The sequence below is a fragment of the Mytilus trossulus genome, chromosome 4, assembly GCF_036588685.1.
Source record: "Mytilus trossulus isolate FHL-02 chromosome 4, PNRI_Mtr1.1.1.hap1, whole genome shotgun sequence".
NCBI lineage: Eukaryota > Metazoa > Mollusca > Bivalvia > Mytilida > Mytilidae > Mytilus > Mytilus trossulus.
The window spans coordinates 14,158,723-14,213,168 of NC_086376.1; the positions used below are offsets into that span (position 1 = coordinate 14,158,723).

Here is a 54,446-nt window from a genome sequence, read left to right on the forward strand (position 1 = left end):
GTCTCAAAAGTTTAGCATACAGGCAAACTCTTGAATAGTTAAAGTGACATCACAAAAATTCAAACTTGATCTGTATTTTGTAGTAATTATCATTGTGATTAAGTTTTATCACATTTGGTTGAGGTTAACTTTAGAGAATGGAAATACATGTCCTGACCTGTTTAGTCAACAACAGAATTGTGCTACTTTTTATACGCCTGTTTACAGGATGTGTTTTGGTATACTGCATTGTACTTTGGTTTATGAGAATAAAGATACATATTGACGACCCATTGCTGGCCATCAGCTTTTGTCTACTCTATGGTTGGGTTGTTGTCTCTTTGACACATTTTCAGTCTCAATTTCATTGTCCGTCCGTCATCAACATTTGGGACATTTAACTCAAAAACGCTTTTATCAATTTGCATTTAACTTTGGTGAATTGTTTATATTTATTGACCTGAGCTCCCTTTTGTTTTAAATATCTTTAGATTTTACCTTTCTAAGTTTATAGGGTTTTATTCATTAAAAAGGGATAATTTTCCAGTTTTCGGACAAAAACCAAAAATGCTTTTACCAACTTGCAAATAATTTTAGTGAATTGTTTATATCTTTTGACATGGACTCCTTTTTGTTTTTTAATTCTATATTTTACATTTCCAGTATCATACCTGTTTAGGCTGTTAACTTTTCAAAATGCCCATGGCAGTTTAGCGTGCAATATTGCTTTTACAGTCTTACAAAACCTTCAAGGGGGCCTTAATATATATTTTAATGTTGTTTTTAGGCTTCTTCATTCTGTTACAATCCTATAGCCCTTGTAAAATCAAATGTTTTGTTTAAAATTGTGAACAAAATTGCTCTTTCAAAATTTCCATTTCGGAGCCTTCCTGGGGGAAATCCCCCGCAAATAGTGACAGTTGGCAGGTATGCAGTATACAGGATTTTATTCATAAAACTAGAGGCTCTAAAGAGCACGTGTCGCTCACCTTGGTATATGTGCATGTTAAACAAAGGACATAGATGAATTCATGACAAAATAGTGTTTTGGTGATGGTAACGTGTTTGTAGATCTTACTTTAAAGAACATTTTTGTTGCTTACAATTATCTCTATCTATAATGAACTTGGCCTAGTAGTTACAGTGGGAAATACTATGAAAATATTTTAAAGAAATGTAAAAAATTCATGAAAGTTGTTTAAAAGTGAAAATTAAGGGCAATAAATCCTTAAGGGGTCAATTGACCATCTTGGGTATGTTGACTTATTTTTAGGTCTTACTTTGCTGTTCATTATTGCTGACAACAGTTTATCTCTTTCTATAATAATATTCAAGATAATAACAAAAAGCTGTAAAATTTTCTTAAAATTACCAATTAAGGGGCTGCAACCCAACAACGGGTTGTCCAATTCATCTGAAAATTTCAGTGTAGATAGAACTTGACCTGATTAACAATCCCCCCCCCCCCCAGGTCGATTTGCTCAAAATGCTTTGGTTTCAGAGATATATGCAAAAATCTACAGTTTACCCCTATGTTGTATTTTTAGTCATGGCGGCCATCATGGTTGGCGGGCCGGGTCACCGGACACATTTTAAAAAAAATTGATACCCCAATGATGATTGTGGACAAGTTTGGTAAAATTTGGCCCATTAGTTCAGAGGAGAAGATTTTTTTAAAAGTTAACGACGGCAGGCGACGGAGGCCGGACCAAAGTGGCGAGAAATGCTCACTTGGCCCTTCGGGTCAGGTGAGTCAAAAAGGGGGATTTTCACTTTTCAGACAATATCTCAAAAATGCTTTCAGCAATTCTTATGAAACTTTGATGAATTATTTATATCTATTGATGTAAGCTTTCTTTATAATTTTACAAATTTTACAATTTACATTTCCAAGTCATAAGGTTTTATTCATAAGATAGGGGGATTTATAAGGGTTTTTTTTAATAATAACTCAAAAATGCTTTCGGCAATATCATAAAACTTTGGTGAATTGTTTATATCTATTGATGCAAGTTAACTTTTGTTTTCATACATTAGCTAATATGACATTGAGAAGTAATTGAACTTTATTCTTTGAAAATATGACGGACGTATCATGCACTCATGGCGCAGCTGTTTGATAGACAGGTAGATACTGCTATAAATGGTGATCTTGGCTTGAAGTCCCGTTCCTTGTACCAACCCCCACATCAATAATTTCATACAGTTAAAGATTTGATATTGTTTTAGTTTCACAAGTACGTATGTCTCTTTCTGGAAGAACATTTCCTCTTGTCATCAGGTTCACAGCAAGTACTGGTAGCCCCAATCTCTTCTTTTTCTTGTCTACATGTTTGGTGTGTTCCAATTTCACTCAACACCAGGCACAGAGTTTTCCTTTTCCTTTCTCCATTAAATGGAATTTTGCATGAGCAATTGTTGGGAATGTGTTAAACATTACAAAAAAAAACATTTGTAAAATTTCAACTAAAATAATTTAGCACAATAACCAATTGATGGAATGATTTCATTTTCACAAGTTCAGTAAAGCACCAGGAATGTTTTCAACAGTCTTATTTGTGATTAAACCGAGAGCGGTAAACAAAACACGTTCTATTGTGTTTATAGTACTTTAAATACATTTGTCATCGTCCTACAATCATGACAATTGGAATTGTTTTCTGTAGACAAACAAAAACGTTTGTATATAAAAAAGAAGAAGATCTGGTATGATTGCCAATGAGACAACTATCCACAAAAGACCAAAATGTCACAAACATTAACAATTATAGGTCACCGTACGGCCTTCAACAATGAGCAAAGCCCATACCGCATATAGTCAGCTATAAAAGGCCCCGATAAGACAATGTAAAACAATTCAAGCGAGAAAACTAACAGCCTTATTTATATAAAAAAAACGAAAAACAAATAGTATACACATAAACAAACGACAACCACTGAATTACATGCTACTGACTTGGGACAGGCACATACATAAATAATGTGGCGGGGTTAAACATGTTAGCGGGATCCCAACCCTCCCCCTAACCTGGGACAGTGGTATAACAGTACAACATAAGAACGAACTATAAAAATCAGTAGAAAAAGGCTTAAAACTCATCAGATAGACAAACAATAAAAGTGTCTTCTTGTCTGAAGAGTGATTCAGGGGAAACTACTCCTGATACACAGGAATAACTAAAAGGGGCTTTAAATTGAGCTTTTAGGGTTCAGCATTTGTTATATTTAATTGTATTTTTTCTGAGAATGATCAAGATTAAGTATTTGCAGACATTTAAAGCATTTTTGTCAATTTCAATATTATTTTTGTAACAATATGAAAAACAGCAATTTCGAAAAACCATGTTTTCAAAAAATTGAATTTAGCAAAATTTTCAAATATACCCCTCCCAATTTTTTGTATTTTGATTAAGCAATGGTTTAACTATTCAAAATTTATTTTAACCATATTGTGAAAATCTGGGTTGAAAATTTTCGATGCTTTCAAAACAGGGTAAAATTGGATTTTCAATACACATGGAATTTGACCCTTTTTGGAGCTAGGTTCTTGCCATACATGCTTTTAAATATATTATTGTAAATGCAATTTTTAAATATGTCGTTACCATACTTATTCATAATAGCAAACACAATTTTCTTTTTTATTCTCTTGAAGGTCGTATTTATCTAACTAAAATTGCACATTTTTAGCCTTTTTTCCTTGCCAAAATTGACCAAAAAGTGTTCAAGCCGTTACCATAGCAACCACAAAATTTTTCACGAAACTGGTTGTATTTTTCAGTATATCTCAACTGTTAGATCATTTTTACAAATTTTGAACTAATTCTGTGACATGTCATTTCCACATGATTTTGATGCTTACAGAGAATGACTCTTAATAACTTTGATCCGGACTTATCAGCGACGTCATAATGTTTGAACCGACGTTAATAACTTTGACCCGAACTTATCAAGTCATCTTTTGTGTGCAGGCGAAACTAAGAAAACACTTCCGAAACACGCAAATATAGCCCGATAAATCGATTATCAGATTATCTGCATGTTGATATTGTAAATTATCAGCTGCTTGGCATTATATGAAGACTTTTTGATCTCGTTCGCTACGCTCACTCGACAAAAAGCTTCATATCATGTCTCGCAGCTGATATTTTACGATATCAACTTGCAGATAACCTGATAATCGGTACATCTAGCGGACTGCAATCCGACGATACTTTTTACTGAACGACATAATGCGGACAGCAATCCGGCGATTATAGTAACCGAACGACATCTAGCGGACAGGAATTCGACGATACTACGAATCTAACGACCACTACGTTCTGTGTTTCTAAGGAAATTATTATACTAGAGTATCGAGGTTCAAAGGAAATGAACACTCAGGATTCTGTGTTTTAAAGGAAATGGTTATACACGACAAGGCAATGCATGGAATAAACAAAATATGAATAAAATAAATAAGGCTGATTTTTGCTGTTCGTATATATTTTTTTTTCTTTTAGCAATGAATGTATACTTCGTATCCCTTCTATTAAGACTTCATATGAATCTTGGGTTGAAAATGTGATAGTCCAGAACTACACCAATCAGTCGTTTTATTTGTTTTATATTTCCTTCACTAAAGAGCTCTGCCCAAACCGGTCCTTTGGACAGTCTTGAAGTTGCAGTGATGTGAGAGTTTATTTTCTGTTCACTTGACCATATCATATGTGTATATATAAATTAATGGAAAGAAAAATAATTTAAATTTAATTATACCCGCACCTTTTGGATTGTCAATCAATTCCGCTCCTAGCACAACTGCAGAAATTGTCATAAATTTATAAAATAATGTATACCCTCTCATCTAAAAAAAATATAAAAGATAGTGACGAATAAGAAAGAACTGAAGTCAAAATGTTTTTAAAACAAAGCATCGTCGGTACTTCTTCAGTCAAGCCAATATGATTTGAACATCTATAGTGCAAACATTTACATAAAATAATTTCTTGACGCCAGTTTTATCCGCAATAGCCGACGTTTTGTGATCTTAATTACTGATATAAATGTGTAAAATGCTTCTCACTTCATATATAGATTCCCTCGTGAAGCATTGTCCTATCAACAGATTATTGTCAAGTTAGGTCAACTGTAAATTCGTCCCTTTTTAGTAACTGAGATTGAACTGTCATCCTTTCAGGAGATCCAATTTTTTTGTTGAGAATGACGGACATTCTTTTTCTCCTTATATTTTCAAAACATTTTGAATACAAAAAAACAGTATCTTTATCCTTTAAAAGATTTCAAGACAGCTATCGGAACTTGAAATCAATGATTTTTACCACAAATATAATTTTGGTCACTTTTGAAGGTTCTATGCATTTAGGTTTTACGTTTATAGAAATAGTGTAAATGATTTCATTTTTTTACAACAATTTATCACCAAATATCATTAAAATTTTCTAGAAAGATCTTTGATATGTTTGCCAAATTTAATGTCAATATTTGAGTCAATAGCATGTGTAACAACCTCCCTGCCGGTATAGTTCCATAACACAACGTCTGAGACTCCTTACAAGCATTCAAAACTTCAGTTGAGGAAATTTAAGCCATTCAACAAAAATTACCACTTTTAAGTCGACAAAATTTTGTGAAGGTTGGTCTCTGCGATTGAGATTTCTGCCAATGTCATCCTAGACATGTTCAATAGGGTTTATGTATGGAAACATGGAAGGCCAAAAGATAGTGTTAATGGCTTTTTGCTTTTTGCTCTTTGGACTCGGTTACATGTACAATCCTTGCCCTGTGTGGTCTAGCGTTGCCGTTCGTGTACAAGGGTCGTGACCATGATGTCGCAACTGGGGTCTTATCAAAATGAAGGACTAGTATGTACTAAATTCAAAATTTATGACGCTTGTGAAATTAGGAGCCATAGCTATTCAAACAGGAAAATGCTCCTTGTGTAACTTATATAATACGGATATACTTATGCATTATATACTTTGCTGTACATCTCTTTTACAAATTCGGACAGAAATGTTCTACAAAATTGTTGATATTCTTGACGTAGAGGATTCCGTTCGTTTCTTTAATCAAGATGATGACGAAATTATCGAGTCGTTACTTACAAGTATGAATCATACCATGCAAACTATAAATGCTGATGTATGGAGCCTCTTGATGTGCCACATAGCAGATTATATGTATAAACTATATCAGGTCTTCAATTATGATCTTTATAGTCACATATTTGATCTTAACTAATGTTGTTCTTGTATGAAGTTGGTGAATTATAGACGTTTTGTTTTTGACTCTATTTCATATGTAATTATGTATCTACCTATAGTCCTTTTTATTGCTGTTTGTATACTTTGATGTTGGTTAGAATATGTAAATATGTTATGTTCTTGATTCTGTTCTTATGATATAAATTGTAAAATCTTCATATTATGGAGGAAATAAAGATAATCAATCAATCAATCAATGTTTAGGCACTAAATCTATGTATGTCTGTCCGCTTATGTGACCCTGTATGATATGCATACCCGGCTTGCAACGGGTTTGAGAAGCAACCCCTTACTGTAACACCACCAGGACCGAATGAAATCATTGGGCAAATGTCGTTTTGGTCCTAGGCCGTATTATTTACCCGCGAAATTCGTATTATGGCGTCTACTGGTCGAAACATAAACCGACTCAAATCTGACCAGTGAGTGTTTTGTCAGCTTCTCATGTTCGAGCATAGATAGTCATTATCCTATTCAAACCTGCCTGCACAGTGCCTGTCTGTTAGGGCATGTCTTTTGACAATACGACGTGCTCTTCAGTTGCCTCTATGAAGTCGACGGACCAATGTTCGAACACGACCACCTGGAGAAACAGTGTATTTGCAAACGCGCAGATGCCCTTTAATAAAAAGTTGCTTGACTGCTTTATCGGAGTTCAATCTTTTTGGTCTTAATGAATTTTCTCAGTGTATGTTAAAGGCTTTTCATAACACCAAACATAAAAAGAAAAAAATTTGCAATAGTTAAAAAATATTGCCAGTTATATATCGGTGGTGCACTTTTGGCGGACTGTATAGATTAGACGGTTGGTTTCACGTTTGAATGGTTTAACACAAAATCATTTTTGATGCTAATTGTGACTTTGAAGGAGAGTTGTATCATTGGCACTCATATCAAATCTTCTTACATCTATCATGTGTCTATTGTAATTATGCAGCAAAACATAATGATACCAACATTATTTATCCAAAATATATCTAAATAACTTACTTTTGTGTTTGTTAATTCAACAATAGAACAAAGAATTCCATTTTAAATCATATTACGGAAACACACAGACGTTTGACAAACAAAGCGACTAGTTTACGCACACTTACTTCAATAGGAAATAACCACTTACACCATTTTATATGTGTAATTATGATACGCCAAGCTAAAGTTAACACTTCATACATCCTACATGTTGTAGGACATTGGTTACTTGTATCTAAGTACTTTAATACTTAACATTAGTTGTGACTACTTCAGAATGAATTAGAGTGAGTGTAGGACATACCTCAAATAAAGAGTAGCCCAATGACTGTTCATGGTACATGTTGTTAATCAATTTGTCGAATGACTGTTTATGCTACTCATGACTGTTCAGTCTGCATGTTACTATATAAAAAAAAGAAGGTGTTGCCAATGAGAAAATTTTCCAGAAGAAACCAAATGACACAACAATTATCAACAGTGACTATAAGTCACCGTACGGCCAACATCAACAAATGACAAACATTGAATAACGAGCTCCTGACTTGGGACAGTGGGTCTATATACCAAAAGTTGCATATATTATACTTATATAGTGATAACTGTAATTAACGCTATTTCTCTTACTGTAAAAACTATTTTTCTTATAAAAACGAAACTTCCGTCGAATTTTGTACTTGTCTTTTGCTCCTAAATTCTAGTAGTAAAACACCTGGTATGCGTCTGGTGTCAGTATTAAAGTCGGAGGTTTCAAACTTTCCGTACGCTTCAGAACGGAATAAAAATGGCAAAAGGATATTAAACCAGGTAAAATGAATATTATATAAAAAAAAAATCAGAATGGAAATCGTGAATGTGTGAAATAGACAACAACCCTACGAAAGAGCAGAACACAGCACAAGTTCACCGATGGGTCTTCAACACAGGGATAACATCCTTAACACAATGGCGGGGTTCGGCTTAACCCTTAACACAAATGTGTACTCGTTCAGTGAAAATGGACGTCACACTAAACTCCGAAACATATAAATGAACTAACAAAATAAAATAAATACATACAAGACGAACAAAAGTCAGAGGCTTCTGACTAATGAAAACTCAAACATGCAGCGAGGTTTGACATATGTTTATTGAGATATCAACTCTTTCCTTATACCTCTACACAATGTACAATAAAAACACACAGCAATACGGACAGTAAACTAAGTGTATACCTTGAAAGCCGTTACAGTTATATTAGTTTAAACATATTTATTCATAGTGGATTGGGAAACAAGTTTAGCAACTTATATTAATCCCTTTCCACTTTGCGGGTGCGAGCGCTGCCTTGGTTAGCGACATTTACCTGCTCTTTTTCGAAATCTACAAGGTTGTCTTTTGCGTGCAAGATATATAGCTCTCTCTTAACAGGTCAGCCATTTATCGCCCCCTTCCGACGGACTATTATCGTTTCCTCAAGACTATACTCGCAAATGGTGTCAAGGGAGAGCCGAAAATTCATTCCCTGAAATTTTCATCCCGAAACGGGAATCGAAACAGGAACTTTGTGTTAGTAGTCCGATGAACTAACCACTACACCACGGCTATCTGTAGCCCTGGGTAAAAGTACTAGTAGTCCGCAGGGACCTTTTAAAATCATTATAGACATAATCTTGATTTTTTATAGTGTCTCCTTTTTATAAACTAGTATACTGTATACATGTAATACTACTGTATCAGGTTAGGGTGAAGGTTGGCACCTGTTAAAATGTTTAAACCTGCTGCATTTGTATTCAACTGTTAAAACGTTTAAACCCGCCGCATTTGTATGTTCCTGTCCTAATTCAGGAGCCTGTTGTACGCTGGTTGTTATTCATTAATGTGGTTCATACGTGTTTCTCGTTTTATTATAAAGATTATACCCTTGAGGGTCCTGTTTGAATTGTTTTACACTACATGTAGTCATTTTGTAGCCTTTTTATATATACAGCTTGCTGTTCGGTGTTGGCACCGTGTCAATGGCCGTACTTTGACCTATAACTGTTTGTTTTCCATAAATTGTGACTTTGAGAGAGAGTTAATTCATTGGCACTCATGACACATAATTCTATTCATACTAACGAATATCTTATGGTAATGTCGCAATATCGTTATAACAGATTGCAAAATATGCTAATGATAAAATCAAATTCATGTATTTTTCGTAATCATATCACATTCCTTTTTGTTTGGCGTACTAATGGTTTAAAATTTAAATATTTTATTTCACTACTGGTTGTGAACAATGTCCCTTCGCGCTACAATGACGCTAGTCTAATGTTCCTCCCTGTGTTATTAATTGTCAATGAAACCAGGCAAAATAGATCATATTTTCTATTCGCCCATTCCGGATCCTGACATACACATATATATACTATTCGCCAATTCCTAACTATTTACTTGCCGCTGGGTGATTAAGAGTCACATAAACTGTTGGGGCCCCCTCAGGTTTTTTCTCAACTTGACGGATTCAATAAACGAGACATAAGTATGCTGTTTTCGTGATAACAACAGCTGATATTCTGGTAATTTTTATTCGTCAAATGCTTTTTACTTTTACTTTTCTCGAGGAATCAAAACTGATCTACATCGACCTATAATTGTTTACTTTAATTAACAAATTGTGACATGGATGAAGAGTTGTCTAATTGGCACTCATACCACATCTTCTTATATCTATAAATAATTTATATATAGTCTCAAAATTTGAAGTACATTTATGCGAAACATAGGGATTACTATCCGAATGCGGTGGCGCCAACTTCTTTGTATATACTGGTTCATTGCTCAATGTTTAGTTTCAGAATTTATGTAGGTTTTTCTTAAACTATAAGCAATAAGTCAACTATATTTGAGTATGGAAGGATGAAGCTGTATATGTCTGTCTGGCAAATATCATCGGACCCTGACCTCATTGTCGTGGTTCCTTGGTAAATTTTACGTTTTCGTTGTTAAGTTGTTTTATATTTAATGCATGATTAGATTGTAAAGTGTACATGTCTGCCTGACATGGATTATCTGACCTTGAGCTCATTTTTCATGGTTCATTGGTCAATGTTAAGTTAACTTGGTTACGTGTGTTTCTTAGAAACTTTAAGCAATACACTATATGAGGTCACTATATAGAGAGTATTGAATGATTGTAATGTAAGTTGTACCTGTATTTTCTGTTTGGTTTATCTGTTCTTGACATACTTTTCTTGGATAATGTTAAGTTTGTTTGATAATTGTAGTAAAGCTTTATACTTAGGTCTATCAACATAATATCAATGGTATATTTCAGCGAGTTCACTCTTGTTATGGTTTTGTCTGATTGTATTTAAACACAAATCGTAATAAGTGAGCTATATTTTAGTGTTTGGAATAACTGTTGGGGTGCATGTTATATGTACAGTGGAGTTCACTTCTAACCTCATCAAATCTGTCAGAATATTTCAGGAGAACTGTTCTAAGACAGACTGAGTATGTAGAACTATCATTCTGATACCTTTTAGACAGTTCTAGCTAGAACAGTTTTTACCTAGAACTGATTTGGTCATTTTACCTAGAACTGATCCTGAAAGTTCTACCCTTGAATGGTTTTAGACAGTTGAACCCTAACATAGTTTAAGAAGTTCTACCTAGAACTTACCAAAGCTTTAATTTTGTCAGTTCTACGACTAGAACAGTTCTATGGCTAGAACAGCTACCACTAGAGCAGTTCTACGATAAGAATTGATTTTGTCAGTTCTACGGCTAGAATTGATTTTGTCAGTTCTACGGCTAGAATTGATTTTGTCAGTTCTACGATTAGAATTGATTTTGTCAGTTCTACGGCTAGAATTGATTTTGTCAGTTCTACGGCTAGAATTGATTCTGTCCATTCATAGAACAGTTTTTTTAAAGAATTCTTTGTCTTAAATATAAATAAGTCAAAAAGAATATGATATATATTTTTATAAAATCTCATCACAGCACTGTTTCAACATTCAGTGGCGTCATTTAGAACTGTTCTACAATCCTGGCAGGTTTGGGTAGTTTTATTGCTATAAGATACTAAATTATAATCCTGGTATCTTTGATAACTATTTAGACAGTTTTGCTGACAGTTCTACCTAGTCCTGATAAAGAACAGTTTTAGACAGTTTTACCCTAAAACTGATCGTGACAGTTGTACCTAGAGCAGTTTTAGACAGTTCTACCCTAGAACTGATCGTGACGGTTCTATCGATATCTGAACTAGGGTAGAACTGTTCTAGTTAGAACTGTTCTATGACAGTTTAGAACAGTTCTGATAGATTATTCTGACAGTTTTAATGAGAGGTTAGAAAGTTTCATGTCACAGTGTCCCATATTGTTTAATCCACATCCCTTAAAAGGCTTCGAATTCACCACTTTGATAAGACTATAGTTAATTATCATTTAAATTTTTTCACTACTGTTCACAGTTTAAACTCCATTTTTATTTTTTCTCGTTTTTTAACAATGTGGTATGTTCATTCACTGTTGCATCTAAAATGGCAGATTCTGTCTTTTTTTCCTGAAAATTAAAATAAAATGATTACGTTGGCCCATTCATGCAAACATGTGCAACTATATTTAGTAAACAAAGATAAGGATGTAATAGAGTTCAATAGTTCATTCCAGATCTAACAGGAAGTTAATAGTATAAGAGTTCTATTATACATATGTAGTTCAGGATCCCAGATCTAACAGGAAGTTAATAGTATAAGAGTTCAATAGTTCATCCCAGATCTAACAGGAAGTAATATTACGCATTTAGAATACAATTAGTTCTACTAGAGTACAATAGTGTAGTCTTACTAGAATAGTTCAATCCTAGATCATGTAAGATTTATGAAGCTGATTTTTAAATTTCGTTTTAGATTTCGATTGGTTTTATTTGACGTGTAAAAAAAATTGTACCGTCTCAAGCTCGCATATTTTGGTAAAAAGACGACATTTTGATATACTGTTATATATCAGTATGTATGGTCAGATTATGTTTCTGTTTGTAAGAGAGAGTTGTTCCCCTTTTGTCAGTATTTTGTTATTTGTGTTTGTGACGTCATTTTTGTCTGATTAAAAATGTAGAAATGGAAGCTGATGTGTTTTTGTGTGTCCATATGTAATCGCCTCCATCCATGCTACCAGAGAGAAGGTTGCATACATGTATAACGTTGGCATTTATTTATTACGAAATGATGCAGTAAATATACCTCATATTTTGATTAACGGTTGAGAGCAAAACTAAACACTGAAAGGGATGATTTCAGATGCGAACTGTAAGTTTTCGATTTCAATGTACAAAATAACAATCTTACAGCAACGCTTGCATATGGAGTAAATATTTCCAAGCTGAAACGATATTTCTGAACTTGCATTTCCTGGCATGATGTATTATTTTGTTGTTTTTTGTTTGTTATTGTTTTTATTTAACATAATCTAAATTAACACTTATGCTTCCCTTTATTTTGTATAAGTTGAAATAAACTTAGACCTTCAACAAAGGTCTGTTCGTAGTCTTCTGGTAGTTTTTTAAACATTTCGTAAATTTGAAGACGCTAAATTAACGTCTTTATATTATTCTTGTTGAATTGCTGTCTTACTGATGGTTAGTAGTTTTATACTTGTGGTTTAAAATTATACTCACATGTTTAAAAGCTTTGATTTTTATTCGTATACAATAACCAGCAACCAGCAACAATAACACTATGCCAACCCCGATACAACAATATTTTGCATAAAACACAATTAGTAAAGGATTTTGTATTTCATCTCTGAATTGAGCAGCTAAACTATCAGTTAATGAAGCTTTCTGTAAAAAGAACATATTTTTTTATATATAGTTACACTATCCGTTAATGAAGCTTTCTGTAAAAAGAATATATATATACAGTTACACTATCCGTTAATAAAGCTTTCTGTAAAAAGAATATATATACAGTTAAACTACTAAGTAGTTCCCCGTTTACAACTTATTGTTGACGCCGAAAACAACATACCAATGTATCGCTTTCACTATGCACTATCATTTTCTATGTTCAATGGACTGTGAAGGTGGGGGAAATCTCTAATTTGGCATTGAAATTAGAAAGATCATATCATAAGGAACATGTGTACTAAGTTTCAAAATGATTTGACTTCAACTTCATCAAAAACTACCTCGACCAAAAACTTTAATCTGAAGCAGGACAGACCAGAACACATAATGTCCATAAATGGGGCATTAAAACTCAAAGTTAACAACATACTTACTTCTTTTATATACATGACAGGAAAGTAAAAGTAGTTTATATTCTTTGTTTGGCTGAAATAGAAAAAAAAATAAAAATTTATAATTTGCATACTTGCGGACCAAAAAGTTACCGATACAAAAACAACTTTTAAATTTAACACATCCAGGTCGGGTAATTTCGATTTAAAAATAAAAAACAGTTAATAAACTCTTTGACAACTGAATCCAGCAAATTGATATTTGGACGAATCATTTCAGTTGTATACATTCTTAAGTAACACAATATAATCTAAAACGTCACTGAGTTTATGTGGATAAATCTGCATAGATTATTGTTTTCTTTCTTGATATATGTACGTTGAATGCTTACCTGATATACATAGATTTTTCTACATACATGTTGATCTGAATTGTTCTCTGAGTTCTAACTAAATTTCCTATCAACTGAAAAAAAGAACATAATATTTTGACGTTCAGAAAAAAGTAAAATCACAAAAATACTAAACTTAGAGGAAAATCTAATCAGAAAGTCCATAATAACATGGCAAAATCAAATAACAAAACGCATCATAAACGATTAGACAAGAACTGTCATATTCCTGACTTGGTACAGGCATTATCAAGTGTAGAAAATGGTGGATTAAACCTGGTTTTATAGCGCTAACCCTCTCACTTTGATGACAGTAACATCAAATGCCGTTATATTTACAATGCTGCGTAAACTAAACAGACATAATAAATAAAATAGTCAAAATATGGGTACAGCAGTCATCATCGTGTAACAATTTTGAAAGGAACAATTTAACAGAACACAAAATCATCTATCTACAAACACATGCATTGATTCGCGTGTCTGACTTCGACGTAAGAAAATTGTATACGTCACATATATTTGTCGTTCAATGTATACAAACATTTTTTTAAATTTCAGATAGGCAATGTTTGCATACAGGGTTAAAAAATAAAAAGTAATTAAGAATTAATTTCAGAAATAGACCGAGATTTAAAATAGTTCAAAATTTATATAGAATTTATAAGAATCCACAAGTAGTTAATTCCACTACGCGATTGAAAATTTTTGACGTTTGTGATTCAACGTATTTTGTAATTCATAATAGATATATACCATAATGACATAAAATAAAACAATATCATACTGACGGTATCTTTTAAAGTACAGAGTCACGTTATAAGACTGATTGATTCAAACAGTTCAACAACAAAGATAAATTTCTTCAGATATTTATTATAAATCGTGTTTACTTTCCCCCCTCTTTTCTCGCTCATGACTTGTTAGAGAAGTGCGTGTTACAAAGCGACTCTACCGGAACGAGATCGATAATTATGTATAAGTAGTGCATGTTTATTAACGATTTTACCGGTACCTGTAGATTTCTGATTATGTATAAAGAGTGCTTCCTACAATGCAAATTTACCAGTACCAGATAGATGATTATGTGTTTGAAGTGCGTGTTACATAGAGATTTTACGAGTACAAGTATGATGATTACGTATAAGAAATGAGTGTTACATGAAGACTTTACTAGTACCAGATCGATAGTTATGTATTATGAGATGTAGGCTAGGGATTACATAAAAACTTTACCGGTATCGGACCGATGGTTGTGTATGAGAAGTGTGTGTTACATAGTGACTTAACCGGTACCAGATCGATGGTTATGTATGAGAAGTGTTTGTTTCGTAGAGACCTAACCGGTACCAGATCGATGTTTACGTATGAGAAGTGAGTGTTACATCGAGACTTTACGGTACTAGTACCAGATCGATGGTTACGTATTAGAAGTGCGTGTTACTTTTAGACCTTGCCGGTACAAGATCGATGGTTTAACTTACGTATGAGGAGTGGGTGTTACATAGACCTTACCGGTACCAGATCGATGGTTACGAATGAAAAGTGGATGTTACATAGAGACCTTACCGGTACCAGAGCGCTGGTTACGTATGAGATGTGCCTGTTACATAGAGAACTTACTGGTACCAGATCGATGGTTACGTGTGAGAAGTGCGTGTTACATAATGACTTTACCGGTACCAGATCAATGGTTTCGTATGAGAAGTGCGTGTTACATAAGGACTTTATCGGTACCAGGTCGATGGTGACGTATGAGAAGTGCGTGTTACATAGAGACATTACCGAAACCAGATAGATGGTTACGTATGAGAAGTGCGTGTTACATATAGACTTTTATCGGTACCTGATCGATGGATATATATGAGGAGTGCGTGTTACAAAGAGACCTTACCGGTACCAAATCGATGGTTACGTATGAGATTTGCGTGTTACATATAGTCTTTACCGGTACCAGGTCGATGATTACGAATGAGAAGTGCGTGTTACATAAATCTTTACGAGTACCAGTTTGATGTTTAAATATGAGAAGAGCCTGTTACATTAAGACTTTACTGGTACCAGATCTAGACTATGGTAACGTATGAAGAGAGCGTGTTACATAGAGACCTTACAAGTACCAGATCGTTGGCTACGAATGAGAAGTGCGCGTTACATACAGACTTAATCGGTACCAGATCGATGGTTAAGTATGAGGAGTGTTTGTTACATAGAGACGTGACTGGTATAAGATCGATGGTTCCGTATGAGAAGTGCGTGTTACATAGATACTTTACCGGTATCAGATCGATTGTTACGCATGAAAAGTGTGTATAACATAGAGACCTTACCGTTACCAGATCGATGGTTACGTATGAGGAGTGCTTGTTACATAGAGACCTCCCGGTACCAGATCGATTGTTACGTATGAGCAGTGCGTGTTACATAGAAACTTTACCGGTACCAGATCGATAGCTATGTATGAGGAGTGCTTGTTACATAGAAATTTTACCGGTACCAGATCGATGGTAACGTATGAGAAGTGCGTGTTACATAGAGACCTAACCGGTACAAGATCGATGGTTACGTATGAGGAGAGCTTGTTACAGAGACCTTATTACCGGTACCAGATCGATGGTTACGTATTAGAAGTGCATGTTACATAGAGGCCTAATCGGTACCAGATCGATGAGTATGTATAAGGAGTGCTTGTTACATAGACCTTACCGGTACCAGATCGATGTAAGTTTCATGCAGATCTTTGTTGGGTCGAATGCCGTCAAAGGAATCTATAACAGACTGGTCAGCTCCTAAAAAGTGGGGCTGTGATATTATGACTGGGGTACCTGTAAAGAAAGTTAAAAAAAAATTAGCGAAATATGTCGTTATATGATTTTACTATGTGATAAAAGATGTTAAGCATTATCTGATGATATTCTACAGTATTATCTAGGTTATTTCAGTCGGAAGAAATCAAATTTGACAGACAACAGAGCTTACTTACCACCGAATTATATACCCAAGACTTGGGACAGACAGCAGCGCTAACAAACCACCGAATAACAGACACCAGACTTGATACAGTCATTAGCGCTTACTAACCACATACCGGCTCCAAGACTTGAGACAGACAGTATTGCTAGCTAACCACCGTAATACAGGCCCAAGACTTGGGACAGACAGTAGCGCTTACTTACCACCGTAATACAGGCCCCAGACTTGGGACAGACAGAAGCGCTTATAATTACAACCGAATTAAAGCACCGACTTTAAACAGACACATTAAGGATGTGACCGGGAAGGGAATGGGGTTAATCATTTAATAGCATTAGACTTAGGACAGACATAAGCAAGAACCAACCGCCTAATTACAAGCACCAGATTTGGGACAGATACTGAATGGATGTTGCAGTCGGAGAGTTTGTGGAGGGGGACATTTTTTGAACGCACAATCCTTCCTCTTTAGATTTTTCCCATACTACTTACTGTACCAGTATTGCATTTATATATCAAGGTTTATCTAGATATGGAAACTAACCTTTGCGACATTCTGTGTTATTAATAAGACCTGATGGTAAACATTTATTTCGTGGTGTACAAAACCCTGCGTTCTCTGGGCTGGTTTTAATACTAGCAAATACGTCATCCTTCATAATAAATCGAGAATAACGAACTCCTTTGAACTCTCCCTTCTTTTCGAATGAAATCATATATGACCTGTAATTATAATAGAACAATAATAAAGCGTTTGTTTGCGATAGTATTATTTCTGCGCCTATCCACGAGAATGTCCCGTAACAAGTTGCTGTTGTTTGAAGGTTCGTGTAGTTAACCACGTGCTCCTATTCATGTGTATCTCCCGTAACACGTTTAAGGTTCGTTTCGTACAAACGCTCATTGCTTCACATCAAGGTGCGGAGCTATTAGTTTCAGTCGAAATACACGCCATTTTTAATAAATTACTTATCATGTATATAGATTCTGATTGGTTGCATTATAATTAGGCTGAGATACAGCAACAGCTATTGGCTTAAATGATATAAAGTTTTAAAGACTTTTCATGTCCAGGAAAAGAAATCAAATGCCGGAAAACTAACTATGTGTATTTCAGTTCCGAACAACTATGTTCGTTTTATTATGCATACATTTCACAGATAAATCAAATATTGAAATATCAATTATAAATACGCGTTTTATTGCTTTCTTACTCTACAATTTGCACGATTTGCTTTGCTAAAAAAATGTTCCTATACAATGTTTATAAAAATGCATTAGCTGTATTTTATAACTTCTGACAAATGAGGGACGAAAAATACCAGATGGACAGTCAAACTCATAAATCTAAAATAAACTGACAACGCCATGGCTAAAAATGAAAAAGACAAACAGACAAACAATAGTACATATGACACAACATAGAAAACTAAAGAATAAACAACCCGAACCCCACCAAAAACTAAGAGTGATCTCGGGTGCTCCGGAAAGTGCTTCTGACAATGAAGGCACACCTCCACGAATAAAGGCGCACCTCAAAGAGTCGCGTCTATAATCGATTTAATTTTCAACAAGAAATTTATAATTTTTTTAAGCATGGGTGTATAACACACACTGTTAAAGTACATCCAATTTATATCAATCAATGTAAAAAAAATACCTCATTTTAAATATTTATTTAACAACCACATGCACACATATATTTTAGATTATAAAAAGGTTACTTCATGGTCAATATGAATATTTTCAGTTTCTTTATTATACATTTTTGTAAATATTAATTTATTATGCATTCAACTGGAAATTTACTTAATCGATCTTCTGACAACTTATTTTTCTTTTCTTTTATATAAGTTTGAATTCTTCACTATTTTTCACTATTAATTAATTATTTTGAATTAAGCTTAATTTTAATTTTCATTACTTTGTTTGAAATCCGTGATAAAGAATTACGTTTAATTTTTGAAAGTGACTTATAGACCGAATGGGTCGGGTGTATTTTATTGTGTATATAATATATTGTACTTTTCTGAAATGTGATTACACATGTCACTATAATAAAAAATTTACTTACTTACTTACTTATAACCTTAAATTAGTTTAGAGCAAAGCAGACCGTAGCTTTTAAGAAAGCTAAAACTTGTTTTAATGATTATTTTGTCGAGACTGCGACATTTATATCGAAAGCGAGACAATGCAATCCTGAATCGGTGGCTGCGCCGACGTCGGCAGCGTTAACATTTATATTCAATCTGTGGTTAAAGTGTTTTTTAGACATTAATAACTTTATCAAACCTCTATGGAAATTTATATAATTTGTTTAGAAGCTTGCTTATGACCAAAATACAATATTTAGTCTAGAGCAAAATTTTGAAATTGTTAATCCTATTTTATCGTATCTTACTTATAAATAGACATTTTTTTTTTTAATCTACATTCAGATTCCTTCTGAGGTTAAAGTTTCGCAATCATCAATAACTTTGTCAAATCTTCATGAAAAACTATAAGACTTTGTATGGTGGTTGACCATATTTTCCCTCTAACATGTTTAAGAGTGTTTTGGAGAATTTTGGATCCTCAATGCTCTTCAACTTTGTATTTTGTTTGGTTTATAACTATTTTGATATGAGCGTCACTGATGAGTCTTATGTAGACGAAACGGGCGTCTGGCGTGCTAAATTGTAATCCTGGTACCTCTGATAACTATTTACACCACTGGGTCGATGCCTCTGCTGGTGGACGTTTCGTCCCCGAGGGTATCACCAGCCCAGTAGTCAGCACTTCGGTGTTAACATGAATATCAATTATGTGGTCATTTTTATAAATTTCCTGTTTACAACACTTTGAATTTTAAGAAATACTAAGGACTTTCTTATCGCAGGCATAGATTAACTTAGTCGTATTTGGCACAACTTTTTGCCATTTTTGATCCTCAATGCTCTTCAACTTTGTATTTTTTTTGGTTTATAACTATTTTGATATGAGCGTCACTGATTATTCTTATGTAGACGAAACGCGCGTCTGACGTACTAAATTATAATCCAAGTACATTATTTACTATCTAACAAAATAACAGAATGCAATGCACAGTTTATAACTTAGAATACATGTACCAACTTATAAATATAATGCGTATACTATATATATTGGATACCTTTATTATGCTTCCATACTACATGTATCTTAAAAGAAATACACGCAAACATTTACCTGCAAATTTGAGGGTAAAATAGATATAGCTGGTCGGTGTCTTTGATATGTGGATGGAATATATTGCCGTCTACAAGATATAATGTTTATCTAGCAATTAACAAAATATAATATTTATAAAAGTATTTGATTTGCATTAAATCTATGTATAATTCAACAAGGAAACTTTGTTTCAAGAAATTGTGGATAAATTGTTGCTTGCATAATGTCCAGTGTCAAATTTCTTAGTTTATGTTACAAATAAAGTGAAATCTTGTCAGCTCTATTGAAAAATTGAGAAAATACATTGTCAATAATATGGGTATCTGGTTTTTTTTTAACTTTATAAACAACCAGAAAACATATTGTTAAAAATTATATTGGCATCTAGTTGGCTCTTACAGAAATAACCAGGTTCATATTGTTGCATACTAGTACCGTATGGCTTCAAATGGGAAAAGTCGTATAGAGTTGTATGCCCTACTGCTTCAAACGGGAAAAGTCGTATAAAGTTGTATGCAGTATTGCTTCAAATGAGAAAAGTCGTAAAGAGTTGTGTGCCTTATTGCTTCAAATGGGAAAAGTCGTATAAAGTTGTACGCAGTATTGCTTCAAACGGGAATAGTCGTATAAAGTTGTATGCGGTATTGCTTCAAATGAGAAAATTCGTATACATACAATTGTATGCCTTATTGCTTCAAATAGGAATAGGAAAATTCGTATTCAGTTGTATGCTGTATTGCTTCAAATAGGAAAAGTCGTATACATAAAATTACATAAAAAGGAGATGTGGTATGATTGCCAGTGTATGCCTTACTGCATCAAACGGAAAAAGTCGTATAAAGTTGTATGCGGTATTGCTTCAAATGATAAAAGTAGTATAAATACAATTGTATGCCTTACTGCTTCAAACGGGAAAAGTCGTATAAAGTTTTATGCGGTATTGTTTCAAATGAGAAAGGTCGTATGCATACAATTGTATGCCTTACTGCTTCAAACGGTAAAAGTCGTATAAAGTTTTATGCGGTATTGTTTCAAATGAGAAAGGTCGTATGCATACAATTGTATGCCTTACTGCTTCAAACGGGAAAAGTCGTATAAAGTTTTATGCGGTATTGTTTCAAATGAGAAAGGTCGTATGCATACAATTGTATGCCTTACTGCTTCAAACGGGAAAAGTCGTATCAAGCTGTATGCTGTATTACTTCAAATAGGAAAAGTCGTATAAAGTCTTCTTCCTTATTGCTTCAAATGGGAATAGTCGTATACATACAATTGTATGTCTTACTGCTTCAAATGGGAATAGTCGTATAAATTGTATACCGTATGGCTTCAAATAAGAATAGTCGTTTACATGCATTTTGTACTATTGTATCCCTTATTGCTTCAAATAGGAAAAGTCGTAAAAAGTTGTATGACTGATTGCTTCAAATGGGAAAAGTCGTATAAATTGTATGGCATATTCTCGCTATTTTCTGAAATTTTCCTTTGATCTTACTGACTGATAATTTTCTTTTTCGGTACAGTAAAGCAATATGAAAAATTATCGCAAAAACTAAGGGCGCACGCGCATGTTGTCAATGAAATTAACAACCTCGTCATTGGTAAAATAGCGAAAAGACGTAAAAAATTGTATGACTGATTGCTTCCTAAGCGAAAAGTCGTATAAAGTTATATGTCGTATATCTGCACCAATTTGTTCCAGTACATCTAAAGACAAAAACGATTTTAAAACTTCACCTGATTTGTTTCCGGTTTTGTTAAATAGAAACTGTCACAAGGATACAAACAAATTAAAATAAAATCATAATCATTCGCGAAAGATCTGATTCAAGACTTTTAAAAGTAAATATATCTTAATTCAACTGATACAATATGTAGGTTACATTGGAAAAATTTGTTGAAATAATAGTTTATGTGGCGTCTTATTACTTGTTCAAATATCATTTTTAATAATTCCTACTTGTAATAAATGAGAGGATATATGAGGTTGTCAAGTCGTCGCAACGATTTTTTTTACATTGTTGTTCTGATTACGTTATACTACAAGTAGTATAACGTAATCAGAGATCAATATTTTAATTAGATTGATTGTTGTTCTAATCAAGCGTACGTTAAATTTACCTTATAAAGCGTGTTACCACAAGTTAATTTTCTTCTTTCATTTGCCATTTGAAATGCACATTTCTTTTTCATTATTATAAATTACTCACCCGTCCCGTTAATCATGTTACAAGTATCAGATGACCAAAATGTAAGTTTACTGCAAGAGCACGTGAAACATGATTACTAACAACATTAATTTTTATCAGATTTCTAATATATATATATATATACAAGTCGAAAACGCGAAAAGTTCATATCCAGTCTTTCCTAAAGCGTATTACACGGCGTGACAGCATGTTCGCACTTTTCCCTTTTTTGGAAACTTTTTGACTTCCCATATTTGAACTGCTATATTCTTGAAAGGATATAAATCTGGTTGAAACTATAATTTGTCAATCTAAGTTATTTGGTTAAAAAGAGTAAACGATTTCGGAATCACTAGTACTTTTATGTTGTTTTTTTTATTATTAATATTTCTATTTATTGAATTTTCTTTGTTATATCAAGGCCATATTCGCTAGGCAAAGGTTATGATCGAGTTGATCAAAGATATAGTATATCCTTACCTCTTTCCATCCCACTGGGTAAACTGAGAAATTTTGTCCAGGTTATCTTCACCGGTATATACTGTGTAGTTGTTGGCTATAGAATTGTTCAGCTGCAATTGATTTTTAAAATAAATTTAAAATTCAGCCTGAAATTTTATTTGTAAGACATCGAATATTCAAATGATATAGGTGAAACACAACGTAAATATTTCAAACTGTCATATGGAATTCATATGTGATAAGGAAAAGGCTCGTATTTTTTGTTATTATCTTAAACATGTTAAATAAAGGTAGTTTGGAACAGGACACATTTTTTCATTTTTATGCCCCATTTATTTATTTACAATCGGATTATGCTATCCATCCACTATGTTATATGTTGTACTTACCTGATAAAAGAATCCAAAACGATCATTGAATGGAATATTAAATACTTGTAGTAACTGTTTAACTGTTGCCAGTAAGGGATCTGTATATCCCCAAAGAAGATCTTTTACTGAATGCTTTACAAACAGATCTGCATCTTGAGAAATATCAAAAAACAGTTTTGCCATCTCCCGAATAAATGCATATTCATATGTTACTAAGGTGGTGGCAGTCTGAAACAAGAACAATTGTTCAAACAAGTACACAATAAGGGGAATAAAATAGAGAATGGAAATGGGAATGTGTCAAAGAGACAACAACCCAACCGTAGAAAGAAAAAAAAAACTACAGCAGAAGGTCACCAACAGGTCTTCAATGTAGCGAGAAATTCCTGCACCCGGAGGCGTCCTTCAGCTGGCCCATAAACAAATATATACTAGTGCAGTGATAATGAACGCCATACTAATTTACAAATTGTTCACAAGAAACTAAAATTAAAATAATACAAGACTAACAAAGGCCAAAGGCTCCTGAATTGGGACAGGCGCAAATAGACAGCTGACAGACTAAAAATTCATAGCATTAGGATCATTAGGATTCTATATACAAGATCTGCTTCCCTCTAAAAAATGTTTAGGTCAACGGCAATAGGTCACTGACAGACTACAACTTCGTAACATTAGGATCATTAGGATTCAATATACAAGGGCATCTTCACTCTATTAATTAGGGATGATATCAAATGTGTAACGCCGAGATCTCGTGATGGCATACTCCCAATATATCCGTATGGGGTTAGTCGTTTTTGTCTTTTTATAGTTTCTTGAAGTCGATCACGCCTACTTTAAGAGATAACTATTTATTATATGCTGGTGTATTTTATCATTTATTTTTATATAAAAATTTGGCATGACAGGTCAAGAACGCAAAAAAATCGTTATTCGGTTCACCACTAACCCTTTACGGCTCTTTGGAGGGTAAGTAAAATCCATAAGAAAATAGGCCTTAACCTCACTCAGTAGCAAACCACTGTATATCATACATTGTATGTATATAATTATGTGACTTTCGTCAAAGCCAAAAAAAGCCTTTCAGCATACTAGTAGTATATATATATACGCTTTTTGTTTTTCAAACATTTGAAATCAATCTTTTAGTTGTATTATATTTTAATATGTTAAACATTTTTAAAAGTGAAGAATTGCAACTTACAATTAGAGGCAAATTGAGTGAGGTAAATGTATCATTTTCATCCCCAACTGATAGATGGCGCTGAAATACGTAGACGTTTCTCTCATTGTAGCTGACTGTGAAGTTCTTGTGATGAGTCAGATTTTCTTTTGTATCAATTAATCTGAAACAAATGTAAATACATGAATAAGTTGTGTGTTTAGTTTATTGTGCATGGACAAAATAAAGTTTTTGTTTTACTTTTGACCCTGTGTTTTATCAAAGGTTAGCGATCAATGAAATACAAAAGATTTTATGAAATAACTTTTCAAAATCATCTTTTGGATGTACCTGTATGTATTTGGTCCTTTCTCCACTAACACAGGTTTAGCAGTTTAAATTTTGAATTACCTGTATGTATATGGTCCTTTCTCCTCTTACACAGGTTTAGCAGTTTATATTTGGAATTACCTGTATGTATGTTCCTTTCTCCACCAACACAGGTTTAGCAGTTTAAATTTGAAAGTACCTGTTTGTATATGGTCCTTTTCTTCTCAGACACAGGTTTAGCCATTTATATTTAAGTACCTGTATGTATATGGTCCTTTCTCCTCTAACACAGGTTTATCATTTTAAATTTTGAATTACCTGTATGTATTTGTTCCTTTCTCCTCAAACACAGGTTTAGCAGTTTAAATTTTGAATTACCTGTATATATTTGGTCCTTTCTCCTCTAACACAGGTTAATCAGTTTAAATTACGAAGTGCCTGTGTGTATATGGTCCTTTTTTCTAACACAGGTTTAGCAGTTTAAATTTTGAATTACCTGTATATATTTGGTCCTTTCCCCTCTAACACAGGTTAATCAGTTTAAATTACGAAGTGCCTGTGTGTATATGGTCCTTTTTTCTAACACAGGTTTAGCAGTTTAAATTTTGAATTACCTGTTTCTATATGGTCCTTTTTTCTCTAACACAGGTTTAGCGGTTTATATTTGGAAGTTCCTGTATGTATATGGTCCTTTCTCCTTTAACACATGTTTAGTAGTTTAAATTTGGAAGTACCTGTATATATAAGGTCCTTTTTTCGCTAACACAGGTTTAGTAGTTTAGATTTTGTATTTCCTGTATGCATATGGTCCTTCCTCCTGTAACACAGGTTTATCAGTTTAAATTGGGAATTACCTGTATGTATATGGTCCTTTCTCCTCTAACACAGGTTTAGCTCCATGTTGTACAATCTCCTCAGGATTCACTACATGAAAAAAGTACAATTGGAAATCTATGGGAATCGGTGGATTTATCCAATAGTTGTAAGTTTTTGTCCCCTTTACAAGCGGCATCATCTGAAAATATATTTTAAGTGGATATGAAATATGAAAGTATATTATCTCTGTACAGATATCATTGACATTAGAACACACCCGCGAAATCGCGGGCATTCAGAGCGTATTTGAAAGGATGTAAAGTGTTGTAGGAAGAATTATGTAAAAGATTTAATGACTTGAGAATTTCAGGAAAAATATCAAAAGTCATAGGTACTTGGGGACAGGAAAATGTTTTTTTAACCCTCCTCCTTTATTTCCAAAATTCCCATTTTTTGATTTCGATTAATTTCATTATGAAAATACATTTAGTGTACATGTATTATGAACATTCCTGTCAGGAGCCTGTAACTCAGTGGTTTAGTGATATTTGGTTTTCGTTCTTTTTTTGTACATAAATAAGGCTGTTAGTTTTCTCATTTGAATTGTTTTACATTGTCATTTCGGGGCCTTTTATATCAGACTATGCAGTATCGGCTTTTGCTTATTGTTGAAGGCCGTAAGGTGACCTTTAAATGTTAATTTCGGTGTCATTTTGGTCTCTTGTGGAGAGCTGTCTTATTGGCATTCATACCACATCTTCTTTTTTTGTAAAACATTTAGTGACTTGAGAATTTCAGAAAAGGTATCAAAAGTCATAGGTAATTTGGGACAGGATAATTGTTTTTCTAGCCCGGCTCCTCCTTTTTCCACAAAAAAATCCTTTTTTTTTGTTTGTTCTCTATTAATTTTAATGACACATGAATAGTTTTAGCACTTATCTGTATATTATGAACATTCATTAAAGGGGGTCGGGGCAGAGGCGGATTTAGGGGGCCCTTTTCTGGAAAATACTTTGTTGCTTATATAGGGAATCACTGAAGCATGACCGGAGCGGGCCCCTCTTAGGCAGTCAACGGGCCCCTGCGTATGAAAATTTCTGGATCCGCCACTGCGGAGGGGCCCTGATCCCAATATCCCAGGCTTAAAAACATGAAATCCCGAGGTTCTAAATTTATTATACAACCGGATCCCGAAATTGTCAATCCTGAAATTTCGATCTTAAAAACACCCGTTCCAGACGTCCCGAAAGTGTACTTTCTTTTTACAGTCGATTCTCAGTTTAATAATTGATCCACAGCGGTCATTGATATATTATTCAGACCCTCTCTATCAAATAAACCCTGTAACTGCCGTGGATAGTAAACTTGAAAATGATATCAGACAGAAAATACAATTTATTCGTAGTATATGTATTTGTTTCAAAGTAAAAAGAAAAACGCAACCCGGAGGTCTAATCTGACTTAAATTTCGTCCAAAGACGGAAACATATCCGGACGTCTTTTTTCTCGTTTATCACCCAAAATAACTCAATCTGAATAATCATATGAATAGATGACAAATGCGATTATGCACTGTACCCATAGGACACAGAGGCATGATGATTAATTTATTGTGGAAAGAAGAGAAGCGACACCCAAAATGAGGTCTTCTCGTTTAATAGTATAGACTAGAACACACCCGCGAAATCGCGGGCATTTGAAGTACGGGGAGTTACGGGATTGTTATGGTTTGGGTTTGAGATGTTTTAGCCTTGCATTAAGGCCTTCATACATTATCATTTATGATAATGCGAGCGGGGGTATCACGTGAATTTAACGTTCTACTTTTTTTTTTATCATTATCATTAAGGCCTTCATACATTATCATTTATGATAATGCGAGCGGGGGTATCACGTGAATTTAACGTTCTACTCATCCTTCAGTACGTTCGTCCAAAGCTAAAATGTGTACAATTGTATTATGTAAAGATACAATTATTATTAAAAAAAATGGTAATATATTAAATTTGTATTTGCATAGATGCATTCAAAATTAAATATTTGATTTAAATGTTATTTGAAAAAAATACATTTATTAATGTAACGATGAAAGTAGATTAATTTACACACACAAATGTACGGAAGCCGATAAGGGCCATTCAAAAAAAATATTTTATGTCGTAATTTCGACATAACATGTCGTTATAACGACATCGCTATGTCGTAATTTCGACATATCATGTCGTAAAAACGACATCGCTATGTCGTAATTTCGACATATCATGTCGTAATAACGACATCCCTATGTCGTTTTAACGACATAGCTATGTCGTAATAACGGCATCGCTATATTTAAAAGAATATGTATTATGATTGCCAAGAAACTAAATGACACAGAAATTAACAATTATACGTCATCATAATGTCCCCGATAATTATAAAAGCCCCCGCATAGTCAGCTTTAAAAGAGGGAGGAAAGGTATCAGAGGGAGAGTCCCCGAAATGCTGTGTGACAGACAGTGTTAGTATTTAATTATTAGCTCCCTTGGTAAAACTCCAAATTTCATATTTAATGCATTTTATTGTTAAATAATTTACATGAAGCTTAATAAGTAAATATTTGTTAATTGCATAGCTTTTGCTATTTGAATTCATTGGTTAAAGATATTTATTTATATTGTTAAGTTTAATAATTGCATCGTCGCAAAATCTTTGGATACCTTCTTTGGATAACTTCAGTGAGAAACTTATATATTTGAAAAAACAATTATGATTAATAAAATAACGATTGTCAAAAGACTATACTGGAAGATGAAGTAGATAATACTGTGTGCATATGTGAGACTAGCTTGCTAGCTGAGCATCCCATCTCCCTCAAAATAAGCGCATACTACATGGCTTCATGAAATAAGGGTAAATTAAAGTATCAATAGCTCTAATGTTACTTTCAAACGTTGGGCACGATGTTCCTACAACACGTTACACCTAAAATGCGGCGTCGAAGATGGTCTTTGACTTCGATTAATTTTTGCAAGTTTTATTCGGTTTTTTATATTGTTGGTTAATTCTGGTTCTGTTCGTTTTGTGATGTCATTTTATCAAAAATTACCTCGAGTTGTGGAAATCGATATAATAATGTTTACCCTTTAAGTTATTTCAACTAAAAATGCAGTACTGTCGCAAGTAATGAAGGAAGGAAAGATGGGACGGAAGTACATGTATACGGTTTTCTTATTTTTTTATCATAGGATGTTTAACTTTCAAGTTGCATATCATCTGTCATTGTAAAATTTCTATATCTTAATTCATCCCCAATACAAATATATCTGACACTCTGCAAGTAAATCGATCATTTTTACCCTTGGTTAAATTTGAATAGATAGTATTTTCCCTGGCACATAAGTTGTCGAAATACATCCCTTCAATTACTTGAACCTTGGCTTGAGAATTATTTCCCAAGTCATCTTCAGATATATACATTTTAAAATATAGTAATCTACTCCTGGATCGTCTGCGAAAACGGCAAATAAAAACATAATTCGATGAAACGGTTTTCGTCGCTGTTTGGGATTCGTCTTTCAAACACCTCCATTTCATGCACAAGTTTATATTGACGACAAGTTCCGGCTTCGTTAGTACAGGGATTACTTTCATCACGAAATAGCAGGACAAATCGCAAAGTAAAACATCCAGTGAACTGGTATTACGTGTTTTGATATTGGTGATTGAACCTAACTGAAGTGAAGACTTTAAATGATCTATTTTGGAGTACTTTCATAACATAAATTTCAATTTATTTTATATAATGGGATTTTCCCCCCATTTCCAAATTCTTTTAAATAAATCGTTAAAAGCTATACAATTAATAAAAATTGCAAAATTTAACCTGTGTCGAACCTCATTTCCCCGGGCGGAGTCTATAGCAACATGCACTATTCTTTTTTTCGGCAGCAATCATCAACATCTTTTTCCAAATTTCATAACACGATTTATTTAATTATCATAAACATTTATTTGAAACTTTAGCACATTTAACGTCGGAAATTAGCGTCTTTAGGATTTTAGACGTTATCAGACGTTTGGAAAAATTGGCTACCGTTTTGTAATGTATGGAAGCATTTTATTCCTTTAAGACCCAAATATGTAGTTCATAAGGAAAGAATCTTGGCATTTTTTACTCTTCGTATATCTAACTTTTGTTTTGATCAATTATAAAAAATACGCGTTAACTGCTTTGAAAAATGAAATATCAACTTGGACAAAATGGCTACCGTTTGAAAAACGACTGTGTAGAGAAGATCTTATTGAATCAGCAATATTTGAACTCACATTGGGGCAAATATTTGTACTTTTGTTAGATATTATTATTGTCTTACTATTTTTATTCATTTTCTGCTATAATATGCAGTCGAGTCAAATGAAATTTGGTAAAATAACGGCTTTAACGCCACAAAGAACCGACACATGTCGTTGTTCCTGTCAAGAATCTAGAAGATCAGAGAATAAGAAATAGGATCACTATACATAAGAGTTAAAACAGTTTTTCATAAATGTAACGTTGGACGGGGACATCCGTTTTTTTTTCACATAGCTTTCTTATTTTAATCCTCAAATATACTAGATATTACTTAGGAGATGATCAAGAGCTGTAAAAACATAATTCAAAACATATATTGAATTTGTTTTAATATTGGTTCGTGTTTTCTAACATTTTTATTTTGTTTTGCGGATGAAATTTCGAATATTCTGTTTTAAATCCTAGGGGTTGTAGGAACATCGCGCGTGCCCAACGTTTGAAAGTAGAAATAGAGCAATCAATACTTCAATACACCCTTATACCAAAAAGCCATGTAGTTTGCGCTTATTTAAAATGAAATGGAAAGCTTGGCTTGACTTAGTTGTAGAAGTTCAGTCCTCTAATAATTCCACATTTCATTCTTCCAACATGTGTGGCTGCATAGCTATTCTATGACCTGTAGCTTGATAATCTAAACGACTTTATCTGGCTGTACAGCCCTAGCACGATGAGCAATGTTCATCTAACAACAAATGGAAGTTTTAACAATCTTGACTGTCTAAACAGTCCTTGCACGGTCGGTGTTAATGTAATTGGTATCTATAACATATATAAGTTTCTTACTGAAGGTATCCAAAGAAGGTAACCAAAGATTTTGCGACGATGCAAATATTAAACTATATATAATTACTATACTATATATAAAAATATTAATTTTCGCGAACCATTTAGGTCACGGAAATTCCAAAATATGGCATCAGTAAGGAGAGTTGTGCAAATAATGTGAATACACAGAACCCCCATCCAAATTATCTTTAGCTAAAAGTATTCATCATTTTCTATTTTATATGTACTAACAACATTCCATTTTTCTATAATTTCGATTGAAATATTCCAAAATCTAAGTTAAAATCTATCGAATGCCCCAAATAAACATTGTCTGATTGGTTGAAGTACTGTTGCGTCGATGATTAGCATAATAAGCCTCGATGTAAAGCACACGCTTCACATGAATAAGGAGAGTTTTACAAATAATGTGAGTACACAGATCCTCCATCCTATTTATATTTTGCTGGAAATGTTGCAGTATTCATCATTTCTGTTTTGATTCTGCACACAACATTCCATTTTTTCTATAATTCCGATTTAAATATGTGGAACCCGCAATAAAAATAGATGGCCTCAATGATCTTATAGCAACGCAAAAAATTCCGTTACCCTGAGTTTTACGATGTTACACTAGCCTGGGTTCCGGTCCAAATCTAGCTGCGCGTCGTAAGGTCAAGATTAGCCAGGATCCCAGTCTAAATTATAAATGTTACATAAACCAACCAAACCACATACAGAACTTTGCGCTCAAATGTAATTCTTGGTAATTATACGGGTAACTGTTTAAGAAAACTTATACACACTTTATTTTTAACATATTACCTGGCTTTTGCATATTCACGTTTTTTTTTAATGCTGAACTGTAGTCAAATTCAATTTTATAAAAAAAAAATTACATGAAGCAATAGGAGTAAGAATATGTATTTCGTCAGCAAAATTATTTACCGGTATTTTTGTGAAATTTCAGTTCTATAGGTTATCAATTAGAGAAATTTTGGTAAGTATTACTTATTTATGTTAAGGTTCTACTGATGTGCTTCTCTAGACCTTTTTGGCGGTCCGTTTTATCCCATTTATCTCAATACTATCTCCGATGACAGGAATGTCAACTCGACCTATTCGTGTCGAAAGTGAAAATCCAATCTATTTGATGAAATAATTTCTTCTTCAACGGTTCATGCATTATTTTCATATTATTTGATAACCAATCACATTCACGTTGCATGTTTGCATGAAAATGGTTATGTACATGTATTAGTGAATTGTAATGGCGATGCAGCATGCGAGGTCAGTGCGCGATCACGTGACATTATTATTTGTAAACAAACATGCTCCCCGTGTAACACGTGTCTGAATTATCCTTTCAAAGTGTTATGAATCTTTCAATCACTATTTTAAGATATTTTCCTTTTTGTATTTAGGTTTGCATATCAGTAGTGCAAGTGAATTAGAAATAGTTCCGAGTTGAGTGTGTGTTTTTTTTTTAATAGTCTATAGAATTAGAAGGTAAGTCTACATAAGTTATATTTACATGTAACTAAAGTCTAAAAAGATGACTCCACTTTCCCTCTATATTTAAAACCCGCTTACCAATTTAAACAGCATTTGCTCCCCTTGAACGCTAATTTGCCCCTTCCCCGTCATTTCCCTTTAAATTTGCTCAACAGTCATACTTATGGTCCATTTACATTAACGGCTGATTTGTGATATTACCATCTTAACTCAAATTTTCATATTGTACACATTTGACCATTCAGTATGAGTTCCCATGTTTTTTGTCTTATATGAAGGAGGTTTTAGGTCATGTTTTCCTAAACATTTTATTGCTATTTGTCTGTCTGGATCGTTAAAACCACAAAATCAGATAGTGATGAATATGCAAGTTTTCAACAAATCCCGGAAATTACACCTTATTTAATTATCGCTATTTAGTCCAATCTGGGAAAAACAGTCATACATTGTATGTACAACTTCCTGTTTGGGTCATGCGGCCGAAAATAAAGGTTTTTTAGTAGAGAGCTGAGGGAGGAAAAACTTAAGAAAGCGATCATCAAGAAACTTTAATAGAGTAAGATCCACTTTTTTTCGAAATTAAAATTGAAGTAAAAAATTATTTTACAATAAAAGTATTTACAATAAGTTAAAACGGGTCTCATTAAAAAGTATTGTGCATGGTGAATTGTTTCAACGGCCCCCAGATAGCTTCAACTGTATGAAAAAGTTGTGTAATTTTAGAATTTATCCGGTATGGAATAAATAGTGATTAGGTGTATTGACATCCATGAAAAAATATAGGAAGTAAGATACATGTAACTCCCCTTTAGGTTTTGATAAATATTGGATATGACATTAAGAAGTTATAAAACTTTATTCTTTGAATATGTTTCTAGCGTAACATGCACGCTTAGTACTGCTTTTTATACGTCCGTCAAATATAGGAAGTAAGATACATGTAACTCCCCTTTAGGTTTTGATAAATATTGGATATGACATTAAGAAGTTATAAAACTTTATTCTTTGAATATGTTTCTAGCGTAACATGCACGCTTAGTACTGCTTTTTATACGTCCGTCAAATATAGGAAGTAAGATACATGTAACTCCCCTTTAGGTTTTGATAAATATTGGATATGACATTAAGAAGTTATAAAACTTTATTCTTTGAATATGTTTCTAGCGTAACATGCACGCTTAGTACTGCTTTTTATACGTCCGTCAAAGACAGGACGTATAAAGGTATACAAATGTCAGGTGTCCGTCTGTCTGTCCAGCGTAAACATGTGGCACCGTAACTTGAGAACGACTTATCCAAATTTCATGAAACTTAATATAGTTGTTTCTTATGATGGTCACATGATCTGTACTTTTTGGTGATGATTCAAAATTTCATATTTGAGTTATTGAGTATTTATCATGTTTTTTCCAAGTCCGGATCCTTAATTAGTTTCAAAAACCGGAAATGTGCCATTTGGCCACAGACCACAATTAATTTTTCTATCATTTCTTTTGAACATTTTGTATCATTAAAAAAATTGCACCATGCACTTTTGTCAAATTTTTTGTGTGTCTTATGTATAGCACTAGTCCAAAAATATATCCAAAATTCAGAAAGATTGAAGCAATCACTTTTGTCAAATTTAGCCAATATACATCCATACCCCTATGGACAAGTCAAGAGATGTTCCGAAAACTGTAAATATGACCTTTTTGCACTTGGCCTAATCACTCATTCCATATCAAAATCAGTTTAAATACAACATCCAAAAAATTATTTCACCTCTGATCTTTCATTTCCACCCAATAAAATCTAAGAAATGAGTGGGGAAGGGAAAGAAAAAAAATTCAGGAAAAATACACTCTAATGACTAATTAAAAGGAACTACATTCATGAACAACGAACAGTGGGGTCATTAATTGTGGTCTTGGACCATTTGCAATGTTTTTGAAGCACCTGCTGTGCAAATTTCTTGGATTTTAACCTGTTTGGAATACCTTTTGACATTAATAAAATGTTTTACTGGCTTTCTATGCAAGAGGAAGCAAGAGAGAAAAAATATGATGTCATTTATCAGAAGCCTGTGTCAAAAAACAGGGTCGGTTGATAATTTGTTTTTTTTTTTTTTTTTTTTTTTTGAAAGATCCAATATAAAAGTTAAGGTGGGGGCTAAAAAAACAGGGTCGGTCGGGTTACCTGAAACACGGATCTTTTTTTTCTCGGCCCATGGAGAGTTGTTCAAATAATGTGAATACACACAACCCCCATCCAATTACGGTTATTTTTGGAAAACAAATAGTGTGATTTGTCAAATTCAGCTATTTTTTAATCTTCTGGAAAAAAGTGTACATTTTATGAGGGGGGATAATCCCGAGCTTAAAAACACCCGATCCTGTAGTCCCGATAAAGGTCCTATCCCCCCTCTTTTATGGTAATGTCTAAGAATTACTGTTTAATCTTCATTTGGCAAGAATACTTCAATAAGATACCCCCATTTCTACCGTCATACATGTATATGGACAGATCATATGTTATCCTATGTCATTTAAAATTGTGATGCCAAAATGCATTCCCCCCCCCCTTTCTTCATATCTTCATAACGACCATCTTGACCATCTTTTCTTGACCATCTTAAATGAAAAAGTTGAGATTTCAAACATGCGTGTCACTCAAACGACTTTAAAGTAGTCTCCCTGATCAATTACTTTAATACACCAAAGTCAAAGGATAATTCAAGTTTTAAATCAGAGATTTTTCTTGCCCTTTAACATTTATTGTCACAACAACAGCTTTCTTTTCTAAACTATCTTTACATGGAGAGGAGACGTCAAAAGAGTTCTTCAAACACGCGAGTCGAAAAGTGGTAAATAACTCCTGTATGTGACATATAGTGGAAGCCATTCAACATATCATTTTGTCAAACAATTCAATCAACACCTTTATTAATTAGTCCTTTGTTGTCGATAGCTGTAAATTGCTATCAGCTGATAATTGATTTTCTGTCAAAATCTTAATGAGGTCATTCAAGGTGAATTCCGAGTATTGTCTGATAAGTTAAAGTCCGAGAAACTCGAAAAAAAAGTAAATAAACAAGAAGGAGGAAAATAAATCTTTCTATATACAGAGCTCCAGATAAGCTGCGTATTTGCGTGATCACGCAATACAAATAATAAAAAACCCAGAGCAATTGCCCATTGCAGGGTTCAATTACCCAATAAATTCAATGGAAAACCCAATTATATGCCAAAAACATGAGTTCTTAACCCTTTATTCGGCTACCGTTTGCGTTATTAACCCTTATCTGGTTTACAGTCGTCGCGTAAACCATTTTTTTAATTTTCTTAACTGGAAATTTCCTGTCGTTCTTAAAATAGATCCCTGCATCAAGTAGCTGAAATGGGTCCCTGTTTGAGTTTTCCGTTGCTCAATAGGTGCACATGTTTTTGTAAACATTTCGATCTTCTCGGCGTTTATCCAATTAGCGTGTGTCATGTCGTCATATTTTTTTCGCATTGCTCGGGATTTACCATAAAATACATTGAATTAAAACGAAAGTGAATGTCCAGTAAAAATATTGAATAGAAGCATGTTATTGGCTTCTATTGAAAAGCTGAGGGAAAGTAATGATGATAACAAGACTCAGCCAGTGTTTTAAGGAAGCGTCCATCGAACGCACGTGCGTGTGTGCGTTCCATATCGAGAACATTGCTAATAAACACAGGTTTTCATCAAAAACGAAATCAGTTGGGAAAAGTTAAAGGCCAAATCAATTATGAAATGATAAAGCATCAGAAACCAAAAGTTCTAATTAAAGACAACTAAACTCGAATTTCTGTAAATTGAATAAAAAAAAAACACATTTTTAAGAAAAAATTGGGGTCAGATATTGCCTAAATATTCAATATGTGTCGATGAAAAACCCAATTCATTAAGGAGCTTGGTGGTGAAAAACCCAATTTGATATTAACCTGAGGGGTGAATTGGAATTGATAATGCAATTAAAAAACTTTATCACCCTATTATATAAGAAAATGGTGGGTAAAAACCCCAATTTGTGAATTCTTATCTGGAGCTCTGTATATATTTCTTTCGCCAAATTCTTTAGCAAATGACGAATTTTTATCGCCACAAGTATTATTTTTTGGCTTAATGGGAAAATGGCGACCGCCAGCGAAAACCCTGTGTGAGGACACCCTATCAAGCTTGCGCTCGTGTTGTGTTAAAACATTTTTAGTATGCTGAAAAATACCAACAATAGAAAAATAAACAAATAATTGTTATTGTAAAATATCATTGGTTGAAGAGCCAATGATTTACATACATGTATATACATAAATATATCAACCATAAAATACAACTAATTTAATTTACAACACAACTGTTGGAAAAAACCTTTATGTCTATCATGTATGTATATAACTTATCTCATTCTAGTCCATTCAACTGACAGAATCAGTGTAAATTTCATGAATTCTTTAATGTCATGTACATGTATAATCATGGACTACTCTTTTATATAGCAATATCTGTTAGCCATTTAGAGGTCTTTTGCATTCAAAGTTCAGTTTAAGTGGGCTTATTTTGTGAAAACGAAGTCAATTTCCAGATCATAGTTTACATTTTCTTTATATTTTGCTGTGTCAAAATAACCTCAATATCAAGGACAATATATAGACTTAAAAAATTATCTCCTCCACTAATTGAAGTAGAATATTTAATGAAGGTGTGTCCACAACTTAGAATATGTTTATATATGTATAGAAATGATGTTGAGCCTGTTTATAAATTGAAAAGGTTACATTTTACTCCTTATTTCAAAATCTAAGCTTGAACCTCTGTGGTCTTACAAAGTTGCTCCCTGCTGGGAATCTGGTTGTAACATGTACAACAATCAAAGATCAACCCACACTAAACTGAATGTAATTGAAAGACATCTAGAGGTTGATATCAGAGGCGAATTTAGGGACGGGGGCTGCTTTTTGAGAAAAAATTTGGTTGCTTATACAATGAAACCTGTCCAAACCGAACACCCACGGGACTTTGCGTTTTGTTCGGTTTTCACAGGTGTTCGGATTGTAGAGGTAAACGAAAGTTGACACCAAAATAATGTTGGCATTTACAATTACTGACAAGGGATAATAGGTGTATCAACAGACGACAGTTTATTTATGTGTTGATTTAGATGTAAATGTAAAAAATTAAATAAAAGAAGATAAAGATAGACGTATTGCTACATTTTTGTTTACAAATCAAACGCCACTCCGTCAATCACGCTCGTTGTTGGAAGATGTCCGACGTGGGACGATTTTGCTTTTTATAATTATTTTCTCACCCGTTAATTCACTGACCAATTCAGATTCACAGTCACTTTCAAATGACGATTCCGTAGCTAAATCGGGAACGTCATTGTACACATGAGTTCTCGGACTAAACTGGTCACCCGCTGATTCATACTTCGGCACATGATAACAGTGTAACAAAAGCAGGGATCCAGTTTATTCTCGGTATTTATCGTTTCTAAATAGCCAACGGAAGTTTTCGGGAGCATTCCAATCAAATATATACGGCCTCTAAAGGGAATTCAGCAATCGAAATCCATTGACGTTGTTGTGTTGCACGACTTCTTAATCCAGTGAAAGGCTTTTAAACTATTATTTAATTAAACAGTTTAGCTACAGAATGGCAGTTACGAGTTTTTGGCCTTAATTATTTGAGTAAAGTGCATTTAATTAATCTGAGTGAAAGTTCGTGTCATTATCGGCGATGGGGGTACCTGACCAGTTCAAAGTTTCTTTACCATAAAATCACTTTATACATGGACACAGACATGCTAATTAGTTTGTAATAACAACTCACAAGTTCATTAAACCTCAAATACCCTCGGGAATACTCTGACATCCTGTGTTTGTTTAATTAAATCATGCAAATAATTAATATTGTTTTGTGTTGATTGGTATTGATAGATTTTGACAGGTAATTTTTAGATACAAATTCAATAACGAGCCTTCAAAAAGCGTTCGGAGTTCGGTGTTGACAGGATTCGGTTTATTCAGGTTACATTTACGTTAATTGATAGGGAAATTTTGTGGGACTTTGAAAATTGTTCGGTTTAAACTGAAATTCGGTTTTATCAGGGTTCGGTTTACCCAGGTTTCACTGTATAGGGAATCACTGAATCATGACTTGAGCAAGCCCCCTTTTAGGTCAGTCAGTAGGCCCCCACTTAAGAAAATTTCTGGATCCGCCACTGGATATACAGTATCTAACAGAAGATGAAAGGTGAATTTTAGAGATTTATATTATTTCATGTACAAGTGTACATGCATTTGAAATATATCAGATATATTGTTCGATATTTTTTAGTTCTAAGTTCCAAGGTGTCCTAGCTTCCATTTTAGAAATCGGATTTAAATGCTAGTCTATCAGAGGGATTTTTCCTTTTAATTGGTTGTAGATATGGAATCTTATTTCACCATGAAGTCAGATTTGAAATGACTTTGGGAATGAAGATGTTGTAAAGACTGAATGTCAGTTTTAGTCTTATATACAAACATGTATGTACTTTATAATTTTAGTCTTGCATGTATATAATTATGTGTACAATACATATATCACTGATTCAGTGGCAATGGTAAATAGACACTGACAAGTCTTAGATCTATAATATTTTATAGTTATGAATGTTTTGTCCATTGACTAAAACTAGGTGGAGGTTTGTGTGTTCTTATTTCCAACAGAGGTACACTCAACATATATGATTATCAATATGTGCATTAAGCAAATTGATAGTTTCTAGCTATATATATATAGATACGGAATGATTATACAACAAGAAAGTTTTAACCTGTGTATATATACTTAAAATATGTTAAAAAAAAATCATGTCTTTTTCAGGACTTCCAAATCCAACCATGTAGTATGGAATGTTGTTGAGATATGGTTTTGGTCAATGGATGTTAATGAAGGACCTGTAGTACAAAGTATATCACTGGATTTAGCTCTTTGTCTAAGTGTATTATTAAAGTACTTTGCTTTGAGCTCAGTTCATTGTTATGCAATTCATTCTTTGTGAAATAAAGATTTGACAGACAACTCTCATGTACAAGGATTTGTCAAAGTAGTACCACCTCTATTTACAATGTAAGTATTAGGGAGATAAAAGCATTCAATTTTGATTTGAACCAAACATATTATAAAAAAAAAAGAACAAATTTACCCAAGAATGCTACTAGCAATATGATGCTAGGTTGTTTTAATACATCTGTAGACTGTACTGTCTACTTATGACTCGGTCCTGAGTGTAAATGGTCCTTCAACTATGTGGGGAAAAAATTATAAGGCCTATCTAGGCTTATCAATTTCTAAAACTATATTTCATTGTACATATTTGAAATTTTTATACAACCACAGAAATTTTTGCAGTTGAAATACATGTAGGTATCCTGTCATCGTCTTCCCAAGACAGATGGTTTCAGATAATAACTTCAGTATAAGTAAAAAGGAAGCCATTAAATTATAACATAATATTTATAATCATAAAAGGAAGCTTGGGATTGTTTTGGGGCGGTTATATATATATAGTCCCTAAGGTTTATGAATAAGGGTTCCAAAGGTGCCCAATACACACATTAATCTTGTGTCAGTACAAAAAGATGTGTATAAGTATTTCAATTGTTCTGAAACTGTACCATAATATTTAATACCATAAGTAGAAGTTTGGGGTCTATTTTGTGGGTTATGGGGCAAACAGTAGAGGAATTAAGGGCCCAAAATAAACATTTTTGTAAATTCAAGACAATAAACAAAATTCATCCAAAGACATTCGGTTTTCGCACTCTAACTTCAGTAAAAGTAAAATAGAAATATATGAAATTTAGACACAAGATTTATGACCATGAAAGGAAGGGTGGGATTGATTTTGGGTATTTTGGTCTCAACAGTTTAGGAATAAGGGGCCAAATAGGCATTGTTCTTGGTTTTTGCTCTATAACTTAAGTATTGGTAAACAGAAGGTCTATGGCCACATAAGGAGGGTTGGGATAGATTTTGGTAATTTTAATTCCAACAGTGTAGGATTTAGGAGCCAAAAACAGGCCCCAAATTAGCATTTTTCTTGGTTTTTGAACAATAACTTTAGTATAAGTTAATAGAAATCTATAAAGGTTTATGACCACAAAAGAAAGGTTTGGATTAATTTTGGAGTTTTGGTCCCAAAATTAAACTTTGTTTGATTTCATCAAAAAAATGAATTACGGTATTGTGCTTCTTTGGTATGCCAAATCTAACCATGTCCAAATTCTTAATTTTAGGTCCTGTTTTCTAATTGGTCTACATTAAAGTCCAAAGGGTCCAAAATTAAAATAAGCTTGATTTTAATAAAAATTGAATTCTTGGGGTTCTTTGATATGGTGAGTCTTAACATGTACTTAGATTTTTGATTATGGGCCCAGTTTTCAAGTTGGTCCAAATCGGGGTCAAAAACTATTATACTAAGTATTGTGCAATAGCAAGAAATTTTCAATTGCGCATTATTCTGCAATAGCAAGAAATCTTCAATTGCACAGTATTGTTCAATAGCAAGAAATGTTCAATTGCACAGTATTGCACACTAGCAAGAAATCTCCAATTGCACAGTATTGTGCAATATCAAGAAATTTTTAATTGCACAGTATTGCACAATAGCAAGAAATATCTAATTGCACAATATTGCGCAATAGCAAGAAATTTTCAATTGCACAGTATTGCCAATAGCCAGAAATATTCAATTGCACAGGATTGTCCCGTTTTCAAATTGGTCTACATTAAGATCCAAAGGGCCAAAAATTGAACTTTGTTTCATTTCAACAAAAATTGAATTCTTAGGATTCAAACGCATTGATCTCAGCAATTTCTTCACTGTCGTTCCCTCAATAACTGCATTAAACAGTTTCTAATCATTATTCATTCAAAACCATTTTATTATACCAATGCCTCACACACAACATATTATAGTATACTGTTGTCTATCAGTCCATCATCCACACTTCAGACAATAAATAGAAAACACTTCCCCCTACTATCAAGAAACTTTGTTGAAATGTTTATATCTATTGACATTAGCTCCACATCGATTTTATAAATTTAAGAATTTTCATTTCCATGTTATGAAGAGAGATTTTATCCTTAAAAAAGAGAGAATTTTCCAATTTTGAACAATAACACAAAAATGCATCCATCACCTTTAATTAAACTTTGGGGAATTGTTTACACTATTGACCTAAGGTCCCTTTTGATTGTAATAAATTTCAGATTATACATTTCTGTGTTATGCATTTTTATATATGCTAAAAAAAAATAAGGGATTTTATAGTTTTTGGACACCTATAAGTGCAGGAGTTTCTGGCTACATTGAAAACCCATTGGAGGCCTTCAGCTGTTGTCTACTCTATGGTTGGGTTGTTGTCACTTTGACACTTTCCTCATTTCCCATCTTAATTATTCACATAAACACTTCCACATCATTTTATAAAACTTGGGTGAATTGTCTATGTCTTTTGACTTCAGCTACATTCCAAAATTTAAAACAAGATTAACAACTACAGGTCCCCAAATAGCCTTCAACAATGACAAAAGCTCATACAGCACAGTCAGCTATAAAAGACCTTAAAATGACAAATATAAAACAAATGAAATGAGAAAACAAATAGACTAATAATTGTACAAAACAAAATAGTTCAACCTTTAAGCAAGCTTTAAAGGAATCAAGACATATCATGCGCTTAGAGTGCAGCTATTTATTAACAAACTACATATTCAAACACTCAAACAACTAATTCATAGAGAGGGGTGGAAGTTGAAGCCCCCTTTTTTATCAGTCAATGCATTTGAATGAAGACATGTACACATCAACTCAATTTGTTATTACACATTTCCAGTCTAGCTTTCAATACATTTGTAACGACCTTTAACCCCACTGACAATTTGCGTCTGTGTCCATACTTGTACAATATAAATATTCTACATAACATTATGTATCCTTTAAATAAAATTGATACAAAAGCTATCTGTACTTTTATTGAAAAAGCTTTTGAACTATATTAATGTTTTACAACTTATATTGGCTCTGTCCAGATATTATTTCTAATGTATATACATTTATTTTGTATTAATTGTTTTAATATCTGTTCATTGTGTGGAAGACATCAATTGTGCACTGTACATATATATTGATTATCCAATAAACATATTTGATAAATAAATATCTTTAATCAATGAATTCAAATAGCAAAAGCTATGCAATTAACAAATAAATACTTATTAAGCTTCATGTAAATTATTTAACAATAGAATACATTAAACATGAAATTTGGAGTTTTACCAAGGGAGCTAATAATTAAATTATAACACTGTCTGTCACACAGCATTTCGGGGACTCTCCCTCTGATACCTTTCCTCCCTCTTTTAAAGCTGACTATGCGGGGGCTTTTATAATTATCGGGGACATTATGATGACGTATAATTGTTAATTTCTGTGTCATTTAGTTTCTTGGCAATCATAATACATATTCTTTTAAATATAGCGATGCCGTTATTACGACATAGCTATGTCGTAAAAACGACATAGGGATGTCGTTAAAACGACATAGGGATGTCGTTATTACGACATGATATGTCGAAATTACGACATAGCGATGTCGTTTTAACGACATGATATGTCGAAATTACGACAGAGCGATGTCGTTATAACGACATGTTATGTCGAAATTACGACATGCTATGTCGTATAACGACATAAAATATTTTTTTTGAAAGGTCCTTATCGGCTTCCGTACAAATGAATCATAACATCATTTTTTAAGAATATGCTTAAGATACAACTTAACGGGAAGTAACTGCATAATTTTATTATCAATTTAGAAAATGTGATTATAAAGTCAGACATATATTGTGTTGTTTTCCATTTCTGTTTGATTTGTTTGGCCGGGGTTTCGATTTCGTCATTTGATAAGAGAATCTCAATTTTCTTTAAGTTCCGTTTTTTTCGCGGGCATTCAGAGCGTAGTTGAAAGTATGTAAAGTGTTGTTGGAAGAATTATGTAAAATATTGAATGACTGGAGAATTTCAGCAAAAGTATGATAAGTCAAAAGTTATTGGGGACAGGAAAATGTGGGGTTTTTTTTTATTCCTCCTCCTTTATTTCCAAAATTCCCAATTTTGGTTTTCTATCAATTTCAATATGAACATAATACATTTCGTGTGGAATTTCAGCAAAAGTATCATAAGTCATATGGTTATTGGGGACATGAAAATGTTTTTTTTATATCCCTCCTCCTTTTTTTTCCAAAATTCCCAATTTTTGGGTTTCTATCAATTTCAATATGAACAGTAATACATTGAGTATGTTATGAACATTTAAGTAAGGAGCCTGTAATTCAGTGGTTGTCGTTTGTTTATGTGTTACATATTTGCTTTTCGTTCATTTTTTGTACATGAATAAGGCCGCTAGTTTTCTTGTTTGGATTGTGTTACCTTATCAGTTCAGGGCCTTTTAAAGCTGATTATGCGGTATGGGCTTTGCTCGTTGTTCGAAGGTCGTACGGTGAACTATAGTTGTTAATTTCTGTGTCATTTTGGTCTCTTGTGGAGAGTTGTATCAACATGGCTATCATACCACATCTTCTTTTTTTGTAATCAATGAATTTTGTAAAACATTTAATAACTGGAGAAAAAGTATCAAAAGTTCACATGAATAATTTTAGCGCTTATCTGTATATTATGAACATTCATTACTATATAAATATAGTGTATTTACTTTCAACTTTAAGTTTACTAATCGATCCATGGTGGTCATTGATATAGTATACAGACCCTCTCTTTTTAATAAACTATGTGATCGCCGTGGATAGTAAACTTAAAAATGATAGCAGATAGAATTCTTACTGAATACAGTATACCTATACAGAAAAACGCAAACCGGAAGTCTAATCAGACTTAAAATTTCGTCCAATGACGGGACAATATACGGATGCCTTTTTTCTCGTTTTTCTCCCAAAATAACTCAATCTGAATAATCATATGAATGGATGACAAATGCGACTATGCACTGTACATATAGGACACAGAGGCGTGTTGATTAATTTATTGTGGAAAGAAGAGGATCGACACCAAAAATGAGGTCTTCTTGTTTAATAGTATAGATACCCACAGTTTAGATACTATTCTGTACGCTATCCGGAAGTCGCGATTTTCGAAGCGAGAACTTTTTGGATCACATTATAAATTTGTTGGATATTATATATTAAACGGTAAGATGTTCATCTGTACATTGCTTAATGATAAATTCAGCTGACATCGATATTCACAAATGGTTTATAATTAAATTTAGTACATTCATTATTCGTATCTTTGCCTTAATCAAGAGATTTTCAAGTGCATCACTAAGGAAAATCAGTCGTTGAACCTAAAAACAATCTTTTTGCACCCTTATTGTACAAATTAACGTAAAAACCAGACTTAAATTACTAAATTAAGTATATTTTAAGTGGTGGTAAAAGTTTCAGCCAGATCTTTGAAGCCAGAAATAAGAAAATTACATTTGTTTGAATTTCTCACTGTACTATCAGTCTCGCTTGTTTATTTTGAAACTGTATGATCAGTCTTCATTTCACTGTATTCTAGTGGTGATTTCAAAGTTATTTACGATACATTAGAAGATGGCATTTTTCTAAATAACACAAATATATTTTGATAAATTCACATCCTGAAAACTTATCAAACATGTTTTAGCTTGATAGCGTGTACTCGACTTACTACATTAAGTATAAGGATGTTTGAATGTTGCTGAAATAAGAGGAAGGTTTGTTTGTTTATATATTAGTTTCAGAAATGTCCTCCGTTATACTTAAAATTGTACAAACACACAGATTTAATTGTTATATAAAATGCATGTATTTACAAACATTCGATGCCTTACTGTAGCCTATAATAATTGATCACATTTCCTTCACTTTGTTTTGGATGTAGATCTGTCTCTTTCACACTCAATTGTACACCACTTTGTAAAGCGGTGGTTTATAGCGATAATGAAGTCCGTCTTTCCGTTCGTCCGTTGGACCGGTACAACATGTTTCGCCGGTTTTTCGCATGTTTCGAGCATCTCCTCATAAACAACCTAATATACATTGGGGTTTCCAGACATTTTGAAATGGAGAGGGTGTCCAATCCAGCAAAAAAGAAGATTCCAAATATATGTTCCCATACAAATGCATTGGAAGTTAAAAAAAAAAAAAGAGTTTCAAACCGCCGGATCCCAATTTTCTTGAATCCGTCACTGGTATAACTATTAATTATTTTTTCTCGGATTCCGTATCATAAATGATAATTTAAAAAAAAAGATGCGGTATGATTGCCAATGAGACAACCGTCCACAAGAGATCAAAATGACACAGACCTTAACAAATATATGTCACCGTATGGCCTTCAACAATGAGCAAAGCCAATACCACAAAGTCAGCTATAAAAGGCCCCGAAATGACAATGTGAGACAATTCAAACGAGAAAATTAACGGCCTTATTCATATAAAAAAAGAAATATATTTCGAATTTTATTAAAAATCTTTAATTGGGTTTCTTTATATAAGATACGGACTTGAACATTGCATTATATGGGGACACCCATCAGGTATTTCCAACCGTGACCTCCAAAACCAATTGTCAAACTTTTCTAAAATTGCTCCATTTTTAATCAATTAATGTTCTATGGACCTTCTATTTTGAATTTTTGGTAAAAATATTTTTGATGTTTCTATATCTAAAATACGGACTTTGTCATAACCTTATATTGGGCGTACCTATTTTATATCCACAAATTCCTTCCGACACTTGTCATAACTTAATGAATCTTTTTCAGATTCCTTATCATTTAATTCAATTCTGCACCTCTTATTTTGATTTTTCGAAAATTCATTAGTTTTCTTTTTCCATGATAAGGACTTTTCCACTACCTTATTGGGTGGTACCCGTTTACTATACGCAACTTTCAAAAACTTACCATATATCAATAAAACTTCCTCATATTCTTTATTTCTTTATTAAATGATCACCCTGTCCACCTATAAATTAGTTTTGCTGGTGGTTTATTTTTTTCCAAAACATGGACTATAGAAGTGGCGGGGTATCATTTCGTTAATTCTGTCCCCAATAGTTTTTAAACAAATCTATTTTTTGTCATTTTAAAAGAGACAGGTTTGATGTATGTTATCACCAATTGGTCAACGGCAGACGGTGTAAATAGTCCTTAAAATTGTAATAGTTAAACAGATAACTGCAACGACACACTAATACAAAGTCCACAAGCGAATCATGCATTGCTTTTCTGAGGCATTTGATTTTAAGTAAGACTGACGGAACAAAAATATAAATATTTTGCCGTCTACAAAAATCATCAGAAATATATTTGTATTGTCTGATGAAAGAAATTACACGTTATAGTTCCATGGACACAATCATAATATCACATAGACACGTATATACCTTCAAATTGCCGTTGTTTTTTTTCTTCAAAATCACGACTGGTCATACAGACAAAACATCTGAAATCGATACTAGAATACAGTCAGTTTTAGACTGATCGTACAGTAATTTATTTTGGGATCCTCAAGGAAAGCATATGTTTTATTTGAAATACGAACATTCTACTTAAATACGGTAAGAATACTGAAACAGTATATATTTAACTGTAAACTGATGCAAATATTTGCAATAAAAGATTATTTGCTTTGTACTACGAAAGCAAAATTGTCAATCGATTTCACTTTTTTCTATAAAGTTGGTGTGATGCACACGTATATTTTATATTCTACTGCATGTTTTGTTACAGTTACTCATATTTATGATGTTATACATACATTTAAGATGTGCAAAGCACTTGATAGATAAAGGAGTAAACAAATGATGAGAAAAAGCACCAAAACAAAACCGTTCTGTTAGCCAGTTTGAAATCCTCGCTTCGAAAATCGCGACTTCCGGATATCGTACAGACTAGTATCTACACTGTGATACCGATATGGATGACACCAATTGGTCAAGGAATAGTGAATGGAAAGGTATAATTATATACAGGAATTCTCATTTGGTTTTTAATCTATTGGTTCAAATACTGATATGATGGTTTTAAAAAAATCTTCTCTTCTAAAACATGCATCTGCATTGTACTTTAATATTGTTATCCAAGAAGAATATGTTGTGATCTTCTTTTTACCTAAATAGAGCATACACATAATGACTGTGTAAAATAATTAAATAAAAGTAAGAGTTATCTCTCTTTACGCCGTATAATGATTGACATTGCAAAAAACGTTGAAAATGTTATTAAAATTTAAGTACAAATTGTTTTTTTAACACCAAATGCATAGAGCAAAATTACATTATAATTTCATGGTTTTATATAAAATTGACAAAAGCATACTAAGAGTATATCAAGTGGGTCTCATTGGGGTCTTAGCGTGACGCGGGATTGACGATTTTTTTGAAAGCGTGATACGTGAAAGTCAAATTATTGTGTCGTGAAAACGGGAAATGAGGTCTTGCGGGACCCGGGAAATGACCAAAAAAATGAGAATAGCTTACTTAGAAAGTGTAAGCGGGATACGGGACTCTGACAAAACAGTAAGCGGGATACGGGACTCTGACAAAACAGTAAGCGGGATCCGGGATCGGAACCCCATAATGAGACCCCCTACCAACAAAGCTCCTTGGTATTCAGATTCCACTATTAAATTATATAAACTTTCGGATTGTTCATCATGGGCGATATTTGCAGCCGAGCGTATATTAAAAGGGATGATCATATATTGGCTAGCTTGATTAAATGGACAACAGTTAAGTCATGGCAATTAATATTTTATAGTTTGTCTTTTTATGATGTATTGTTTGAATGTTAGCTCCTGTCAAAACGCTTATAAGTATACCCGCTGCATTTCTATGCACCTGTCCTAAGTCTGGAACCTATTATTTAGTGGTTGTCGTTTGTTGGTGTGATTCATAGGTGTTTCTCGTTTCTTTCTTTTTTATATAGATTAGGCAGTTCTTTTTCCAGTTTGAATTGTTTTCCACTTACCATTGTGGGGTCCTTTATTGCTTGAGTTTGCATGAGCTAAAGCTTCATGTTGAAGGCCGTACTTTGAATTATAAGTTTAACTTTTTATATATATTGTGATTGGATGGAGAGTTGTCTCATTGGGACTCATACCACATCTTTTTATCTATATTTAAAGATTATTCTACCATTTTGGCGACTGACACTGACTTCCCAAACATGTATTCCCTCAATAATTCAACTTTGGAATATCCGACAAGTTAGTTCAAAATGTAGACTCATTATAAAACTTCAATAAATAAAACGACATTTGAAATGAGAAACAATCTCAACATTATTTATATATTAAAGATATATCAATGGTAAACATATTTAGATGTTCGACATCTTTGTAAAATTGTTACTTGTTTAGAGTGAAATTTGGATAGGATATTGAGAACATGTGCCATTTTGTCTTTGATCGTCGTTTATAGACGTGTTACAAAATGGTATGTTCTCGACGCTGAGGTTTACAAATAAGGCCGTGTTCACATTGAGCTAAACTCGATGTGGTGTAAATACACTCTGCCCTTACACTACACTCATTTACGTTCCCACACTTACAATAAAATGCTCCGCTGATCGCAGCCTGATACGACCGCAGAGGTTGAACCCTGATCAGTTGTGGAAAATTTGGATACAATATTCAAGTTTGATTATGTCTGAATTTGGATTGTGATCAAATTTTGACGTAGTATTAGGCTTCTGACACAAAATTAATGTCAAGATCTCACAAATGTATTGTACAATATTATGCAATTAAAGATTCTACTTGAAAATTAAAAAAAAAAAAAATATCAAAAATTTTGAAAAATACAATTTGAACCCTAAAAAAAATTGGAACCTCCAAACTTTTTTACTCCTCCCCTTTTCTTGGAGCAATGACCCCCACAGTGAAACCCATCATCTCTTTTGTAGAATGGAACCTCACCCCCTATGAATTTTACTAACCTTCTATGGATCCGTAGGGGGTTAGTAGCGAACCATATAACTTATAATATCCTGAAAGTATAATAATGCCAATTTGTTTTGGGCCCCTAATTCCAAATCGGTTGGGACCATCATCCCCAATCCCAACCTTCCTTTTGTTGTATTGAACCTTCTCATTAAATTTCATAGAGATCCATGCACAGCTGATTTATGTAAAAAAAAAATGGACAAAATAAATTAGTGTTTTTCATCCACGGAATGTTCACATAATTGTTTTTAATCAGGAATGTTTACTCTAGTGATTTTGTACCTGGAATGTACAAACAATATAATGCTATATTTACAAATTAGATTTTAATATTTTTTTCTAATTAAATCCATCAAATCATATAAATGTATATGCTTTTAAATTATCACCTACTGGATTGCTTGCGTTTTGGTAGGCTTGGATATAAAATAATATCTTCTATGTCAATATCTATTAATCAAACTGGTTATTTGAAAATTATTATATTAATTTTTACCTAATAATTTATGTAAAAAATAATCGGTTTAATATAAACAAAACTGAATGATATCAAGATCAACTTCATCAAATACTACCTTGACCAAAAAGTTTAACATAGAACTCGCCCTATCATTTTCTATGTTCGGTGGACCGTGAAATCGGGGTAAAAACTCTATTTTGGCATGATTAGAATGATCATATCATTAGGGACATATATACTAATTTTTAAGTTGATAGGACTTCAACTTCATCAAAAACTACTTTTACCAAAATCTTCAACCTGTAGCGGGACAGACGGACGAACGAACGAACGAACGAACGGTACGTCGAACAAACGGACTAACGGACCAGCAAACATAATGCCCATAAATGGGGCATAAAAATGGTGTGTTGCGCTAATACGCTTCTGTGTATAGTTCTGCTTTGATACGCGTCCGTGTATAGTTGTACACATAATGTAACATTTCGTTAAAAGGTTAAAACGTCTTAATATTCGAAATTTGGCAATTTAGATGCGAGGGTTTTACTTGATGTTGGGTTTATTTGACAGAGGGAACAAATGCTGAGCGTTATGCATATTGATTTCTGACTAGACTTGCATAACTGGTGGTTATTTTTATAACCTTTGAAACCCATTTTAGAGGCATTTTTTAGAATAACATGGACAATTGGCAAATAATCTATTATTTCATAGAATGCATATTATATATAGAAGTATTTACCTTTGAAACCATGATATTGCCTACGAAAAACAAGCTGAACATTTTATCGAAACCCTTTCTAAATAACCCAAAATTTCTTTTGAACACGATAACAGGAGAGACAAAATTTTACACAACCTATCAAAAATTATGCCAATATATTCTTGTATGACATTTTCAACATTGCACCTTTTATATAAATTGTTTGTTTTCATTTGCTTAAGACGAGGGCAGATTTAAAATTACCTTTTCGTGACTATCTATATAATTTGTAAATCAAGATGTCAAAAGTAAACTCGGAATTGATAGTAAATAGCAAATATAAGTCATTTTAAGTATATTTATGTTAGTATTATACTGCAAACGCGAAATTAATTAAAATCAATGGAAAACAAAAAAATAACAAATTTTGGGGAAAAGGGGAGGCCTAAAAAAACAAGGGGTGGGCTAAAAAAAGTCCCCGGTCCCTTAGTAACTATATGGTTTATTTTATATATGATGCATGCTTACACTCAATTAATTTCTTATTGTGGAGAAGTATGTTTTACTTGCGTTTGGTCTTTTTTGCACGCAATAATTTCTTCATTTGCAGTATACAGAAGATGGGACGTAATTGAACCTGAAACCTTTGTAATTTTTATGCTAAATTACTCAAGAGGTAAAATCAAATATTATACGAAGAACTTTTTTATTACATAATTCCAATTAAAAAGTTTTCCTTACTTTTTTCAGTTTTTGTTCGACTTCCATGTTGACCAGTGGTCCAAGTAAAATTCCAGAGACGATGAGAATTAAACCAGTGAATCCTAATCCAATTATTAATAGCCGTTGTGATAATTTACAAACCATATTGATAAAATAACTTCGGGTGAATGACACATTTCAGTTTTGATTTTTGATAACATAAATATATGTCTGCACAACGTGATCAACCTCGCTTCACTTGGTTTGTTTATGTAAAAAATAGTAACTCGTAACGGGTCACTGAACCTGGGATAAATTTAAAAAAAGTTTAAAGTGTAATAACGTGGTACTACATGTATGTATACAGGTCGATTGACCTCCTTGACCCAATCTAATTATTCCCGTGATTACGAAATAGCAAATTTGATTTGATATGTATGATAGTGTAGAGTATTGCAAATACAACCATCAAAATAAAATATATAGATGTGTGATTCTAATGAGAGATTGATCCTTGACGATTAAGAAATTTTAATCAAGATTTCAAATTGTAACAAACATAAATAAAATGCTCCGGAGGGTGCAGCTTGATACGACCACAGAGGTCAAATACTGAACAATTGGGCTTAGTATGGACACAACATTCAAGCTTGACACATCTCTGAATTTGGATTGAGTCAAATATTTGACGCAGCATAGGTTTCTGACACAGAATGAATGTGGTATAATGAACTTAGAAAAATCCTTTTATGTTCCAATATCCAAAATCTAAATACATGGATTGGTTCAACATATCAAAGAATCCCAAGAATTCAATTTTTGATGAAATCAAACAAATTGTGTTATTGGACCCTTTTGACCTCAATTTGGACCAATTTGATACCAGGCCCAAAAGCAAAAATCTAAATACATGGCATATCAAAGAACCCCATGAATTCAATTTTTGTTGAAACCAAACAAAGTTAAATTTTGAACCCAAATTTGGACCAACTTGAAAACTGGGCCCATTATTAAAAATCTAATTACATGTTTAGATACAGCATATCAAATAACCCAAATTATTCATTTTTTGTTAAAATCAAACTAAATTTAAGACCCTTTCGACCTTAATGTGGACCAATTTAAAAACGGGACTAAAATTTTAAAATCTAAAAGCGCAGTAAGATTCGTCATATCAAATAACCCCATCAATTCATTTTTTTGTTAAAATCAAAATTAGTTTAATTTTGGACCCTTTGGACCTTAATGTAAAACAAATTGAAAACAGGACTCAACATTGAAAATATAAATACACGGTTAGATTCAGCTTAAAAAATAAAGAACCCAAAGAATTTAAGAATAAAACCCGATTGAAATTGGTAGAGAAATAAACTATTTATACAAAGTATTAGAAAAGTATACTTGTTGTTGCCCCTTGTTCCTACACAGTTTGGGCCATAACCACAAAACATCAATCCCAACCTTCCGTTTTTGGTATAGCCCCTTGTAGTACAAGTTCAGACAGATCCATACACCAACACACAAGTTAGTGTCTGGAAACTAGAAAAATACTTATTTTTCCCCCTTTTGTGCCCCTTGTTCCTAAACTGTTGAGATCATAACCCCCAAAATCAATCCTAACTTTCCTTTGGGTTTTGGTTTCAAACCTTATGTTTAAATTTCATAGAGATCCATTTTCTTAAACTAAAGTAATTGTCCGGAAACTAAGTGTCTTCGGACAACACCGACGACGACGACGGCGTAATACCAATATATAAACGCAAAATTTTCTTGCGGTCGTATAAAAATATATTAAAAAAAACAAATATGATGAGGAGTATTGTCAATAAATGTATGATATAATGTTTATGCCCTTTGGGGCCCATATTTGGTAAATGAATCTCTTCTGTCTATCTTCTTATCTATACAAGCATTCTAAATGTTTTATCAACTTCATCATTTGAATCATGTGAAGTATGGTATGTTTTGTCTTGTACTCATAATTGAAATGTAATATTTTGACCTAATAATGGCAATGTGAATGGTTATTAAATTTATTTGTATTTGTATTTGTCTTAGTATAAGTTTGTTCTCCTATTAAATGGTCTTTAATAAAACGACTTTTCACTGTATTGCTATTTCCTCGATTTTGACATGACCGAATGCGACTTGTCCATGTATTGCTTTTTCCTCGATTTTGACATGACCGAATACGACTTGTCACTGTATTGCTTTTCTCCAATTTTGACATGACCGAATGCGACTTGTTACTGTATTGCTTTTCCCCGTATTTGACATGACCGAATGCGACTTGTTTCTGTACTGCTCTTCTCCGATTTTGACATGACAGATTGCGACTTGTCACCGCATTGCTATTTCCCCGATTTTGACATGACCTAATGCGACTTGTCGCTGTATTGCTTTGCCCCGATTTTGACATGACCGAATTCGACTTGTCATTGTATTGCTTTTCCCCGATTTTGACATGACCGATTTCGACTTGTCATTGTATTGCTTTTCCCCGATTTTGACATGACCGAATTCGACTTGTCCATGTATTGCTTTTCCCCGATTTTGACATGACCGAATGCGCCTTGTCACTGTATTGCTATTTCTCCGATTTTGACATGACCGAATTCGACTTGTCACTGTATTGCTTTTCCCCGATTTTGACATGACCGAATTCGACTTGTCATTGTATTGCTTTTCCCCGATTTTGACATGACCGAATTCGACTTGTCCATGTATTGCTTTTCCCCGATTTTGACATGACCGAATGCGACTTGTCACTGTATTGCTATTTCCCCGATTTTGACATGACCGAATTCGACTTGTCACTGTATTGCTTTTCCCTCGATTTTGACATGACCGAATGCGATTTATCAATGTATAGCAATTGTAATAAGTAACACAACGTTTGCCATGAGTATTACCGCAACTCTTTACCCTTACTTCTAGGTATATTATTGGCGGGGTAGTGGGTGAAGAGTCTTTCTATATAAAGTATTTTTGTAATTGTTATTTTTTTTATTTCCAAATTAGTATCTTCTTTTAGTTTTGATCATGTGAGTTCAGATTAGGTGAAAGGTGAAATCATTCAGATCACATTAATGCCTGAAGGCCCAATATAAAACATGTAGTATACTGAGTGCCAATGAAAACGCAACACTTTTGTTTTTCAAAAAAATCTTATAATTTTTATTTTATTTATATCAGAACTTTGTATAGTTGGTTTAAAATGACTTTTAAGACAATTGACGACAACTTTACGGTTGAGTGATTTTTGGAACAAATGCGAAGTAAGGGTTATTTTGAACGGACATAGACCGAGTTCACCGCTTTTCAACATACGCACCATTTTCACGATTTTGTCATTTAAAGCTTGGCTCATGTCAAGAATTTTCCCGCCCTTATTGTAAGGAAACTGCAATAAACATCTGAGTAAATGCCAGGACTTTCTGACAACCAGCGACATGCAGTTTTGGACATGTTCCAATGAAGCCTTTCACTGCATACATTTTCGAGCAGACTGAAGTTGTTGCCTCTACAATAACCCAAATCATCAACAAATTCAACGAAAATGGATCATTTAATGATAAGCGACATCCCGG

General features: G+C 33.3%; 2 protein-coding genes across 5 annotated transcripts in view; both read right to left on the reverse strand.

The window, feature by feature from the left end:
* The window catches only part of LOC134714738 (contactin-1-like), an 18,843-nt gene extending 11,457 nt beyond the window's left edge, over positions 1-7,386 (reverse strand). Inside the window, exons 1-2 of one of the 3 annotated variants that reach the window (XM_063576246.1) lie at positions 7,236-7,386; positions 4,738-4,825 (exon numbers count right to left, since the gene is read on the reverse strand). In XM_063576246.1, coding sequence (XP_063432316.1) covers positions 4,738-4,825 — 88 coding nt within the window. In that variant the 5' untranslated portion in view covers positions 7,236-7,386. The remainder of the gene's footprint in view (positions 1-4,737; positions 4,826-7,235) is intronic. The other 2 variants (XM_063576247.1, XM_063576248.1) reach the window with 2 other exon arrangements.
* A 3,823-nt stretch (positions 7,387-11,209) lies between these two features.
* LOC134713746 (lysosome membrane protein 2-like) lies at positions 11,210-51,115 on the reverse strand. 2 transcript variants are annotated; one of them, XM_063575032.1, is made up of 13 exons: positions 50,896-51,115; positions 25,359-25,519; positions 24,217-24,358; positions 23,028-23,237; positions 22,657-22,748; positions 22,198-22,247; positions 20,006-20,075; positions 17,340-17,518; positions 16,529-16,647; positions 13,823-13,896; positions 13,473-13,524; positions 12,868-13,032; positions 11,211-11,754 (listed from the first exon to the last, which is right to left on the reverse strand). In XM_063575032.1, the coding sequence occupies exons 1-13, from the start codon at positions 51,019-51,021 to the stop codon at positions 11,677-11,679; spliced, it is 1,518 nt and encodes a 505-aa protein (XP_063431102.1). In that variant the 5' UTR covers positions 51,022-51,115; the 3' UTR covers positions 11,211-11,676. The 2 variants fall into 2 exon arrangements, with proteins under 2 accessions (XP_063431103.1, XP_063431102.1); XM_063575033.1 differs by lacking the exons at positions 20,006-20,075; positions 22,198-22,247 and having other exon boundaries at positions 11,210-11,754.
* Positions 51,116-54,446: the final 3,331 nt, after the last annotated feature.

Bases quoted from the DNA above. Each gene is read 5' to 3' on its own strand.
- LOC134713746 (XM_063575032.1), bottom strand. From the start codon at position 51,021: ATGGTTTGTAAATTATCACAACGGCTATTAATAATTGGATTAGGATTC. The intron at 24,359-25,358 runs GTAATTCCCAAT...CATTTGTTTCAG, and splicing joins AAAGGACCATATACATACAG to ATTAATTGATACAAAAGAAA. The intron at 22,248-22,656 runs GTAAGGATATAC...GTGCTCTTGCAG, and splicing joins ACCCAGTGGGATGGAAAGAG to TAAACTTACATTTTGGTCAT.